This window comes from Lissotriton helveticus, chromosome 4_1 (assembly GCF_964261635.1).
Source record: "Lissotriton helveticus chromosome 4_1, aLisHel1.1, whole genome shotgun sequence".
In the NCBI taxonomy this organism is placed as follows: domain Eukaryota; kingdom Metazoa; phylum Chordata; class Amphibia; order Caudata; family Salamandridae; genus Lissotriton; species Lissotriton helveticus.
This window is the reverse complement of record NC_136063.1, coordinates 824,465,573-824,537,661: the sequence shown is the minus strand read 5'-3', so window position 1 is coordinate 824,537,661 and position 72,089 is coordinate 824,465,573. Positions and strand designations below refer to the sequence as shown.

At 43.0% G+C, this 72,089-nt stretch overlaps 2 protein-coding genes across 2 annotated transcripts in view; both read left to right on the top strand.

Annotated features, from left to right (window-relative positions):
• Positions 1 to 54,868: 54,868 nt before the first annotated feature.
• On the top strand, positions 54,869 to 57,602 carry LOC144827347 (uncharacterized). Its single transcript, XM_078685695.1, has 2 exons — positions 54,869 to 55,446; positions 55,718 to 57,602. Exons 1-2 carry the CDS (start codon positions 55,041 to 55,043, stop codon positions 56,722 to 56,724), a joined length of 1,413 nt encoding a protein of 470 aa, XP_078541821.1. The 5' UTR covers positions 54,869 to 55,040; the 3' UTR covers positions 56,725 to 57,602.
• An 11,054-nt stretch (positions 57,603 to 68,656) lies between these two features.
• The window catches only part of LOC144827346 (uncharacterized), a 5,392-nt gene continuing 1,959 nt past the window's right edge, over positions 68,657 to 72,089 (top strand). The window contains exon 1 of the mRNA XM_078685693.1: positions 68,657 to 69,150. Coding sequence (XP_078541819.1) covers positions 68,880 to 69,150 — 271 coding nt within the window. The 5' untranslated portion in view covers positions 68,657 to 68,879. The remainder of the gene's footprint in view (positions 69,151 to 72,089) is intronic.

The following is a 72,089-nucleotide window of genomic DNA, read 5'->3' as shown; positions in this document are numbered from 1 at the left end:
ACAGTAACAGCATTAACACACATTCAGTGTTCCCTTGGTAAGTATTGAAAGAGAGCAACTTTTAGGCAAGATGCCACGGAGTTTGATGCCGCCTTTGCATGCGGACATCACATAATTATTTTCAAGCCTGTTATGACGAAGACTTGTTTGATGGTCTGCAGAGGCCTTTGAGCAAGGCCTGCTAATTACAAGTGCATCTGTGCGGCGGAAGAAGAGCGCGCGCGCCTTGCAGGACAATCACGGCCGTCTTTGATTGGACCGGCTCTTGGCAGAGCTTCAGTGTAATCAGAGGGTGGAAGTGGGAGCGCCTTGTCGGCCGAGCAGCGGTGCTCCTGTGAACACCAACACGAGGAGGAAAAGGAAGGCAGAAACATCAGGTTTGCATCAATTCCGGATGTGATGAGGGGCGGAAGGGGACGTTTTTACAAGTGAAAACTTATGTTGACAAATTGAGATCCTGACAGACGCGGAGACCACAAAAGCAGCTCGGTCCAACATCCAGAGGAAGACTGTGACATTTTGGAATATATATATATTTAATTGACATGCACTTGAATCTATTTATCAGGGATTTGATCAAAAGAGGATCAGGAGGAAACAATCCTAGTTATATAATACATGGGAGTCAGCAATCCCTGTATAATTTCCTTAGTAAAGGAGACTTGTGACACTCCTGTTCACATAAAAAATCAGGGCCACTTGAATTTATGTGATTTTGGAATGCAGCTTTTTTTAAATATTACTGGATTTGCCGTTTTTGCCACATAATCTATAATTAGCTGCATAATAGGCTTATTTTAACACAAAACAATTTTCTAGATCAAAGGGATCAGAAGTTATTAAAAACATGACAACATGTGTTCACGTGCAGTGAAAGGCCCTTCACAAAGTTGATTGGTCATCTTTCAGTTACTTATTTCTGTATTTAAGTGTTAATATGGTACTAATCAGGTGACATCTTTGCCCAGATAGTATTAACGTGTAAAAAATAACAAAGTAATGAACTAATACTATCAACAATTTTGTGCCGCATTATGCTGCAAATTAGGCTTTTCCTGCTGCATAATTTAGTCAACTCTGCTGCATAATTTGGTGCCCTCCTGCCACATAATTCCAGTGGCACTGACTGTAATAAATAAATGATCTAGCCGCTCATCTGTATTCACATATTACAGTTAAATTCTGGCGTCATAATGCCTGCTGCTAGAGGCAGCAGCCTAGAGGAAAGGTAATTTACAGATGTGACTTTTCCTTCTTCTGCTCTGTTTTCTTCTTCTGCTCTGTTTCTTCTTTAGCTCTGTGCTGTCTTTTTATGTGAAGAGACCCTGACATCATAAAGATACTACTAGTAAAATACCCCAGTGCACAGCAAACAATCTTAAACTTATACATATGTTTAAGTTTACCTTTGTGAATCAGGCCCAAGGAATGTAAGTGGTTTGTGGGAAGTGTTTTGGTATGACCATGTATTATAAGGAACAAAGTACCTCCTGCTGTACATTATTAGGACATCACAAGTCACCTCAGAGTTTCATGCCCTGATAAAGTAACATGACTTTCTGCCTTATTCTTCTATATGGGTACAGAACGGGGAACATCCTTTACAACGCAACTTTTATCACGCAGTGCCTTTACGACGCAACTATTACAACGCATGTCATTACAACGCATTGCGCTGGGGGGTTCTCTAGGATTTACATAGGGAATAGATTTAATTTACTATCCAACACCTTCCCTACTATCCACGGGGACTGGAGTTGGAATAGTAAATTAAACTATTCACTATCCAGCACCCCTTAGCGCTATGCGTTGTAACAGCATGCGTTGTAAAAACTGCGATGTAAAGGCATGAGTGGTAAAAGCATGCGTTGTAATGTCATACATCCGTACAGAACCCTTCTGCAACTTGCATTATCCTTATTATATATGGCAGGGGTGTTTTATGCTATATATAATATTCATATCTTACTGCAGAAAGTATGCATCTTTTTATAACAGGCAAAAAATAGAGACTGCAGAAAGAAATGCGGGACTGAAATGGCATGAACATAAGTGATTTTTGTACTGTGCTGCAACCTTTATATAGAGCTTTCTACCCTTATATTGGGCTGTGAACCACTTGCCTACATCGGTAGCATGCTACACCATGTCGGGTTTGTGATTGGAAGTGTGTTGTCTTTGTTTGATCCTATGTGGGAAATGTCTTCATGTTGTGCATGATGACCACTGAGGTGTATTTAACATATTATGGGCTACAGCACTTAGCAGTGTGATGTATAAAGAAGTGTGAGAGGGAGGTGGGCAGTTTATAGTTTTCAAAAAGCTGGCAGCTTTGAACAGCGCTGCAGGTCACTTTATTGTATCTGTTATGATCATAGTCCACTTAGCTGGTTACGGCACAGGGATGTCCATTCTGAGATATTTTGTGTGAAGCTTGTGGACCTGAGCAGGCATAGGTTGCAGGATGGCATGGTAAAGAGATCTGCTGGGATGGAATCCCATATCTGATCATCACTGTGAGATGTCAAGAAGTGATCAGGGTATGTAGATTGTGGGGAAATGCAGTGTTGGACTAAATTAAAATCCTCCGTGGGCCAGTGGCAGATCTCTTCAGTTAGTTCTTGCCTATTCAGTGGATGATGAGTGGTTTGCAGCTGTGGACGGGTTCATTACTGGGCAATGGGCATGAACCTTAGCAGTTTTGTCTCATGTGAAGGTGAGAGTGTCAAGCAGTATAACCAGCTGCGGCCCGTGCAGGTAAGAGCGGTGGGGCTGGAGGGTTAGGGAGGGGGTGATTCCAACAGACAGCGATGAGGGAAAATTAATTATATATCTAATTTTCCTTCGTGGTCTTCTGTCGAAACCCTCCCCCCCTCCCTCCCCCCCGAAGCCCCCCCCCCCGGCCCTACCGACCCACCACTCTTATCTGCACTGGCCCGGCTGTGTGTAACGGAATTATTATATTGTCTGTATAAACTACAATCAACTGCCCGACCGCTGAGTTTTATGGTATTAGTGTGGGCCATGGGTTATATATTTGATTTGGGGCTCCTTGTTTTCTGTTGTTACTGATTTTTTACAGATAAATACAGACAGAAAACACTGTCTTTCCTGTCTGTATTTATGGTTAAAAGCTGTAAAATATAGACAATTTGGCTTCTTTTGAGTGATTCACCATGCTTAGATTAATAACTTACAGGCCAATAGCTGTACATAATGGCAGCATGGAGAGCTAAAAAGCTCAATGAGTTGTGCTTAAATTACTGCACATACCAACATGTATGTGCTATTATACTATTTTTTTAATGCAAGTTTATTATTTTATTATTTTTGGCTGTGTAATGTCCTGAAACCTGCCAGGCATCAAAGAATGAGTGCACGTTTATCCGTTAAAAAATTGCAGAAATATACGAGTTATCACCTCATCTGTTCACAAAACACAAAATAAATATGGATAAATACCAATAAGATAACTAAAAATAAATATGGGAAAATACAGACAGAAATGTTCAAAAAATAAATACCATAAAACTGGGAGGCCTAATTGTATTATATTGTAGTTGGATTTATTTATTTTTATTTATAAAGTTTTATATAGCGCGAACATGATCCCGAAGGATATCAGAGCGCTTTACAACTTGAGGGAAAGGAAGGTAACAGTTGCATTATAGGCATCACAAGGAATACCATTCCAAACAAATCAAATAGGCATTCCGACAAAAAAGGTTACAATCGAAAGGTACAATAAAGAAGAAGATAATAACTGGTACATAGCGAACTGGGAGGGGAGTAGATGATTAGTAAAGAAGAAGAATACCCAGCGCAGGGCTTAGGGTGTAAGTCCAATGTTTCAGAGCAGATGATATTTATATAACACTTACTGCTCCTAATCAGGCATTGAACTTTTTATGCTGGGCATCACACTGATCCAGAACCCAAAGTTAGTGTTTTTTTCCAAGTGGTGTAGTTGGTTATTGGGATTAGTCTTGTGCTCCCAAGGAAACCATCCCAGACATTCACTCCATTTCTATATGGTATGTTGAATTCACAGGAGTTAGGTGTGATCTTTAGTGGATGGGTGTGTGCGTGAACTAATTAACATGATTGGTGGTTCTAAAGGAGGAATAATAGGAGATTAGGTTTTGTTAGATTGCAGGGTTATGACTTTTAAAGGAGGGGTGATCTTAGAGATGAGGTGCGGAACATCTGGAGAAATATGTTAGTAGGGATTAAGACGAAAAAGCATGTGACATAGAATAGACTGTATCTTTTTTTACGGGCATTTGCTCCCACTCCTCTGTGTTGTGGTGAGTAAGGACTGTATAATACTAGCCTGCAGCTAGTAATCTCTTTGGCCACCAACTGAGTACTGGACACCACTTCCTGCGTGGGACTGGAATATGAAGAGGAGGGGTATTAAGACAGCATTAAGGCAGACAGGACCAGGATACCAACGGGGCTGTGTCGGTGGAAGAAAGCTCCCCTAAAAGAAAAATAAATATGCAGAAAAGAAACATATTAATAAAGCACAGATAGCGTATAATCTGTGCTCCTCGGGTCAGGCATGCTGGCAAGGCTGAACCAGCTACTCCACCTAGGAATCAGGGTTCTTTCTATCCCCGCCCTGGGCAACGTTCTGAGAAGTTCTGTGATAAGATTGCACTGCCATACTTTGCTGGCACACAGGATACAGCCATCCTCACAATAGCTCCCTTGCTGTGCTTCAGGACTAGCTTAGAACCTGGCTTCACAGAGGTCCCAGTAGCAGTGGGGCATCACATGGACTGAGCATGGTGTTGGGTATAGTTAGGGTTGTTTGTCACCCACTGGACTGTGGTGTCATGTGGTACTTCACAATATACTGAAGCTCCAAACTCTCCCAATTGGAGCCATTTTTGGGGGGCTAACACCTGGTTTTCCTAGAGAGAGCTGGTGTTGATCCGTGTTAGACACTTGTCAAGAGTTCTCACTCTTTTGTGTAAGAGTGAAGTTCAAAAGGGCTGCTGTGTGTAATGTGTCTGACAAGAGGCCCTACCTTGCAGAGCTGTCCATCTATTCTGAGGGTACTGATCCAGGTCAGGACAAGTCAGGGCAGCAGAACATCTCCAGGGAGCCTGAACTCCAGGTCCTCAGCTACAGATGTGCCCTTGAACACTTATTACCAAGTCTGTTATTAGTGATGCAACATTGTTGCACAAAGGCATGTATGACTGCTCTCCCCCATCTTTGATGCCAGGGAGACCCAGACGTTAGCCGTAAACCTACCTCCGCTCCTTGGGGATTGGCCAGCAGCCCATGTGAGGTTTACAGAGACTCCAATCGGCCAAGTTTCCCTCTATGTTTTTCAACAATGCCTGTCTGCAGGCCCTCCATGTCCTTAGTAAAGATCACCCAGTGGCTGTAAATAGTGATTTATGTGATCTGACACCTATTGGAGGTAGCTTTTTACCGAACCATTCACAGATGTTGTTCCCCTGCTGAACCCCACATATGAGGCACTTGTCTCAGGCTGATCTTTGCCTTCGCTAAGACATCTCATACTCTCCTACAATTTTCCCAGAACTCTGTCATCAGCAATGGATCCATCTGCATCACCCACTTTATCCACCACGTAGGTTAGGGACACTTCACTTGTCTCGCATGGGCTGCGTCTGTGTCTCCCGACATCTTCATTGCATCTGCGCTGATGTCTATAATACGTTGTGAGCGCAAAGGTAAAGTGTTCCCTCATTTTCATTGGGCAATATCCCCATGTAAATAAGGGAACTACCCATCGTGGCTGTGCTAGTGCAAATCTGTATTATAGAAGGGGCTACACAAGTATCTGCGTCCACTTCTATAACACCAAAGTGCCCATGGATGCACAATACGTAGGAGCATTCCCTGTTGCACTTATTGTAATATGGTCACTGGAGTGGTAGCTAAGTAATCTGGGGTATTGTAGGGGGAGAGGTCACTAAAAATCATTTTACTGTTATGAATCACATTAACTCTTGAATCCTTTTTAGGGGAGGCAATAAATACCTTTAGTTGTACAACATGGTATGTTATGTTGCAACCATTTATTTATTTATTTATTTTACAAAGTTTTATATAGCGCAAACTTGACCCAAATCGGGTATCAAAGCGCTTTACATAGCACCAGTTGCATCACATGAGGACACATTAATTTTTGTTAGGTACAGGGAGATTGCGGAGACTCGAACCCAGTTCCCCAGATTCGAGGTTGACCACCCTAGCCGTTAGGCCAACTCCTATCCCGAATTATTGCGCATGAATCACCCCAGGCATCAAAAACCACACAGAGGCACCCTGTACAAACTTCCACTGAGCCACTCTATGTTATATTTTCTTTCATTTGTGTCTCAGAGCCCCTTACTTTACCCAGATGGGCAGTATGGTGAAGTATCTCATTAACCAGCAGAGGCCTCTTGATCCAAAAACAATCTTCAAAATGGTAGTCTCTTATTTGCATACAAATCAAATATTCTGTGGGGAGGCAAGGCTTGAGTAGAGATTGACAATAAAAAGCTATCCTTCTTCTTGAGTCAGAGTTGAATATAAAGAGACCAGTACCACCCAAGGCTACAAAGGCACACTGAGTCAAAAAGGTTCCCCATCTCAATAGAAGGTCATGCTGTGCTACACTTTTAAGAGAGGTCTCAGGAAGTCTCCTCTTTGGGACATGGATGAAGTGTCCTGGAATCCTCCACGTGCCACCATTTGACTTGGATGCCCCAGCCACATACTGCCCAAACGTAGACTAACTATATACTTCTGTGTTTTTGAATGACATATGCCCCTCCAATGCCAGTTTTCTAATACAGAATTGTTTTTTGACGCAAGCGGGGGACGACAGCAGAAATACATTTGCACCAGGTGGGCCCCAAGTAATGCCTGACACTAGTGTTCTCTGCAAGCTGGAAACTCGCAGTTATGGTTGAGATAACTAACCTCCTCTCAGATGTGATGTGAGATATGTCACAACCTGACTGTGGAAATAGCATTTGCTGAATTTGCTTTGGAATGTATCATATCCTGTTCAGCGGCGGCTGCTGCCACAAACAAAGGGTGGTGGGGCGGGTGGAGGGACCGCGGGATGGGTCGTGTGTGGGGGAGGGTTTAAAGATACTATATAAAAAAACTTACCTTTAGCCGCCTTCCGCCTCCAGCGTCACGTCACCTCTCCTCTTCCTGCGTGGTGGCAGCAGCCCCTGGGACAGACTACCATCCAATCCTCGTGCTGCAGAGCAGCGCGGGAATTGGCTTGAGCGGGCTAGAAAGGTGCTCTGCTCAGGTCAGGGAGTATGTTGGGTCTCTCCAGCCCGGCGGCATTGTGCCTAAGTGCGCATGTGTGTCTCCCTTAGACGGCCAGCCAAACATACATGTGCACTTAGGGAGTGCACTTAGGCTCCTCTCCAACCATGCCTCGGCCACGCTCCTCCCTACAGCACTGGCTCGGAGCCGGCAAATACAAAATAGAAACCATGCAAGAATATTGTTTTATTTTTCATTTGCTTGTTCTGAGCCAGGCAGCAGTGCGACACTCCTCTGCCATTTCGGAGGAGCCGTCGCTGATCCTGTTTCTAGGCTTTAAAGGTCTTCAGAGAAACGTTTTTTTTAAACTTAATTTTGCACATTTTGAACAAAACAACATACAGCAGTTTATAAAGTGTGAGAAACATGTATTTCCAGGCAAATTATGATACACTACATTTACCATTAATCATCGATCACACAGTTTGGAATCACCCAGATAGGAGGCCGGATCTGTCCCGCACTTCCACACCTCAATCCCAGTCGTATCCTCACATTTAGTCTCCTTCTTCCCCTCCCTGTGTATCCCAATCCCTGTTGTCTGTTAGGCTGTTATCATCGGAGGATCCAGATGCAGCCTCCGGATTCAGGAGTTTGTCACAAAAATCTATCCAGATCTCAAGGTCCTCCACTACCTTGTCATCATGCCGACTGTTTCATATGTAATTCTTCAGCTAATGCCCATTTCTCTATATTGCTTTACCAACTGACCGGATCAGTGCAAAAAAATATTATCATAGTTGATCTGCAGCGTGGGTAGGAGGAATCTTGCGACCCCAACATTATCTCCCCTACTCTGCCTACAATATCCATCCAGTCCCAATTCAAGGTCCCACGCATTGCGCATAGTTAACTCTGTACTACTCTTCCTCGTCGGCTACAAGCAAAACCACAGACATGTATGTCTGCAACGAAAAGCGCTAAGTGGTCAAGCAATTGGCAGGCATGTGCCAGGTAAAAACCATGGGACAAGCACAACATTCTGTCTTTTTTATCCGATAACTTCTCATCCTCCAAATCCAGAATTCTTACTGTTCCATGGTTGAGAAAAACTAACATGAGTGGCAGAGGTTTTCCTGTATTGTTAGCTTAACTATGTAACTTTATACATTTTTCATCCATAGAGTGGCACTGTAGCCAACTGGCTACCTGGGCTCATAGCCATAGTCTTGACATCATATAAAGTAAAAAAAAAAAGTGGCTCAAGGCAAGGTTCACGGTTAGATGCCAATTACAGCTAAGGGGAAAGAGCTTTAAAAATCCATTGACTGGCTATTAGTGTCCCTTTGATGGCCTTTCAAGAGAGATGGTGCCGTTCACCCTCAGAGGAACTTCGAGATTCTTAGGACATTACTTACTATGGGTGGAGCTTGGCAATTTTGAACTCTGTCTGTAGACTTTTATTATGGTAAGTAACTCAACGCAATGCTATTCGCCCTTTTACCCCAAATGAGGACCCACGCAAAGCCTAAGCAAATAACTCCCTTGGACCTTTGACTCATGAGTACAGAACCAGTTTTGATGCAAATCATGGGTCCAACAATCATATGATGTGGTGCTAAAAAAATTCTCAGGGCCAGCTACCAGCTTTTTGGTCCGTTGCCCCATGCAACTCCTTGAACTATGAGGAGGGGGATTGGTAACCTCAATCCACCAATGTAGCACTATCATGAGGAACTCCAATGTCCTGTTCACCAAAGAAATTCAGGATCAGTTCCTGCTTAGACAGGCCAACATCCAAAATCAGCAGCACCCAAGCCCCCCCACCCACCTGTTGAAATGGCATTCAGTGTTCATGGCAGGTGGTGTTCCTTACTAATAAGAGTCCAGGCCCCCGCGGCTCCTTCTGCAGTACTTGTAGCACTGGCACCATGCCACTGCCAACGCATTACATATGGTAAATAATCTGGTTTATATTGAGGTGTGCCCTCTGTACCACAGGGAATTTCTATGAGGCGAAAAGCATGTTCTTTTTGTGGAACAAGCACCAGAACAAGGCTGCGCCAGAGATATTTGTCAGCCCGCGCACCACATATTAACCTTGTTTCCGCCCCCCATGTGAACTATTTTAGTTCTGTGTTTGACCTAGCGCAACTCACCAGCACTCAAAAAAGACAGTCCTAAATACTTAGATTCTCTGGGCCCAGACTGCCCTAGAACTACACACTCCACAAATACCGATGTATGAGCTAGCCCTGCAGAAACTGCCCAAGACACTATTCAGGAGACCGCAATTATACCACTGTGAGTCTATAATGTGTGAGATTGATTGTTTGCAGTGCTTTAAATGTAACTGCAGAAGTGCAGGTACTCATTATTCAAAGTACCTATTTGCTCCTGAGAAGTGCTGGTGATTGCCCATTAAATGTATTGCAGCAGAGCTGAAAAGTGCAGGTACTTTCCCGTACAAATTAAAGAAGTGCAGGTACTCAGTACTGGACTGTACCTGCCCATTAAAAGCTCTGAATGTTTGTATTTACTTTGCAAATAATTCTAATAGTTTGTTTCCCAGGGGTTGTCCAATAGTTTGCTGTGCTAACATATAAAAGCTGTTTAAGAAGTGGTTACTGTTCCTCATTCTGTTTCTTCCTGCCCCGGGGCTTGTAGTCGGACTACTAATTGTGCTTATGTTTTCCCACTGGTTTTATGCGAATCCCAGATCTTCTTTCTCCAAAGCTGTAAGCCTCTGTTATCAAAAATGCCACCAAACACGATGGAGACCACTGAACAATTCCAGGTTTTAACACGCCTGACGTTATAGACACCCCTCTGCAAAAGCATTTTGGGAATGGCACACATGTGGTGCCTATATAGCAAAACACTAATCTACACTTTTTTACTGGGATAGACAAAGAGGTCATAAATACACCTTAGAGGTCATGAAATTATGCGTCCTTGGCCATTAAAAAAGAATAATCAGTGACATACACGAAAAATATATAAATAATTAAATATCTGCTTTTTGATTTGTGTCTTTTATATTTATTGTTTGTTATGTCGTTCAATATGTTCACCTTCTAACTTGCATTGCTATTCTTTTCAAATATGTTTAAGCTCAAGGTTTAAGTAGTCTGCTTATAAAGAATAAATCCTTAAATAATACTAAAATAAATACATGTATGCACATTGATTCAATTCCGTTTGTACGTTAATTATTTATTGTCTAATCTGTGGCTAATGGGGTGCTGTTTCTTTTCTACTTTTGATACTTAATCACTCCCATCCGCCAAAAGAGGATCAAAAGCCTCTATTGTAAAGTTTTTTTATGGCAGATGAGCCAGCAATTTCCGCTCCCCCCTCAGAGGAACAATTTAAAGAAGCATTGGCATAGCCATTAGGTCTCGCCTTTGGGACCTTATGTGTTTAGCCAGAACTTTTGGCTATGTTGTAGAGCATTGTGGCTGCTGTGCATCATGTTCAAAAGTTATAATAAAAAGTGTTAAGCATTTTTGTTACCTTTATACAAACCAAGACAAGATTATATATAACTGAACAACCTGATTAAAAAAAGATTTTAACATAAAAAATGTCTTCTAATTTTTTTGTACTTGCACTGCTGGCAACTTCTTCCTACCTGTTGTCATGCTTGTTTGTTATAATTTTTTTGTTATGGGGGAGCGGGACATAAATAACAGTGGAGTGGAGGTTGGAAAACAGTAATTTAATTAGAACAAGAGAAGCAGGCAGACACTAGGGGAGAATCAACAGATGCCCGGTTCCAAGGGCAGACCGACATGATGCTTAGGTGATGTTTAGGTGATGCTTAGGTGGTGCGCTGATGCAAAATGGTGGTAGTGAGTGATGTTTGGTGCTCAGGTAGTGCCACTATATGGTGTGGATTGAAGGTACGTTGTGGATTGTGGAGTTGTGGAGTTGAAATATGGTGTTTGGTGTGTGATTATGTGGTGTGTATTGGAAATGTGTGGAGTTGAATTGTGTGACCTGGAACTGTGGTGTTGAGTGAAATTATGCTTAGTGCAATTGTGTCATGGTGTGGAGTGCATTTATGTTGATTGGTGGTATTCTGGCGTGGAGTGTATTTATGTTGCATTGAGTAGAGTGCAATTATGTGGCGTGTAATTATGTGGAACTGAGTGGTATGTGGAGTGCATTTATGTTGCACTGAGTAGAGTGTAATTATGTGACGTGTAATTATGTGGTACTGAGTGGTTTTATGTTTAGTGTATTTATGTTGCATTGGGTAGAGTGTAAATATGTGGTGTGTAATTATGTGGCACTGAGTGGTATTATGTGGAGTGTATTTATGTTGCATTGAGTTGCTTGTAATTATGTGGTACTGAGTGGTATGCAGGGTTTATTAATGTTGCATTGAGTAGAGTAATTATGTGGCGTGTAACTATCACTGAGTGGTATTATGTGGAGTGTATTTATGTTGCATTGAGTAAATTGTAATTATGTGGCATGTAATTATGTGGAAGAGTGTTATGTGGAGTGTTTATGTTGCATTGAATAGAGTGTAATTATGTATGTGGCATGTAATTTTGTGGTACTGAGTGGTATTATGTGGAGTGTATTTATGTTGCATTGAGTAGAGTGTAATTATGTGGTGTGTAATTATTTGGCACTGAGTGGTATTATGTGGAGTGTATTTATGTTGCATTGAATAGAGTGTAATTGTGACGTGTGATTATGTGGTACTGAGTGGCATTATGTGGAGTGTTTTTATGTTGCATTGAGTAGAGTGTAATAACGTGGTGTGTAATTATGTGGTACTGAATGGCATTATGTGGAGTGTATTTATATTGCATTGAGTAGAAAGTAATTATGTGGCATGTTATGTTGCAGTGAGTGGTATTATGTGAAGTGTATTTATGTTGCATTGAGTAGAGTGTAATTATGTGGCGTGAAATTATGTGGCACTGATTGGTATGATGTGGAGTGTATGTTGCATTCAGTAGACTGTAATTATGTGGCACTGAGTGGTATTATTTGGAGTGTATGTTGCATTGAGCACAGTGTAATTATGTAGCATATAATTATGTGGCACTGAGTGGTATTATGTGGAGTGTATTTATGTTGCATTGAGTAGAGTGTAAATATGTGGCACTGAGTGGTAATATGTGGAGTGTATGTATGTTGCATTGAGTAGAGTGTAATTATGTGGCGTGTAACTGTCATACTGAGTGATATTTTGTGGAGTGTATTTATGTTGCATTGAGTAGAGTGTAATTATGTGGTTTGTAATTATGTGGCACAGTGGTGTTATGTGGAGTGTATTTATGTTGCATTGAATAGAGGGTAGTTATGTGACGTGTAATTATGTGGTACTGAGTGGTATTATGTTGAGTGTATTTTTGTTGCATTGAAAAGAGTGTAAATATGTGGCACTGAGTGGTATTATATGGAGTGTATTTATGTTGCATTGAATAGAGTGTAATTATGTGGTGTGTAATTATGTCACACTGAGTGGTATTATGCGGAGTATATTTATATTGCATTGAGTAGAGTGTAAATATGTGGTGTGTAATTATGTGGCACTGAGTGGTTTAATATGTACTTGTGCTGAGGCGGCAGCATAAAGGATAGGCTGAAGGGAAAGGGAGTGCAAGATATTGTGATGTAATTAAGCCCGCCGATAAAGGCGGTGGTATAGTGTTATTGCCACGAGACAAGTATGAAGCAGAGGTATCAAGACAACTGTCAGAAGAAAGATACTACCGCAAGACAAATAAAGACTGGAGCAAAAAGATAAGAACAAAATTGACGACCCTGACAAACTATGTAGAAAAGGAGGGATGGCTATCAAAAAAGGAAGCAGCGTACCTCATAAACGAGCACCCCAGGACTCCAATTATGTACGTCCTCCCTAGGATACACAATGACCTGAGTAATCCACTGGGAAGACCAATAATATCGGGGGTCAATTCAATATTGGAACGACCAGCCAAATATGTCGATGTTTTCTTGAAACCGGTAATACGTGATACTGCAAGTTACATAAGAGATACCATGGAAGCGATCACCTTCCTGGAGGATCAACCATTTGATGAAGAAAATGAAATCCTAGTGACATTGGACATCGTCAGCCTATATTCGAACATACAACAAGAGGCTGGCCTTGAGGCAATTGAAGTCTTCCTAGAAAAACGAGAGGGACCACACAATGTACCAACGGAATTTCTGCTACAATTAGCAGAGTGATGTTTGAAGTACAACTTCTTTACCTTCAATGACACCCAATTTTTACAAACAATGTGTACAGCTATGGGTTGTCCTTTTGCACCAGAAATGGCCATAATGTTCATGGCGCTCTATGAGAACAAATGGATATATTACAACAATTCATATGTAGGACATATTAAAATATGGCGTCGATATATCGACGATATTTTTTTGCTTTGGAGAGGACAAGAGGAACAAATAAAAGAATTTGTAATCTGGTTGAATAACAGGAACCCATATATAAAGTTCACACTAAATACAAGCAAAACGGAAATTCATTTTTTAGATCTCCTCATAAAACATGAAGGCCATCTCTATACCACCTTGTACACAAAAAAAATGACCGCAACACTTTTTTATATTTCTCAAGCTTTCATCAGCGGAACCTATGAGAAAATTTACCCCTAAGTCAGTTCCTTAGAATAAGGAGAAATTGTACTAAGGAGGAGTACTATTGCGAGAACGCTACGGAACTAATAAAAAAACAGTTGGAGAGGAATTATCCAAAGAAGCTACTCAAACGGGCCATGAAGAGGACGTGGTGTACCCCCCGTGACTCACTGTTGAGCCCAAGAACAAAGTAAAAAGATACACCTCTTGTGTGCGTTACCACATTTTCAGGAATAACCAATGAAGTACAAAAAATCATTAGAAGAAATTGGAAAACAATGAAAGGCCTAAAACCCTTTGAAAACCCCCCCATCTTTGCATTAAAAAATTACAACAGCATAAGAGACAAACTAGTAAGGGCAAACACCACAATCAAAAAACAGGAAAGGTCCTTAAGAACTATGCTGGCCTTGCCACCCATAAAAGGACACAGGAGATGTGGTAATTGTGTGTCTTGCGACAGTACATTGGATATACAATCTTCACATATGGCAAAAAATACCTGAAACACGAAGACTTCACTAACTGCAACACCTATAATGTCATTTATTGCATTATCTGCCCTTGTCAAAAAGTATACATCGGAAAAACAAGTCAACCTGTAAAAAACCGGATTTCACAACACTGTTCCCGTATTAAATGCAAAACCCCCAATGCACCGATGGTGGGGCACTGTATAGAAAAAGGACACAGTCATAATTAAATAAAATGGACTGTGCTACGCCACATAACAGGCAATAACATCAACAATGTCCTCTCTAAAATAGAGGCAAGGACCATCATGTTTCTGGGGACAATTGAAAATGGCCTGAATGAAATGTCAGAATTAACGAATTGCGGCTAACACACACATGGCAATTATACCGACTAACTACCAACATTGAGGCACCTTGAAAGTTGACAGAGCCGGGCAATGTTCACAAAAAGAAGCTGGGGAATGAAAGATGTCACCATCTATAATGAAAGCCCCCGCTTTAATATGTGAGAGTTCCGAAAAGAAAAAGGGAAATCAAAAAACTGCAAAAATGAACACGTTATCATCCAACTTCAAAGTTCAAACTTCCATTCCCCAAAGACACATAAATTAAACATATAAAGCAGCAAATGCTGAAATAACAGTGGAAGTATTTGAGGAGACACCTTCATGACACATTCCGGAGAGCAATTTTGCAATAAAGTTTATTTAAAGTTGCCAAAAAAAACTGGACACTCCCGCACAAGGCATATGAGATAAGGCATCGCCATCTTTGAAATACCCCCACAATTGCACACAAAGAAAGGACGTCACATCGCTGTAAATTGTAGGAAACATAAACGTTATCATTACAATAAATAGAAGAATAAATCGAGACATTATTAAATCTATCTCCTCAATAGACGTAAGCGCCCAGTGAGGTAATGCGACGTCTCATATGGAGTCATTACCCTGACAACGAGTAAACAAAGCACGTGAACACCACAGATACACGGGAAGCGACACAAGTTTTCCAATAAATATGAAATCCTAGTAAAGATCAAGAGTTAAGTTCTTTCTTTATAGATACACTCAACACAAAATATGTACTTGGAACGAAGAATAAAAGCTACAACTAAATACAAAGCACGTTACATTGCGTCACATCTCCCCGGCAACCAATAAATAAACAACCAAGCTAGGAATGGTGTCTTACGTCATTTCCGGCGTTCACGAAGGACTACGAGGACGCCAAAGAATCGAGGCAGCCGTATCAGGAAAGTAGAGCGCCTTCAACTTCACGGAAAGAAAACACGGTATGAGCATGAAATATTCCTTGCACCTTCGGCACGCGACAATTGTATATGCACGCCCTGCAAAAAATACGCACAGAATTCAGCAGAGGTAATCTATAGAAACCTATTTAGAGAGAGGATCGCGAGCCCCCACCAGTAACATTACAGCTAAATAACTCTGACAATAACGCGCTGTGTGATTATGTGGGCGTTTCATGCATACAGAGATAACGCCATGCTATGGAACTACAAAAACAACAAAAAACTTTATCTACCAGAATAATAACGACGTGGTCTATTCTCAAGAAGAACTAAAACATGGTTACTCTCTACTAGGAAGCACAAGCATCAACAAAAGCACGAACATTGGAAGGACTGATTCTACAGGTCCTTTGCATACCAGAAAATACCTTCCAGAATAGAATAACTGGACGAACAGAACCCCCAAAAGTCTGGTAGGTTCCTTGAACTCTAGACTACCTTCTGAACAGTTTTGTAAGATACGAGATCATTGGAATTGATTCTAACCTTTCACCTCAAACAGCCAGGAAGTAGTGGAGTGGGTGCACCGCAGTGTCAACGGGGTACGTGAGTACGTTACACTATAAATATAAATGCACAGTTATGCCAATAGAAAATACACACACTAAATAAACAATTTCGTCAACTTTATAGGTATAAAAGACGTCCTATCAGAAATAATATACAGCCCAGAAGAAGACCTTTATGACATGGAGTGTCTGGTCCCACCTACATAAGGTCGAAACGCGTCAGCATCGAATAGATAGTGGCTTGGAGCAAGCTAGGATAAGGAGATACTGACCCCGTCAAGTGGAAACCCTCATGTTCCCTCATAACATCTTGTGTAAATAACCTCCGACCCTATACAGCACCTTGAAATTAGGACATGCTGAGGACCTAGGCATATTTGGTCCCAGTATATATTATTGTTGTTTTCAAATAGCATAAGACTATAAAAGCGAATTGACAAATTAGTTTGTGCAAAAAAAACATGTTAGCGAAACATAGCTGTTTAGCGAGTCTTGTCAAATGTTGTGAAAAAAAATGTTGTCTAATTATTCCTGGGTGTGTTTAAATGTCATATTCATGTATATGTTTTACATATAAGTGTTTTTGTATATAAATGTTTTCATGTGTTAACATGATAAAAGGAGACGTGTAAATATATCTGGTGTAGGAAACGCCAAACACAACTAAAAAACGTTTGAAGTAAATAACAAAAATAATGTATTGCCCCCAGTAAATAAAAAGGACTTTTGGAGTGAAAAAGAAACAGTGTGATCTATGGTACTTAGAGGTATTTATGTTTATAAATGTATTAGATATTGCGATGTAGTGTCCTGTAAAGTGCGGGCTAGTGATTCAGAGGGCGTACTCGCGCACCCCTATTTTGCCATCTTTCGTTAAAGGCATCGTGCCCACCGGGACTGGAGTTGGTAAGTGGACAGTGGCATGTTATTTCTGCTGTATATCTCAACATTTCCTGGCAGAAAATTAATATCACTTTAAATGGTCTGTTTGTTTTTTTAGCAAACGTTCCATCCTTTCTCACATCTCCTGAACACTGTGCCTGACTTCTTGGAACCTGTGTTGCTTCTGAGGCGCAAAATACATCTTTTAACAGCAATTGGTTTCTATGCCAGTTTCTTTACATTTAAGACTGTTGCACATTGTTGCACAGATTTAAACACTATTCCTCCGTAACATTACACGTTTTAGTGTTTATTTTTTTTTAAGGGGTCTTTTGAACTGGCAGGAGCTCTAAGCATCAAAGAGGGAGAAAAACAAAGTTTAAACAAGCGTAGCAGCGAAAGCGACGTGTTTTGTTTAATTAGTAACATGAGCCAAGATAACGATAAGGGAGGAATGCAGATGGCACAATGCGCGCCGCTGCTCGCTCCCGATACCCCTAGGCCAGGGGAGTGAACGTTTAGAGGAAAGGCGGGACAGGCACCCGTCTTTGGCCATTTGAGTGCTTTCATTATTGAAAGCCACTAGCAAAGGCATATGGAATGAGTGGGAGGAGTCCAACCCACATGGAGAAGTCTCTGGGAAGTCTGGAGTGACTCCAAGAGACCCTCTCCTAGAGCAGCTAATGCTCGCTGCACTCGGGCTAAAAATGGAAAAAGCAATGAGAACTGGGTGGGGGAGGGCAAAGGTAGCATGCGATAAAGCAAGATGGGACAGGGGAGAATTACACTAGCATTTTATCAAGCCATGCAAGGCCACTCAAGGTAGACTTGCGTGGATTGATTAATCTCACTTTTTGTTTTGTGTGACCTTGCGCCCCCTTGCATGGCACAAGAGCGATGCAATATCTTGATATATCAGGCCCTAGTTTTTTAAGACCTTTATTTTTTACATATTAGATATGCTTTAGATTGGATGGAATTGCACTTCTGTTGGATATGAGATTTGGTGATGCTGCCGTAGGAATTGCATGTTTTATGCTCTTGTTTAAGAAGTGTTTTGATACTTGATTGGGTCAAGATTGCTTAAGATGTATTTACTAGTGGAGCTTTTAGAAAGTCAGAGTGAGACAGAAGTCCCAATAAACATAATATTACTACTAATGCTACTACCACTAAAAGAGTATTACTTTAATTAGCAAGCCCTAGCTTATTCAGAACATTGTCTCTGGTAAGCCAGTGTTCACTGCATTTTGTGCAAACTAGGGTGATTTTACATACCTTTGTTAAATATGGGTTCATAGAAAACTGCTGTTTCAAGAAGACATCGCATGGTTTGCACCCTGTAGAAAATTGCTTATCGATTTACTGTGCATCCTGTCAACTGTGGCTGGTATATGAGACAGGGATAATGTCCATGGGATTGGCAAAGTTTCTGGATAAACCTGGTCCATCACCAGAATGTAAGCTTTTGCTCCATTCGAAGAAAGCCAGTTTAGCTTTATCTATCTTGGAGTCTCTCAGAAACAGTAGTGAAAGAAGCTCTCTCGGGTGGTCCAATACGTGCAAAAGTTATTGTTCCCTCCAAGTAAAAGCATGCCACCATCACAGTGTTGGCAGCATACTTCTAGAAGAGCATCCGAAGATGCCAGATGAGTGTTCAGCTGTGTGGTAACTAAACTGAGAAAATTAGTATTAAAAAGAAAAAAATGCTCTTGCAATTTCACCTACTAAAGTCAGTTAATTAAGAATGAGTTAGTCAAGAATGAGTTAGTCACAAGAAAAGGTCTTCTGGTCACCAACATAAAGCTATCCCTGATTTAGCAGCGCTTGTGAGCAACTTCGTCAAAGGCGGCCAACAGACCTAAAAGCAGAAGGACTGCTCAAACCACCTTGTGCACAGCATACAGCAGGTGCTCTGGGATGTCCATGAGTCAGATGCCTTAATTAGAAGCTACAATAGACTAAAGTCCATCTGACAATCCTGAAACCCTCTTTGTTGTTCTGTTTGGAAACTGTTGGATTAATTTTGCTGAGATTGCTAGGTTAGCGCAGGCAGTGGCTGCTGGCACGGGTCGGGGATGGTGGGCCGGAGGGCGAGGATTGGAAAATACATTTTACTTATCTCTTCATGGCTGCCGTCTCTCCTCCATCATCTATCCTCAGCTTCTTTATCTGACGAATCCTGGAACCAGGAAGCACACTGGCTCCCCTAAGCCAATCACGGCGCGTTTAAGCTATTGGCATTGTAAATGGAAATGCCTTTGATTTGTGTTTTTAAAAGAAGCACATATATAAAAGGCATTTTAATTTTTAATGCCAGGAGCTCAAACTCTTGCAAATGCAAGAGCACTTTAATGCTGGCCGTCCCTCTTTTTTAGACACTGCTCGCATATTTAGGTTACAGTGAGCAGCATCTAAACAAAGGGGTGTGGCCAACATTAAAGTGAAAGCGCGTATGGTGCTTTCACCCAAAATGATTAAAAAAAATGTAAAAGCTTCTGTAGCGCGACCGCTAAAGTGAAAGCCGCTGCGTTGGTAAATGAATAACGTGTCCACTAAAGTGAAAGCGGCCACGCTGGTAATTAAATAAATAAATAAATAAGCGCAGTCACTATAGTTAAAGCGGACCGCGCTTTAATTTGAATTAAAGTATTACTATTAAAATAAAAGCAGGCGGATGCTGCAATGTCATGGGTGGAATAGGGGTAGACCATTAAAGAAAATAGTGCTCACCGACTTATAAAGAAAACCATGCAACACCACCAGTAAAAGGTCCAGTTGTTATGGGAGGTAACAAATGCAGAAAAGGCGGTACCAAGGACGGACTAACAAGCCTATTAACGACTCGGAAGCCAGCGTTTACGAAGGACAATGACACAAGCCAATTAAAAATATGGGTGGAGAGTGGGCTGATGGAGCAGGATTACCAGCTCAGTCTCCTATACTCACCTGGGCCCATAAACATTCACACTTTGAACCGGTAATCCAACTTCAACTTCCTGCCTATCAGAGTTTTAATTACCTTAGGACTTATACCTGTATACCATTGACTTACCAAATCCTTGTCACTCGTGCTTTATGTCCTAAATCTAAGGATCAAGGGAGTTAGAATAATAGGTAGAGAATAACATTTACTTTAATGGAAATACCCACAGATTCGGGTCAGTTTTAAACACTTTATCTATGACATCTTTTGTGAGTCAGGTGCCACAATAGTGAAATTAGAGACTTTGCAAGTAAGAAGACAACTATCAAAGCATAAAATGTACACGACTTTAAGCTAACCCCTTTAGACATTGGTACCTGGGTAGGGTAAGAAAGGAAAAATGGTACAAGGACATACCACACAGATTATATTTACCTAGAATGATGTGAAGACCAACCCTGGCAACGGGCTGGGACAAGAAGGGTTCCCGACTAAACAGGACCCAACAGGACAGGACAGGACAGGTGCAGAACAGGACAGGCAACCTCCGCTAAGTTCAACACCAGCGTTACACCACTCTCTACAGCTACTCTCGGACTCCGACTGGGTAAATCGATTCTTCTCCCTCAGCAATTCCTGATTCTTCTGTCTCAGTGCACTCTACTCTCGATTCTCCTTCAGCATACGTTGGGTCAGTGACAGGTCTGTGACAAGTCGGACAATCTAACTAACTGAGTCTACCTTAGTTATACCATCCCAGAGTGTGTACCATCCCCTTAATGTTGCAAATTCTATGTGTTCCCTTCATTTGATTGGTCAGAAAGTCGAGGAGAGGTCATCACACCATACCAGTATGAAATCATTTTCATTCAATATATTTGATCAATGTTCCCGCCCATAATTTACTTTCTCATACTTTTTATTACACCCAGTAATATTATTTCAGTTTGTATACATTGTATACATTTCTGTGCTTTCTCTTCCAGTTGCTCCGGGTCAGTAGGCATGATTCCCACGAATGTCGTAGAATAAGAAGGGAACTGGCATTAGTTCAATGTCAGGAGCTTGAGGATTTCAATGTCATCTGCACATGACTAAGCGATTCAAAATGAGGTTTGCTATCCCCTTCAGGCCCAACTACGAGCTATTAATGAAGTCAAAGAGAGACACATTAAAATACAAAAAAATACATGAATGCACTGTATACCACTTAATTCTACTCTAACCCCATTACTTTAATTTAACTATAGCATTTATAGTTAAGCAGAACACACAAGTTTTAGTTCAAGCAGGAGCATATGCATTAGTATGTGAAGCATGAAGCGGCCATCTTTGACACTAGTGCGCAGCTGCAAGAAATTCCCACCAAAAGCAGAGATACGTCACACTAGGTAGATGTAGTAGATGGATGCGCAGAAAGGTTTCCGCATTTTCGTCGGCCATATTAGCACACTCGGATTACAGTTTGTAAAAGCACATTGTCAAGCTTCCCCTAGATACTAGAAATGTTGTGTGGTGTGGTTTTCGTATTCACAAAACATGTTGGTTAATAAGTTACATGTTATTTTGAGAGGATTGAATACAAGCAAGTTTCTGTACGTATGAAACATTGCTCCATCAATCCCCTCTTTGATGGTATTTTATATCATCACTAATTACTGAACCAGATGCCAACTTTAACATTCTCCCAATTCAATTTCTTCTACTGCTTTAGGATTTCTTCTATCTCTTTTCTTTTGGAAACCCTTCATTTTTTTGTAAATATCCCCTTTTATTTCTTCAAGTTGAATTTCATCATATTTTCGCTTCTTTCCTTTCTCATTTACTGCATACCACTTTCTGTGTCTGCAGCATTTGCACCAAAACATTATTAATAAAATCAATAGGGCTACTCCCATTATTGGCATCAGTATTCGACCTACAATACTTTTTCCTACATTAGAAAACCAACTACCTACAGAGGAGAGACCATCAGTTAGTCTCTTCCATGCACTATCAACTTCCAGTGGCTTCAATTCTTCTTCCAAATGAGTAATATTTCAGACATACCTTCCAATTTCAATACTTTTATCAGGTGTGTAAGTGCAACAATGTTGCGCCATCAGAATTCTACAGACTCCGCCCTCTTTTGCCAATAATATATCAAGAGCAAGTCGATTTTGTAAAACCATAGATCTTATTGCAACTAATTCAGTATTGATCAGTAAAAATTCTCCAGCAGTGACAGTCGATAAGCGATCAACCACTGTAGACAATTTACAAATTCTTTGTGTATTCAGAATTACTCCCACTGAAGGTATCAATGCACTAAATATATCACCTACAATTTCTGAAAAACGAACTCTTTTTTGTCGTGTTAGTCCATTGTTGTCTTCATTGCTTCCAGTGATTCTTTTTACATGGTATCCCTTTGGGAATACTATTACGAAATGGCAACTCCCATACCAATGATCAGGTAGTTTAAAATAAGCTTTGTTCCCACAAATGAAATATACTCCAGGAAAAACTGGATCAGTTCCCCCTTTTAGTCCCCATCCCCCAGTTATCAGGAAATTATGTTCACATTCACTGGAACCGATAAATACATTGTTATATTCTGTTTTTAACCTATGGAGACAGATTTTCCCCTTCTTTTCAAAGTCCAGAGACATAGCAGCATGAGTCTTGCCAGTTGCCATAAATTCTTCCCTTTCAGCCCATTTGGGTATCTGCGGTTTTGGTTCAGAGGCCTTTCTATGGAAATCCTGTCTCCTTTTCTCTAAAAAATTCAGAAATATTTTCTCTACTTCATACAATTTACATGTTGAATTATCTTTGTGTGCTTCAGCTATATCTATTGTTTTCATTGTTGGAAAATATTCACCCATAAATTTTGAGTCTCTGCTGCTAAGGACAGGGTTCATGTTTCTGCGTTTAGGAATTTCAGAAAAAATCACATCTATATTAGAATAATAATACTGTAACTTTCCAGTTCTATAAAATAAACTAGCTAAAATACTACATGAAATACCGTATGTCAATGGGAAAAGATGATATGTTACTCCCTCTGCTACTGATGCCGGTAATTTCATACAGACTTCGCAATCACTAACTTCCATTGATTCTACATAATGTACTAGCAGGTTAGAAAATACGTTTAAATCAGTCTCATTTCTATTTTTACTATGGTGTAATTCTATCTCATCTGGTGCTTCTATATCTACTCTATCTTGTTTAAGGTTAGCTATCTTTCCATGTGTAATAGTGTAATTCTGTTTATTAGCAGCCATCAAGTAAGGTATTGCTATTGTCAATCCTAGCCATGCTATGAGCACTATCAGTATACTACAAATGCATATCCTGCAGCATGTCTTTATACAATTTCTTTTCGAGTTTCCAATAACTCTATTATCAGCCATTTTTGACTAAGGAGACTTACCCCTCTTTGTAACTTTTACACAAAATATAACTGAATTTGTTTCAAGTTGGTCTCACTTCTTTAACAATTTGATCAGCAATCAATTCTTCATCACTTTCATCACTGATTTCCAAATTCTCAAAATCCTTGAGAATTATGTAAGTCCATTCAGGACCTTGGAACTTATTATTCAGTCTTTTCAAACGTGGACTTCTCCTTCTTAGTTTTTCTATGGATGGTCCAGACTGACTTGTTATTTCATCTACTTGGTCTGGTTCTTCATTTATTGTTTTAAGGCGATATGTCAATCTTTTGACAAATCTAGGCCAAGCATCACCTTTTCCGAGTCTCTTAGCTGGCACTGTGCTTTCAGATTCTTCAGATGTTCTTTTGTTTTCATTGAGTTGTGGCACGATGTGATTACTTTCGTCTTCTGAATTCCTCTCTATCTGACCTGGTCCAGGGCTTATTACCTTTGCCGTTCCTGCCTGGATGGGTTCTTCTGCACTAGTCGGACCCTGTTCAGGAGTTTGTTTACTTTGGCTTTGACTTTGTTCTCAGTCTTCTTCCTGAACTCGCTTTCTTTTACATGCTGGTCCTGCTCAGGTCTTGTGATTTCTCGATTGTCTTCTGCCTGGGCGTTTTCTCTAGTGTCTATCTGTCCCTCCTCAGACTCAGGAGTACTGGTGGGGGTTTTGTCAGTCTGAGTATATTGCTCTTTCCTTATCTGGTTCTCCTCAGATTTTATAATGGCTTTTGTTTCGGTGATTGAGTGTGTTCTTCTATTCCTGTCTCATCCTCACTATAAATCTGATTATCTATATATGTTTGACTTCTTGTTCTTATTTTTACTTCAGGTATGTTGACTATTGGAATTCATTTATCCTGACTGGTGCTCGGTCGTTCTTCATCAGCTACTTCAGGCTCAATCACTTGAGACCCTTCAGCTGCACAACCTTCAGCCTCTACTTCATCAGGTTCTGTCACTCTTTTGGTATGGCTTGCATGAATCCAATTAGGAATTACCTTGCACTTCACAGCTGTGGTGGTAACCAATATTACTTGATGTGGTTCTCCCCTCCTTTGTGCTAGGCAAGATTCACGGGTGTGATCTTTTATCACTACCCAATCACCTGGATTCAAATCATGTGCTTGAGTTGACTGTCTGGCCACAGCGTCTTCCCCAACCTAGTGAGAGATAGAACGCACTTAGTCAGCCTATTCTTTGCAATACTCCAATACCAAATCATCAGATATATTCAACAGCGTGTGTCCTGGTACACATGCTTGCCTGATTGCCCTTCCCATGAGTATCTCATGGGGACTCAAGCCTGTTTTTTTGTCTGGTATGCTTCTGAGTCCCATCAGGACAAGAGGTAAAGCATCAGGCCATTCCAATCAGGTAGATTCACACATCTTTCCTAATCTTGATTTGATTGTGCCATTCGGTTGTTCTACCACTCCAGAAGCCTCTGGGCGGTATGCACAGTGCAGCTTTTGCTAAATTTTGAATGCTTCACAAATTAATCGAATTATTTCATTAATAAAATGAGACCCTTGGTCTGAATCAATTGTTACTGGAAAACCGAACCTAGGAATAAACTCTCTTAAAAGGAGTTTGGCTACAGTTAGACTGTCATTCCTCTTGGTCGGGTATGCTTCTACCCATTTGGAAAATAAGCAAACAATGACAAGGACATATTTTAATCCTCGACAAGCAGGTAACTGAATAAAATCAAGTTGGAGTCTTATGAATGGACCTTACACCTTTCCAATTTTTCCAGGGCAAACTATGGTTTTCTTACCAGGGTTCATTTGTTGACAAGTTAAGCATCTGTGGCAAAGACTTTCTGCTACATTCCTGAACCTCGGGTTAAACTCATCCCATCTAAACAGTCTTATCATTGCATCTCTGCCTATTTGTGTGTCCCCGTGATAAATCCTGGCCATAGGTGCAAGCATACTGTCAGGCAACACTGGTCTCCCATCTAAGTATATTGTTACATCATCTTCAGTTCTTCTCTGACAACCTATTTTCTCCCAATCTTCCTTTTCTTTGGGTTCTGCTTCATTTTGTAGGTCTCTCACTTCCTCCCATATAATTACACCTGCTAACAGCATAAGTTGGCAGAGGATTCCACATGCATCAATTTTCTTGTTTACTGCCATTTTGTACTTGGCACAATGTTGGGCCACCTGGTCAGCATAACGATTACCAGCTGTCACTTTCTCATTTCCTGATTGATGAGCAGCACATTTGACCACAGCCACTTCTTTTGGCAATTGAATTGCTTCAAGTAACTCTTTTACAAAATGTCCATTTTTAATAGGAGTTCCTGAAGAAGTCAGGAACTCCCTTTGCATCCACAGCTGGCCAAAATCATGCACAACACTGTAACCATACTGACTATCAGTGTAAATGGTTACTTTCCAATTTTACCCAATTTTGCAAGCTTTTATTAAAGCTATCAATTCGGCTACTTGTGCAGACTTGACCCCTGATAAATAGGATGCTTCGACTATACTAGACAATGTGCATACATCATAAGCAGCACTCAATCCTCCTTCCTCATGACGCATGCATGAACCATCTACAAATAGTTCATATTCTGGATCTTTTGGTGGTTCTTCCTGTATGTATGGGCGTGGTTTTGTACTGTATTCGGTAAGGTCGACACAATCATGTTCGACTTCATTTTTCACTTCTTCAAAATGTGAGTTTGGTAACAGAGTTGCTGGGTTTAGAACAGTACATCTGACTATTGTCACGTTTTCTGCACCTAGAATAACTCTTTCGTACTTAGTCAGCCGATTAGGAATGAGGTATTGTGTGCGAGTTCGCGTCAACAAAATCATAACTGCATGGGGGACATACACGGTTACAGGATGTCCCATTACAATTAATTCTCTTTGTTCCAGACTCAGGCAAGTTGCAGCTACAGACTTTAAGTACCCTGGTAACACTGATGCCACTGGGTCCAAAATGCCAGAGAAATATGCCACAGGATGTCGCATTAGGCCATGTGTCTGTGTTAGGACCTGTGTTAGGACTGAGAGAGTACAATTGTCTCTTGCGTCACAAAACAATGCAAATTCTTTTGAATAATCAGGCATTCCCAATGCTGGAGCCTTGCACAAGTAGTTGCGTAAGTTTAAGAAAGCAGTCATGCTCTCATCATCCCATTCCACTGGATATTTTGCTCGCTTCTTTGTTAGCTGAATCAATGGTTTAGCTAGGGCTGCAAATCTCACAATCCACTGCCTACAGTAACCTACAAGTCCGAGAAACATCCTTATTTCTTTCTGTGTCTGAGGTAATTTCATATATCTAATTATTTTGATTCTTTCTGAAGTCACTCTTCTGACCCCTCTCTCTATCTGGTGTCCCAGATACTTAACTGATGTGGTGCAATATTGCAACTTTTCAGGTGACACTTACATTCTTTTGGGAGACCTCAACTTTCACCTTGAAAAGAACAATGACCGCAACACCACCACCCTTCTGGACAACCTCGCCGACCTCGGACTCAAACAACTTGTCACTACCCCCACTCATATCGCAGGTCACACACTTGACCCTATCTTCACCTCCAGCAAACATATCTCCTTCAGTCACACCACAGCTCTCCTTTGGACGGATCACAGCTGCGTTCACTTTACCTACAACAAGACCACTTCCAACAACCATCCTCAACCCACTCTGCGAAGAAACTGGAACAAAATCACCATCGACCAGATCTCCTCATCGCTTCTTCAAAATCCCCCCGCCCACTCCTCAAACCCCGACCAAGCAGCCATTAACCTCACCCAATGGCTTTCCAACAGCGCCGACACCCTAGCACCATTGAAAAAACGTCAAATCAAACTAGGCAGCAAGAAGGCCTCCTGGTTCAACGATGATCTTAAGAAATCCAAGAAACTCTGCCGCTCCCTTGAGAAGGCCTGGAAAAAAGACCCAAACACCAGCACCAAGGACGCCTTCAAAAATGCCACCCGTATACACCACCAACTGATCCGGAATGCCAAGAAAGCCGCTCTCAAGGACCGACTAGATAGCAACGCCCACAACAGCAAGGAACTCTTCAACATCGTCAAGGAATTTACCAACCCCTCAGCCAACTCCAACGACATCACCCCCTCTCAAGCCCTCTGCGACTCCCTAGCCTCATTCTTCCACAACAAGATTGCAGACATCCACAACAGCTTCGACATCCGACCCGAAGACCAACCCACCCTACCCTCTGCCGAACCCCCACCCCCCTTGAACATCCTCAATTACTGGAACCCAATCTCCACTGAAGACACCATCCGCCTGATGAACTCCATCCACTCAGGATCCCCCACAGACCCTTGCCCTCACCACATCTTCAACAAAGCAGATTCCATCATAGCACCACATCTCCGAGACGTCATCAACTGCTCCCTCAACTCCGCCATCTTTCCGGAAAGTTGGAAACATGCCGAACTCAGCGCCCTTCTGAAGAAACCCACAGCTGACCCCACCGAACTCAAAAACTACCGCCCCATCTCGCTCCTCCCATTCCCGGCCAAAGTCATTGAGAAAGCTGTCAACAACCAGCTTGCCGCCTTCCTCGAAACCAACAAATCCCTCGACTCCTCTCAGTCCGGCTTCCGAGCCAAACACAGCACAGAGACCGCACTCATCGCAGCAACAGACGACATCCGAAATCTGCTAGACAACGGAGACACAGTTGCCCTCATCCTCCTCGACCTCTCCGCAGCCTTTGACACAGTTTGTCATAGCACCTTAATACAACGCCTCAGAAACATCGGAATCCATTGAAAAGCACTGGAATGGATCACCTCGTTCCTTGCCGGAAGAACTCAGAGAGTCCGCCTTCCTCCATTCAAATCAGAAGCCACCGAAGTCATCTGCGGCGTGCCACAAGGATCTTCACTCAGCCCCACCCTCTTCAACGTATACATGAGCCCCCTCGCGGCTATCGCACACCAACACAACCTCAACATCATCTCCTACGCTGATGACACTCAACTTATACTATCACTCACCAAAGACCCTAACACCGCCAAAACCAACCTACATGAAGGTATGAAAGAAGTAGCCGAGTGGATGAAGTACAGCCGTCTAAAACTGAACTCTGACAAAACTGAAGTCCTCATCCTAGGCACCTCCCCCTCCGCCTGGGATGACTCTTGGTGGCCAGAGTCCCTTGGAAAAGCACCCATCCCGACGGACCACGCACGGAACTTAGGTGTCATCCTGGACTCCTCACTCTCTATGAACAAACAAGTCAACGCCATCTCATCTTCTTGCTTCAATATTCTTCGCATGCTCAAAAAAACATTTCGCTGGATCCCCACCGAAACTAGAAAAACGGTCACCCACGCACTGGTCACGAGCCGCCTGGACTACGGTAACACCCTATATGCCGGTACCACCGCAAAACTCCAGAAAAAACTCCAACGCATCCAGAACGCATCAGCCAGACTCATACTAGACATCCCGCGTAAAGACCACATCTCTGGACACCTGAAAAACCTCCACTGGCTCCCCGTTAACAAGAGGATTACTTTCCGCCTCCTAACCCACGCACACAAAGCACTCTACGAACTTGGACCCGAATGCCTCAACTCACGACTTTCCTTCTACACCCCCTCCCGCCACCTACGATCCTCCAACCAAGCCCTTGCAACTGTACCCCGCATCAACAAAACCACCATGGGAGGCAGATCCTTCTCCTACCTGGCAGCTAAAACCTGGAACTCACTTCCCACTCACCTTCGCCTCACTCAGAACCACCTTACATTTAGAAAGCAACTCAAAACCTGGATATTCGACAAGTAATCCCCCACCCTTCCTCAGGCGCCTTGAGACCCTCTGGGTATGTAGCGCGCTATTTAAATCTCTTGACTTGACTTGACTTGACATGTCCTCCTTCACCCAAATGATTCAATAATGCAATTGTATCAACAATGCAGTCACTTTGAGTTTTAAACGCAATCAGTAAGTCGTCTATGTACTGCACCAAAACGGACTGTCCAGGCAACACCAAGGATTCAAGACATTTTTTAAAAATCTGATTAAAAATCGATGGATTTTCCGTGTATCCCTGAGGAACACGATTCCAAACGTAAACATGCTCGTCAAATTTGAACGAAAATAACAATTTACTGTCTGGATGCAATGGAATGGAGAAAAAGGATTGGCGTAAATCAATTACATTGATCCAGCCTGCACTCCATGGTATCTGATACAGAATCACTGCTGGATTCGGTACTACTGGGCAACATGGAACAACAATTTTATTTATTTCACGCAGTTCTTGAACGACCCTATATTTAATACTTGGTTTCTTTATGACAATTATAGGTGAATTACATGGACTGCTCATTATTTCTTTTAAAATACCTTGCTCAACCAATCGTTCAATTTCGGCTGCAACACCTGCTTTTATTTCCGGACTCATTTTGTACTGACGGGTATTTGGGAAGACTGCACCTTCTTTTACTGTCACTTTTACTGGATCGACATTTGCCATTAATCCTACTTCTTTTCCTGAAAAATCCCATACATCAGGGTTTACGGTATTTTGAAGATCTTCTGGTAAATCTTTTAGGGTCATCTTTTTAGTTACAGTCTCCTGTTTAGCTAACATGATTTTGAACACTCCATCTTCATCTGGAGTCTGAATCTCAACACCCTTTGGGGTGCAAAAGATTGTGCAATTCATCTTGCATAATAAATCCCTTCCTAGCAAGTTTACAGGGCTAGAGTCGTACACAACAAATTTGTGCATCTCCCTAAAATTACCAATACACACCTCCATTGGTTCTGTGATAGGGGTCCTAATTTGTTTATTAGAAACGCCCACTACTTGGATCGCTTCTCCCGAGAGGGGTAGGTTTGGAACGTCTGCTGTTCTCACAGTAGAACGTGCTAGCACCAGTGTCCAGCAAAAAGGTGATGTCATTCCCTTCAACCTTGCCATCTATATAAGAACCTGATTGATCTACCGGTAAGGATGCGCCAAGTACACGTTCCTCTCCTCCCCCTCAGGCACTGTCTGTATGACTCGCTTTCAAAAAATGTATCCTGCAAATGAAACTGTGGTGTTGCCGTATTTTTCTTATCACTTCCCTTCCGAAATCCGGTGTCCACACTGTGTTTGGCTTGTCTCACAAAATCTGGTATTGGGGCAGATGGTAACTGATTCTGTATTACCTGTTGCGGTTGCCTCATTGCAACCTCATTCTGCGTCTAATTATTCTGTATTAATTTACACTCTTTTTTCCAATGCCCCAAGGTTCCGCACCTGTGACAGGGAAAGTTTTTCTTTGCCTCTTCTTTACTCATTCTGCTTCTAGGTTTGCCCCCACTACTTTCACCTTGACCTTCCCTTCTTCATTGGTTATTTGCTTGTTGACTTAACTGGAGTTCCTTCTGTTCTGCCAATTTCACTTGAGCCCACATTACCTTTTCTTCTAATTTCTTTCACCTGTTATCAATTTCATCTCCACAGTATTTTGCATACTTGAGAATTTCATCAATAGGCTTTTCCTGCCAACATAACTTATGCTCTTTAATCATTTGCGGTATTTCTAGCTTTAGATCTGACACAAAACGATATATAAAATGTGTCATGTCCTTGTTATCAATATTTTCCAACCCACTATACTGCTTGACCACCTGTAAAAGACGCTCATAATAGGCATGTACTGATTCATCCTTGTTTTGGGTTGTTCTGTCTATTTTTGTGCAATCTGTCTCTTTTGGAGGTACCTTTCCTTTTATGTAGGTTATTACCTGATTATACCTTTTCATTAGATCATCTGACGGAGCTCCTGTTTTTACATCTCTTGGAAATTCCTCATTAGGCCAATCTACTGATATTTTGCATTCGGTCCACAGGTCAGCAGGAACAACTATGTCAAATAAACCAGCTAAACCTTTTAGCAGTACTTGTGAAACTTTCACAAACCTTTCGACTTGCCTGTACCATTCTACTGGTTTCTCTCTGAGTTTTGGGAAGTCATTTGTAAAGGATACAATATCCTGTCGAGACCATGGGACAAGTACATAACCTCCTCCTGGCACGTCTCTCATTGGACGACACAACCTTTCAACTTTTTCTGTTTCTTTCATCAGATATTCAGATGCAGTTCGATTTGCCTGTGCTTCTTCCTTTTTCTTTGTCCATCAAGCTTTCCATCTGTCTAAATCTCCCCATTTCTGTAATACTGACAATAATTCTTCTATCTTCAATTTTCTTCCTGACATATTCATGTTTTCTAAATCTTTATCAAAAAATTCTGCTCTATATGGCTTCTGTAATACTTTTGATTTACCTATGTCAATTCCCATTTCTGAGGCCAAATTCATTCATTTTTCATGAAATATTTTTGTATTTCGAGTGATGATTCTACATATGAATAACAACTCTTCTTCGTTGAAAGAATTTAGTCTATCTAGCCCTACATTTCCAGCTATCATTTCTTCCAATTCTACTCTTAATTTCAAAAAGGTCCAATACCTTTGGCTGCGATTTTGGATTTTCTATATCTCGTGTCCATCTTTCTATCTCTTCAGGGGTTACTATGGTAGCGCTTCTCATTCCTGTGGAGGTTTCAATCTGTACTTCTCTTGTACATCCAGGAGTAATTTTCCTGATTGAGTCACCCACTGGTTCTCTTATGGGTAAATCCATCAAGAAAATCACTGACTCACACACACATGCCTGGTCATCAATTATTATGTTTTCTTTTCTGGGTTGTACAATGGGAGTAGTCATAATGGGAGTTTTAAGACTAGGTTGCGTATCCCCGTATAAGGGAACAACGGGACCTATAGTTACTGGTATCGTTAGAGCTTCAGGACTTGTATTCAATTGGGTTATTTTCTGTATTAATTCACTACGCTGTTTATTTATTTCTTCTCTTTCCCTTTCTTGTAGTACCTTTTCCAATGTGGTCTCATGTACAATCTGAAGAACCAAAGGTGGTTTTAAAAACGGAGCACTAGGGGTAACTCTATTTGATGAATAAGGCGGTGGACTTTTCATTAACAAATCCTCAAGATAAGCTTCTTTTGAATCACCACTACTAGTCATTAAATGTTTGGTTTTCTCAGTACTTTTACTTCCGCTCGATTCATATGGGTAAATACAGGATATTATCCTTCCACTAGCATAGACTGTCTCCATTGTTTCATCTGCTTATCTCTTGTCTCTTTGGGAAATCTAGGGTAAAGTTTATTAAAATTCCTGTCACACCAAGGTCTGTCTCGTTCAAAAGCCTAAGTCTCCCACAATTCGAAAGCTTCATACTGCGTTAATCTTGGTCTGGGGTCTAATTCATTCAGCGAGTTCGCAATTTATGTAAAATTCTACCATTAAATGTACCATATTCTGCAAAGGCCAAAATACCATCATCATCTTTTGTATACTCTATCCACACGTGTGGTAGCCTCTTTTTATCATCATTATCATGCACTCACCCCTTCTTTACAGTTTTCTCACGACTACACACCCGCTAATTCAACCATTCCCAGCACGGTTCAAATGACGTCAGTGCAGTGCAGCACACCGCGACTAACCCCTCCTTTGCAAGGTAATACGACAACTTAATTTCTTTTCAATTTTACTTACGCATTTCATTAATTAACAACATAAAATCATTCGCTACTGTGCCTGATTGACTAAATTCAAAGAAAAGATCATTATTTTTGCAGCGAGTAAAAGTTTTCTGTTTACCCTTCACACACTACGAGTAAACGCTCTTCTGCTTACTCTTCATGCACGCAAAAAGAACCTGCTACTCCTTCAGACTTACTCCTTCAGACTTACCCTTTCTAGGTAATATAAGACCAAAGTTTCACCAGCAAACTCCTTTGCTATCCATCACTCTCACTTTTATACGAGAAAAAATAATCCCTAACTAGTGCTTCAAGTTTTACCTCACTTTCCACACTTACTTCATCAGGCCAGTAACCTAACTGCAGTGTGGCTTCCAAATACCACCCGCTATTCAATATCCCTGGGGAATTTCAGACAACAAATAACAATACAAACGGGTTTTGGTTAATACATAAAATCAATTAAAAAAATTAATACGCAACTAACTACCTATCTTAACTAAACACTAACCATGTATCTGCTATACTGATGGAGCGGGATTACTAGCTCAGTTTACCATACTCACCTGGGCCCATAAACATTCACACTTTGAACCGGTAATCCAACTTCAACTTTCTGCCTATCAGAGTTTTATTCACCTTAGGACTTATACCTGTACACCATTGACTTACCAAATCCTTGTCACTCGTGCTTTAAGTCCTAAATCTAAGGATCAAGGGAGTTAGAATAATAGGTAGAGAATAACATTTACTTTAATGGAAATACCCACAGATTCGGGTCAGTTTTAAACACTTTATCTATGACATCTTTCGTGAATCAGGTGCCACAATAGTGAAATTAGAAACTTTGCAGGTAAGAAGACAACTATCAAAGCATAAAATTTACACTTTAAGCTAACCCCTTGAGACATTGGTACCTGAGTAGGGTAAGAAAGTGAAAATGGTACAAGGACATACCACACAGATTATATTTACCTAGAATGGTGTGAAGACCAACCCTGGCCACGGGCTGGGACAAGAAGGGTTCCCGACTAAACAGGAGCCAACAGGACAGGACAGGTGTAGACAGCATTACACCCCTCTCTACAGCTACCCTCGGACCCCGACTGTGTTAATTGATTCTTCTCCCTCAGCAATTCCCAATTCTTCTGTTAGAGTGCTCGACTAGCACTCTGCTCTCGATTCTCCTTCAGCATACCTTGGGTCAGTGACAGGTCTGTGACAAGTCGGACAATCTAACTAACTGAGCCTACCTCAGTTATACCATTTCAGAGTGTGTACCACCCCCTTAATGTTGCAAATTCTATGTATTCCCTTCATTTGATTGGTCAGAATGACGAGGAGAGGTGAACACAACATACCAGTATGAGATCATTTTCATTCAATATATTTGATCAATGTTCCCGCCCATAATTTACTTTCTCATACTTTTTATTCCACCCAGTAATATTATTTCACTTCGTATACATTGTATACATTTCTGTGCTTTCCTTTCCTCCTGCTCCGGGTCAGTAGGTATGAATCCCACGAATGTTGCAGAATAAGAAGGGAACTGGCATTAGTTCAATGTCAGGAGCTTGAGGATTTCGATGTCATCGGCGCATGACTAAGCAATTCAAAATGGAGTTTGCTATCCCCTTCAGGCCTAAATACGAGCTATTAATGAAGTCGAAGAGAGACACATTAGAATACAAAAAATATATGAATGCACTGTATACCACTTAATTTTACTCTAACCTCATTACTTTAATTTAACTATATCATGATTAGTTAAGCAGCACATGCAAGTTTTAGTTCAAGCAGGAGCATGTGCATTAGTATGTGAAGCATGAAGCAGCCATCTTTGACAATAGTGCGCAGCTGCAAAAAAATTCCCACCAAAAGCAGAGATACGTCACACTACGTAGATGTAGTAGACGCATACACAGAAAGGTTCCCGCTTTTGCGGCCGCCATATTAGGGCACTCGGATTACAGTTAGTAAAAGCACATTGTCAAGCCTCCCCTAGATACTAGAAATGTCGTGTGGTGTGGTTTTAATAACTCAGAAAACATGTTGTTTAATAAGGTACATGTTATTTCAAGAGGATTGAGTACAAGCAAGTTTCTGTACGTATGAAACATTTGTTGCAGGGATTCTGCTCATACACAGAACTGTGCACAGAGACCCAGGACCTCAGTGAATTGTGGTGTACCAAAAAACTCACCTCAGTACCTAGAACCCCTAACCGACTAGCATCAGTGTCTCATTAGTTCTCCGTCCGATAGCAACGAAACCAATTATTAGACAACCCAGAACATGCGATTTAGGATACTCTCAGGAATGGTGGGAATCAAGAACACTCTTTCATTTGTTATTCTCATACCAGTCCACAACATGAGTAATTAGAGACACAGGAAAGTTTCAAATGTTTATTTTAACGATGTGCTCTAAGATGCAGTATTTTTGCTAACATAAGCAGGCATATGATTAAAAATAATACGATCAGTATTGTTACAATTCCATAAAACACAAAGGGAGAAATCATATTATAATGATAGTGGAAACAGGTCTTATAGTGCCTTGTATACCATACTCCCCAGCTAGGAACTAGGTTTTATAAAATAATATAAAGTCTCTTAGGCTTGAACGGGGAACCCTATACCTCAAAGATCAGTAGAGGTGAATCACTTCAGGATCTGCAAAAGGTCTCTTTCTCTGGAAACTGATTTTCTCCAAGTGCTCTAATCATGCATGCAGTGCAATATTAAAGGCGCTAGAATTTCAGTAAGCTGCAGCTGTGTGCATGTTGTGTCTAGAGTGTGGGCCGATCAGCCTGAATAACAGTTTACATTGTTATGATAACCTTGAAGGCTTCTGCACACACTGTACAGACTGAGGTCGCGATGTAAGTCTAGGGATGTTCAAAACAAGCTGTTCTCATGTCAAGAAATTCAGCAGTCTAACTTACAACAACAGTTACATGCAGTGTTGTGTGCAAAAGCTGCAAAATGGCAAAATGGTGTTTAAACATCTAATAAGCTTATGCTAACATAGCAATGTGTGCACGCAGGGCTCTGCCTTCACTACACCCTCCCTTGATCGGAACACGCACAAGAAGGGAGGCAATTTAAGAACGCAGAGTTCAAGTTCGATTGAGATAGAATCAAGTTTAAAAAATCGCCAAAACGTGTAATTGAGAGTAAAAAGTTCAGAACATCAGTAAAACAATTGAAAAAACCAATAAGGGAGAACATTCTACCCAAATTCAAAAGTGAAAAAACAGTAAAAAAATGTTCGAGCATAGGCAGCAGTGGAGATGGACACATGCCAAATCAATCCAACAGCATATAGGCACAGTACTTTGCAACTGCCTCCAAGAGGAAGTCATTGTTATTGTCCGAAAACATTTCAGCCATCCAATTCAATAACGTGAAGGAACAAACATGTTCTTTGACAGCTGGAGCCTCTAGTACCATCAGAGGACAACTCGGGTGTTTTACCAGATAACTGCGTGCCAGGAAATCATGGGCTGCAGCCCATATGTCCCAATTGCCTAGGACTCCATGTGCCGCTGCGCAGGCCATTATTCCGATAGCAGAGCAGTCTAACTCATGAGCAACTAAGAGGCTCATTAGTAGATTATAATCCGGGTTAGGAGACACCGTATTGCAGAGACACAAATCCAGAGCCCATTCAAAACAGCAATCCAGGCAATGGAAAACAGGTTGCACACATGTAAAGTAGGAGAACCGGAAGGATAATCCATATGCTGCACTCAAAGTGGCTAGAGGTAGCGTTCCATAGTATTCTAGCATCCGGTTACGAAGCTGGAGCAGGCGGGGCATGTTGTCTTGTGACACAGGATGTGCAGCCATTTTTGGAGCAGACAAATTAGAAGCAGCACACCAGCAGCCAAGGCGAGAATTAATGGTAAGCCGCCGAAGAGGCCGGAAAAAATAGAATGAAAAAATGCTGGTATCAACCCAAATATAGTTTGAAATGAAGTCACAAGGCCAGAGCTTACTACTTTAAAAAAAATGCGCCAAGCCCGTGGTCGACGAGGTATTGAATATAGTGTGAATCAAAGCGCCAAAATGAAGTGGGGGATCAGTATTTAAAAGCGCATGCACCTCAGTGCGAGTGTTTGCCACGTGAAGGACGAATGCTTCACTGGCTGAAGTAAGGGCAACCTCTTTCTGTGACAATAGTGCCCTTATTCGACTCATCTTGTTGAACTCTGCTTTCAAGGTCGGAATGGAAAGCAGATGGATACATCAAGCTTCCCATGCGGAGGGGGAAAAAGCACATTCTTACAGCAGACTACACAATGTACAGAATCCCTGCCAGCGTACCACAGCAATCTTCATTTTTTAAAAGCAAGTAGCTACCGTTAGCCAGCAACGTAAAAGTTGGTGTTATAGCCGGGGCGGGAGTACCCTTTAAAATCCAGGCTAAATTTGGCGCATTTGAATTACAAGAGCCGTGCAATTCTATGTTCTTGCAAACTAGTGAGTGATCAGGTGTGGAAGTGCACTCTTCACCATTTAAATAAACTTCTTTACCCTCTCTCATGCACCTATAGGTAAATGGTAGAGACCGAACTTCATGGAGATAGGCGCTATCCAAAGGTTCATATCTGCCTATGGCATAATGTTTCATGCATGAACTGAATTTAAATGGGGGAAAAGGAAGCGTTATTAACCCATGAATGAGCCAAACAGCTGTATTACTTTCTGCAACAGAAAAAGGTAAAGGTTCCAACTTTTCAATATGCAAAAGGGAATATGCTGCATCCTTCATTGACATAAATTGTTGTTTATCAGTCAAATCAAACGGTAAAAATAAAGAGGATGTGTTCGTATAGTCCCAAGGCACTTTACCAGCCTTTAAAGTTTGCAAATTCCAAGCGAACTGCATAATGGAACGTAATTGATTTTGACCATGGTACAAAACAGACAGTTCATCCTGAACAATATCTACAACAGATGCAACAATATTATCTAATGTATAAATTCTGGAAGAAACGGTATTAATGCTATTGTCAACAACTGCAAGTACTTTATCTAAATTGGCCTGATCGATAGCTCACAATCTAGAAGCAGCTTCAATTTGAGACAGTTTCCAAACTTCGTTGTAAACAGCATATAACCATCTTTTTGACCTGCCTCCTACAGGGCCTTTAACAAAGTCATTTAAATCAACATTGTGAGACAATTTAGACAAATGAACTTTAACTGACGCTAAAGTGGAATGTTTACGCCAGTTCTGATATAACTTGCCTACAGAATAGGTAGTAACAGAAAGGGCGGTCTCAAAACGGGGATCCACTCTAACCTGTGTATAGCCAGGGGCTAGACCCAGAAAACGATGTTGACATGATTCTGAACTTTTTTTGCCATAATAACCAACCCTGGGAATCCAAGCTGGAAATATTAAAAGAGGAATTTAGTAACAAGGACTGCTATTCATCAATGGACATATTGGTGTGATTGTACCATGTAGGGTATTCTCCCAAATCAGGAATGGAAAGCAAGTGGTTTGTGAAATAGTCAAGTTCAAAACAACATATGGTTCAGGATGAGGCATGCACGATGCAAAGCTTCAGTGCCCTGCACTTGCCAACTTTTAGAGTCCCAAACAGATTTAAGATCAATAGTATCTTTCCACAGCTCATAGCCCCCTATAGGTAATAGATAGATAAAGGACTTCAAATACAATAATTTGGTGTGGGTGAGTCCAACTTTAGAAGAGGACTTAGCAGTCATCTTAAAATAAAATGCATCAGGATTAGATTGATTAAAATCAGTAAAATAAGTAAACTTTTTCAAAAGAGTTTTCGAGCTGCCCTCAATTGGTGCTGGACAATGTTCCCATTGTGTAAAATTAACCACATTTCTAAATGTGTTTGCCTTATGCAGAAAATAATTACCAAAGTGTTGGTAGCAGAATAGGTCTGCATAATTAGCTGAATCTAAGTACAAATCTTCAGCATCAAAAGCAGCATAATATTTCAAATCAGAAAAAAGAGCCTCAACGGCTTGGACATCCCAATCGTCAGAGCGTATGTTTTGTTTTACAACATCCCCCATCGAAACACGAAGTACATTGGGGACATTTACAACCTCTGTCGGGCTATGTATCTGAAATTTCACAGCATCCCACACAATCCCATCTAATACAGGCCAAGCTGTGAGGTTAACAAAAGTCTGGTCCCTTTTCATTCTGTGTGATGAGGAGTGGGGTGCCAAAGTTCCATCAATTAACCGAATTGTAGTTCTTTCTTTTACATAATGTCCATTATCAAGACGGAAAAACATAACAACAAATCCAATTGACATAAATAAAAAAAATTAAAAAGCATCACCCAATTATAAGTCCAAGGGGGTATCAAAATATTTCTCTTAAACCAAACAGCAAAAGTAGAAACTTTTGAAGGGGACTTAAATGTTGTAGAGCCAGTGTCAAATGAAAAACGTGACTGATTAACAGTATCTGAGAGTACACCAGGCAACAACACATCTGTGGGGTAAGTATACTCAGTATCATCAACGGGATCACCAGCCAGTGGATTCAATAAAGGATTAGTAATCGTAGGCATCTCAATGGCAACGTCAGGCCTGTAGGTACTCGCCAGAGCCAAAACAGAATTTCTCAGCATTGCTGGACAAGAGACCGCTGGAGTTATACTAAGAAGAATCGGTCACTCGCTGTAATTTGTCATTGTCAATAGAAATGTACCAGTTTTCCTTGAGACCAGGAAGTGGAGGTAAAATTACTGTTCTTGTACCCTGCATGCCAAGCATAGGAACTGGTGCACGATAGGAGGGGCCGAACTCCTTCTTGTTCTCCACCTTCTCACGGACCAGGTATCTGACTCGGGGTAGCCAGCCAACTACCAGGATCTGAAGAGTAGCATCAGTTGTGGAGGGCAAATGTTCCTTTGCAAGACTGTCACAAGTCTTTTGTAGGCTCTGTAATACAGCAGAATGATCATCTACGTCAAAGGGTGCGGCAGACAACACCATGTCTAGACCCCCAAGGTCCGGAACAAACATTTTGATGGCAAAGAGCATTTCGTATGGGGTCCGCCCACCCAGAGACATTCTAGGGAGATTATTAAGTGCACGTTGAATGCTATACAGATGGGCCAGCCAGTTCTTGCCAGTACCTAAACCCTAGCTGTCAAGGATTGCTTTAAGTCACGGTTCATCCGCTCCACAACGCTATTACCCTCAGGTCTGTATGGAGACGAAAATCTTACCTGGACCCCCAATGAACCCATGGCATCCTTGTACGCCTTAGAGGTGAATGCTGGACCCTGGTCCGAGTGAAGGGTGCCACATGCAAAAATTCTCACAAAGACACGCAAATCGCTTACGACAGTTCGGACATCAGCATTCCTTTGCGGACAGAGCCAAATGAAGTGTGTGCATGAATCCACAGCAATTAAGATGTACTTATACGCAGTATCAAAGGAGAAAAGATGGCAGTGATCTAAATAAACACACCCAAGTGGTTTATTAGATATGTACAAGTATGTCTGGGGCAGGCGCGCAGCAGTTGAGGGTTTAATCTGCTGGCAAATGTCACAATGAAGGACATAATCATGTGTTTATTTGTACAATCCACGCCACCAGTAATGCTGTTGTAAAAGAGACACAGTCGCTGACACGCCAGCATGAGCCGAGGCCATACCCTCGTGAGCGGCTGTTATCAAGGAAAGTCTGCGGTCCGCGTTGGGAATCAACCTGTCACCAACGTCGTTAATTCTCACATAGGGAACTTTATCAGGACTTAAATGATAAGAGTGTTTAGAAGGGAAACCTCTAGGGTAATTACCTCCCTTCTCTGTTGCAGCAATGGCTGCCAAGATGTCATCATCAATCTTACTTTTGCAACGTGTAACTGCTGCCACTACATATGTTGCTACTGCTGCCTTCGCTGCTTCATCAGCAAGACAGTTGCCAACAGCCTGTACTCCTACACGCTGGTGAACAAGAGTATGAATTACAAACACGAGAGGCATACGTTCTTTAAGTTCTGCGACTCTAACCCATAACATTATGTGTTTGATCGTGCTACCCTTGGAATAACAATATTCATTCTGAGTCCAAAGAATAAATTGTCATTGCAAGACTGAACACAGTAGTAAGAGTCACTTACGATAAGAATAGTCACACAAGGATCAGCGTACTCCAGTGCAAGCACCAGAGTACGTAGCTCTGCCAACTGGGCAGTACAATCCCCTAATGTCTGTGAATGCACGACATCGGACTTGAACTCTCCATTCACTATAGTACCCACCACTATTGCGCAGGCCGCTGAGTAAGCATGCTTTGAATCCGTCACCGGCTGTGCCGAACCGTCAGTGTAGATGATACAATGGAAATCCTCCAGCGGGCGCAAGGACAAAGGAGCCGGATGGACAAATTCATACCGCAAGTACTCCTGAGTTTGCAAACAGGAGTCAAAAACAAATGTGACATCAAGGATGTGGCCCATTGTATCCAACGAGGATGCAAAGTTTTTGAATTAGGTACACTGGCTTCCGTCACTGCCTAAACGGCAGGATACGGTGTAACAACCAACATGCGTTTCCCCTGCGACAGCGCTCTCTCTTTCAGAATCGCCACCTGCACTGCAGTCAAAACTTTAGCGACTGTGAAAAATCGCATTTTAGCCGAAGTGTACAAGTGTGACTTGTAAGGGACTGTGCACAATTCTTATAACCAGGTTTTTGTGGTTGTCATGAGTGAGTAAGTATTTAGTTTCAAGAATATCAGACTGCAAAGCTTGTAGTATAGCTGAGTGTTCTGGTAGCCAGCAAGATTTGGTAAAAGTAGGTTGTATCAAGGCATATAGCGGCTTGATACGCTGCGCATATTCGGGAATGTAAGTACGCCCGAAATTAAAAAAGCCCAGTAAAGATTGTAGTTTTTTCAGAGTCGTCGGAGTGCGCAACTGTGCGCCTTTCTCCGGGAAGTGAGGTGCTAAACCTCGACCTTGATTGTTGAGCTCATAGCCCAGGAGGAACACTGTGTACTCTGCAATGTGGGATTTTGCAAAGTTAAACTTGTAACCGAAGTCCGCAAACATACCAATGATGCAGTCAACGCTACACAGATGCGCCCATAATTCGTCGTCTGTGAGATAAATATCATCCACATTCGAGCACGCATCAAGGTCGAGTCTCTCCAAGAGAGAGACTATTCGGGTGGCAAGGACGCCTAGGCTATTTTTATAGCCCATGGCTAACCTTTTAAACTGCTTTTATTTACCGCCGGAAGTGAAGGCTGTCCATTGACTACTAATAGAGGACAGGTTATGGCTAAAAAAGCCATTGGATTTGTCAAGTGTGGTTTTAAACCGCTTTCTCAGGAGACTATCCACAAGGGCAGAACTGTGTGTATTCTGTACCGTGCAGGTCCGAAAATGAGAGTTCAAGTGACGATAATCCAATACCAAGCGGTACGACCCATCAGGTTTGGTCACAGTGAATAAGGATTATTCATAGGAGACACACACGTCTCAATAACGCCTTGATACTCCAATTGTTCAAGGATTTCTGCGAAGGGCGTTTTCGCTTCACGACGCATGGGATATTGGGGTTGTCGCATCGACTGCAATGGTATCTCATGGTGGGGCGAAAGTTTATCCCACCCAACCTGAGTACTTTACAATGCCGGCGCAAGTGCCAGAGCCCACTCTTATGCAAAATTCTGCACCTGCTCGTTGGGCACAGTGTGTGCAAAACTAGGAAGGATTACCTCCTCCCCTCTCGGAGCAGCCAAAACTAAAGGTGGGGGCCTGTCTGCCTCCGCTAACAAAATGTCATATGTGGAAGTCAGATTTTCCAAAAGAATCCCTTTAATTCTATGTTGTATGTCACCTTCAATTAATAGAACTATTTCATATAGTCTGTCAGGGGGAGCCACTCTATTGTCAGCTGTTTCTACAGCGATGAACATGTCAGTTGCTGTCGCCTTCAGATACGGACGCAGTGCTTGCCGCACTACTGTAATTTCCGCCACGCTGTCTAGCAGGGTCAGGGCACATGTCTGGTTCCGAAGCTGTGTTCTCACTATCCGTGGCATACCTCGCTGTTAAAGCAGCAACTTTCTTTTTCTGAAACTGGGGTCGTTGACATTGAAAGTCATCCTGCTTGCCTTTACCATCAGCCGGGCGGGGCTGCTCACGTCCTTGGGGGGCGCCCCGGCCTCTTCCGCGTTCACCTCCACCAGTTTGTGAGACCGATGTGTCCTGCAAAGAGCGAGGAGAAAGTTGATCAGGTACCTGAAATCGTTCAGGAGACTTAATACTCGCGCGGTTGCGCAAATCATATGTGCGCTCTGCCGTGACTGGTATTGGCGACTCAGGACGCCCCTGTTTCTGTTGCTTTTTCCCCTGTTTTTTACCTTTCCATGTCTGTTTAGGAAAAGCAGGACGGCCGTCGTTGTCAGACTTCGCCATCTGAGTTTGCGGCTGAGCTGTTACTTTAGCAAAAAGCTAAACATCCAAACTATTGCGGCCAATGGTCTTATAAGCTTCCGCAATAATTTTCGGTAACTGCCGGGGCTTATCAGTATCAGGGACATCGCGCAAAGCATTAGACACTTGAAAGTTTACCGCATCTCCCTTGACATTTGCAAGGACCAGATCGGAAACTGCGTCAAACACTCCTACGAGCCTCATTCCCAATTCAACAGCCGCCTCCAGATCGTGGTTATCTTGTACACGCTTAATCACGGAGGGTAGGACAGCCATGGATGGTGTGCCGAAGCACTTAGCAGACTGCTACAAATATCATACCCCAGGTATCACAATCAGTTACTGTGAGAAGTTGGCCTGGTATATGATGTTCACTAATCTAGTGAGCACCTTGCACCAGTCCAAACAACCCTTATGGTGATGGTTGTAAAGTCAACCTTATAGACCAGCTATCCTAGTGGTAGCATGGACAAAGCAGTCTTAGGCTAAAACTTCAGAGAGCATGTGAAGCAAGCTGTTTTACCATATGTAACCCCTTGAATACCAACTGAAAGGACACCACACAGGTTATATATAAAATATATATGTATTTATTACTAACACAACCCCTCTGAACTCTTTATGAGGTCAGAGGACAAAGCACATAACAAGTTACTTAATTATCATACAATAAGTTGGACAAAATACATTTGAGCCCTAGGGGCGTTGCAAACCATATACTAAAATAGTGGTATAAGTACCACGTCACGAACAGGGAGTAGGCCTAGGACCTAGGGAATCGCTGGGGCTACACTGAGCTAACAAGATTTAGGAAGCAGGAGGCCCATGGGATGCGTGTGCAGTGCCAATTCACACACGCGAGTTACCATAGGGAAACAATGGCAACGTAAGAGTTAGAAACTAGTTCTTTTAGGACACTTCCGGATGTACTAGGAGAAAGCCACTGAAAACTAGGACACTAGGATAGTCAATACCCACAGGAGCACCGGAGTGCCTGCGTTACCTAACCCACAGGAGCCGGGTGCATAGGTGTCAAGTTGTGTCGGGTTTCGTCGCTGAATCCTATGGAGACCTGTAAAAAGATTCTGCAAGCGACCAGGAGAGAAGTGTCCGGTTGGATCCAAGGGCGGATCGAGGATGAAGAGTACCTGAAAGCAGAGGGTACAGAGTCTGGGTCACTAGCCAGTGACCAGGAAGGAACCAGGAAGGAACCAGGCGATGTCACGAAGCAATCAGGTGATTTCGTGAAGCTTGACTCTGCAGCCACGTGGACCAGGAGGCGTCGACGATGACCAGGAGCTGGATATGGACAGTCACACAAAGGATCTCGCTGTTGGCGGCGTCAGCTTCCGGATTGGAGTCAACAGGCCTTGGCAAATGCTACCCACGCAGGAATCGAATATTCGCTTCGAGTTAGACCAGCAAGGTCTAGGGGGCTTCTCCTTTGCAGGGAAGCAGGGGCCCACCTGGAGCAACCAGGCAGGCAGTTAAAATTCAAAGGTTCGTCGTCACAGAGGCCACTAGCCAACAGGCAAGTAACCGGACAGACGCGTCGAGCACAAAAACACTAGCAGGCCCCAATCTGCACTCGTTGAGTGTGGAGGGCTGTGCGTCGGTGCAGAAGGTGCTCGAGGCGGGGGCTTCTCAATCCCCAATGCACAAATTCGAGGGTGCCTCAGAAGCTGCACAAGTAGCAAAGAGCAGGTTATTAATGATGGCCATTCCCACGTCTCTCATCGCCTCCATGGGTCTCAGCTTTGCTGTGGCTATGGATCGGGGTCAAAGAAGTCTGGATGTCTGGCTCTTGTCAGACTCTGTGCTCGGGCTCCGGCGGGAGTGTCGACAAAGTAAACCGCAGATCGCTGGATGGTGCCTATTTGCACAGGGTGGTCACTCCTTGACCACAAGGGAGATTCTTCAGTCTTCTAGTTGCAGTAGAATGTCGAAGGTCCAGAGCTTTGTTAAAAGTTTCAGTTCAGGATAAATCTAAAATCTCTTCACTCAGCTCCTACCTGTATACCAATCTGAGGGGCTGGATTACCTGCTAGGTCCCTCCTATGGGTGGGACCAGGGAAGGGGCTGGAACCGGGCTATGCATGGGACACCTTGTGTGATCCAGGCAGTGTCTCATTTCATTCAGCCCTCCCTGCCCCAATACACTATGGCCTGTCTGAGGTGGTGCTAGCACCTCCCAAGACAGAAAACCTATTGTCCAAGCCTCCCTTGCTGGAAGGACTCCCAGCAGCAGGAGGTCAGACTTGTGTCTGTGGCAGCAGCATCCATTTTGTGATGCTGAGGCTCTGGTTAACTTTAACCGGGATTAACAGGAACAACATGTCTTCTCCCTCTAGAAGGGTGGAATGCTACCCCCGTTGCCAGAACTGGCGAGGGGGTAGTATTCCAAAGCGTATGACACCTTGCACGACATGTTTTGATAAAGCCAAACCAAAGTTAGCAATAACCACAAAGATTATAATGCACTTAAGAGTATATGGTATGGGAGGATGGCCGCCGCGAAATGAGCTCCTTCGCTTTTTCGCCCGTTTTTCATTAAAAACGACGAATTTAGGTCAGCAACTTGCCGCAAATGAGGTCGCTGGGCTAGTTTTGGACGTACCTGCTGGCTGAGGTGGTTTGAAGCCGATTTCTTCAGCGGAGACCCATTTTTTCTGCTCTGTGGTTCCTGCTCCCAGCTCTCTCACAAGGTATTGCCTGAAGTGTCTGTCAGGGGGGCGGAGATAACACCAGGAAAGGGCATGGCTTGGGCCTAACCACTCCCACAGCCCTATTTAGCTGCTGCACCTGTTTTTCTTGAGGAAGAACTTAGTACTATTTTACTTCATATTCTCTGCTTTAATTACTTGCTCATTTTACTTCAAATTCAATTATTTTTCTTCGCAAAAATGGAAAATAAACTTTCTGCTAACAATAAAAGGAGACAGCAGGTTTCACCTCCTCCTTTAAAATCTAAAGTGGTGGAATCATCTGAACCTTCTCTGTCTTTAATTTTAGAAGAAATTCAAGCTCTTCGTGCAAATACTGATACTATTGCAACAGAAATTAAAACTGTGCGAAAAGAAATGGCCAGTTTGTCCATGAAAGCATCTGATAATTCAATTAAAATACAAGATAATAAATCCAAAATTGATGCTTTTACCCCGCTGGTGGCGAAAATCTCTCCTATGGGTTCACATCTTCTGGACATGGAAAATCGTAATCGACAATATAATCTTCGCATATTTAATTTACCAGAAGAAGTCGAGGGGTCTAATTGCCGATTATATTTGGAAAACCTGATTCCTGGTCTTTTAAATATCAAATTTCCAGAAAAATTTGAGGTTGATAAAGCACATAGAATTCCTTCTCATCGCAATCCTCAACATGCCAAACCCAGACAAGTGATATTTAAAGTTTTTCGCCATCATCACTTGGTTCTGATCAGGAAAGCTGCAAGAGACATTCCTTCGCTAATGGTTAATGGCAATAAAATCTTCATTCATCAAGACTTTGCTAAGGAAACGGTTGCATTGCGTAAGGAATTCTCTGACCTTCGCCCTCAGTTACGCAGTCTTGGATACAAATATGGCCTTTTTGACCCATCTACAATGCGCATATGGAAAGACACTTTTTCAAAATCTTTTCATCGACCAGCAGACCTCAGACATTTTCTTAATCTTCAAATGCAACACTCAATGGATACTCATGACCCTACTACTTGAGAATGTTTTTGCTGACCTCGTCATAAGCCATACTTCAATTTTGGGCTCCAACGGTTTTAGGCCATGCTTGTACGGCGCGTGTGCTTCTCACTGTTCATGTTTATGTTTTTTGTTTGTCTTTTTTCAACCTATCCTTCATATTTCATACTCTTTAGAGCTACTTGCACTCTTTTATATGTTCTCTTCTCAATCATCCTCTTCTTCTCTCTTTCTTCTTCCATTCTTTCATTATGGCTAATGTTAAAGTTATTTCGTTAAATGTAAAAGGTTTACGACATCCAGTTAAGCGTACTAAGATTTTAGATTATTTAGGTCGTTCCAAAGCTGATTTTTGTTTTCTTCAGGAAACTCATGTTGATGATAAAATATTAGATTACATAAAAAAGAAATGGGTTGATTGTATAGTTTCTTCTCCTGCTCTTGGTAAAAAAAAATGGTGTAGCAATATTAATTGCAAAAAAGTCTCATTGCCAAATATTGAACAAATTTACTGATGTAGAAGGGAGGTACTTAATTGGTAAAGCTAAAGTTCATGATACTATTATTTCCTTAATAAATGTTTATGGTCCTACTGCGGATGAACCTAAGTTTTGGTCTATTCTTGCTACTGAGGTTCTTAAACTTGGAAATGTTCCTTTAATTGTAACTGGTGATTTCAATGTTATCTACGATCCTTTATTGGTTAGACTGTCTCAAACAAAATTTCATACCTCTAAAGTTTATTTTGCTTTTAAGCAATTTCTTCAAACTACAAAGTCAGTCGATATTTGGCGCCTCCATTTCCCTACAGATAAAAATTGTACTTTCTTTTCTACTCCACACAATTCACACTCTAGAATTGATTATATTTTAGTTTCGTGACAACTTATTGCTTCTATTTCAAACCCTGAAATTGGAAATATTGATGTCTCTGACCATGCCATGATTTCTTGTATTTTGAATCCACAAACAACATCCCATAAACAATCTAGATGGAGAATGAATTCCAACATTGCTCTTAACGACCATAATAAACCAAAACTTTTATCTGCTATTTCGGATTACTTTCAATTGAATCCTGAAGGTTCCACTTCTTTAATTACTGGTTGGGATGCTTTTAAGGCATATATTAGAGGGGCTACTATTTCTATTATGGCTCATGAAAATAAGACTTTTAATGCGAATATTACACGTTTGAATAAGCAAATAGCGAAATATGAACGACTATTTATCACCTCCAATGATTTAAAATATAGAGATACCTTACAAAAGTTGCGTTATGAGTTTAATACTATTCTTAGTAAAAGAGCTGGGGTCCAACTCTCCAAAGCCAAAGCTCAATTCAGTTTTAATGCAAATAAATCTGGTAGACTCTTAGCGAATTACCTTCGTATTAAAAAAGACAAAACACAAATTACTTCCATTCGTAGTCCTACTGGTAAAATTGCCATCTCACACATGGATATTGTCAATGAATTTTTAGAGTTCTACTCTACCTTATATAATAAACCTGATTTTAATGATGATTCCCTGGTGGACTCCTTCCTATCCTCCTGTGATTTACCAAAACTTTCTCAATCAGATAAACTTGGATTGGATTTACCCATCACATTAGACGAAATTTTGTCTGCTATAAAATCCCTCAAACCAAATAAATCTCCAGGTCCTGATGGTTTTGTGGTATATAAATAAATAATACCGGATCTAGGTTTTACTGGACATAGTAATAACAGATAGCTCAATAAATAAGAGTCAAGATTCGAGGTAGTAGGAGTTTGCAGGTTTAATACAGCATAAAGGACAGGAACAGGACAACCTGCATAGGAATAGGATGGCAGGGCCCGGCAGCTGCCGGGGCTGGATATGGGATGAGCGCGCTAACTTTAATAACAGTACACAAGCATATATACTAAAACAGTTGCAATTGCAATACATACAATAGGCGGAGCAGTGGGTGTGGTCAATAGCAGTCGCGAAAGATAAGAGTGAAAGTGGGTGTAACAAGAGGCGTGTACATAGACATGTGATGTAAACGTAACAGAATATGTCATAAATGGGGCGGAAACATGGAGGGGGCTACCTAAGGAGCCGGGACCTCTAACCTAATGGTGCGCGCAAACTGACAATGACGTGTTACTAGTAGAAGCTGGGGGCTATGAACTCTGTGCTAGGAGTAGAGACTGAAGTCTGTAGAGTCAGGGCGACATGTACCTAAACCCTATCTAGTATCTAATGTTTAGAGGACATGTTGATATAAACTAAGAGTCAGGAGGGGAGAGGCTAACAGACTCTAAGACTGGAGCATGCATTATTCTACATGTAGTGCGTGATGAAGAATATTAAATGACCATAAATACAGTATTTCTCTTACATGGAGACGTAAAGGCTAGACAATGACGGAAACTATTGATGCGATTCAGTAGCTTAGGAATGCAGAGAAGGAGGGCTGGACTGATAACTAGAATCATAACATACTCTTGGCAGACTCGTAGGCAGAGCCAGGCCGAGCCGGGCACTGCGAGGCAGGAAGTAAGTGAAGGGTCGAGGATACAGGTGGGGGCTGTATCGCTCCTCAGCGAGGGTTCAGGAGACAGGAGCTGAATCTGGTGTCCGGGCCCTTTTGAGGCCTAGAAACGGGGACTTTACAATGAAATAACGTGCACACTGGGAAACGTGGCAACGTAACTTTACATAGGCCTAATATTCGTAGTATTCACGAGAACTGGAAACTGGCATACTAGAGATGGACACAACTGTAATTGCGTCTTTAATCAAACATGGGGAATACATATGCATATTAATCATGCACACATAACATAAGATGGAGGACACGTAGGGACACAGAACATGGCAAAATTTACTTTTCCACAGTTTACCAGCAGAGTTTTATAAAGAATTTCAATCCCAACTTTCACCCTTTTTACTACAGCTATTTACTTTATTTACATCTTCAGGAAATATGTCTGGTTCTTTTTCGGAAGCTTTAATTATTGTTCTTCCTAAACCGGACAAAGACCCCACTCTTGTTTCTAATTATCGTCCTATTTCTTTAATAAATCAAGATTGTAAATTATATGCAAAAATCTTGGCCTCACGTTTATCCCCAATATTAGATTCTATCATTCATTCTGATCAATCGGGATTTATGAAAAATAGATACTCAGCTAATAATACAAGAACATTATTACATGTCATTGAACAAGCACAAACATTCACTAGTCCCTCGGGTGTTATGGCTTTAGATGCCGAAAAAGCCTTTGACAAGCTTCATTGGCAATTTTTATTTCGTACCTTAATTTCTTTCAATTTCGGTGATAATTATATACGTATGATCTCTGCCTTATATTCTACCCCTACAGCTAGAATATTTATTAATGGCCAAGTATCCACTCAATTTTCCCTTTATAGAGGTACACGTCAGAGATGTCCCCTTTCGCCACTTTTGTTTTTACGAGGTATTGAACCCTTTTTTACTTCTATCAGACAATGCGACTCCATTAAAGGAATTAAGGTTAAAGATGTTGTGGTTAAAACTCTGGCATATGCTGACGATGTACTTTTGTTTATTAATGATCCCATATCTTCGTTTCCTTCCTTAATCTCTAAATATTCACTGGTGTCTGGATATAAATTAAATTCTAATAAAACTGATTTTTTTCCCTTAAATGTTTATTGTACCCCTGATATGATTCCCATGCGTGAAATTATTTGGCAGAAGAAAAAGTTAAAATATCTGGGCACTTTATTTTCTTCTACCATTAAATCTACACTGACTTTAAATAGTGATTTTGTTTTAAATTATATTAAAGATAAAACGTCTAAGTGGTCTTCATTGCATCTTTCATGGTGGGGACGTATGGAATGCATTAAAATGAATATTGCTCCCAAAATATTTTACACTCTAACTATGATCCCCATTCAATTCCCATTAAAATGTTATAAAGATATTGATAAACTTCTTTCTCAATTTCTTTGGAATAATAAAGCAAAACGCATTAGTTATAAAAAACTAAAGATGTTAAAAGGTAATGCTGGTTTTGGCATTCCAGATTTTCTTCTGTATCATAAAGCGTTTATTATGAAACAAAGTGCTATTTGGTTTAACCATACCTTTATGCATAATCCTCCCACGTGGTTCCTTATTGAAAAATCCATTGTGAATCCCTTTCCACTTCCCACTTTACTTACCATGTCAAATAAATCCTCTTGTCTTCATAAATCTTATATCATTAAATCCACTAAACTAATTTTTAATGATCTTGATTCTATTTTTGAATATCCCATGTCTAATACTGTTGATTTATCGCTATGGTATAGTAATGTTATTAAATTAAATAGACACGTTAGTTTTTGGTCCTCATGGATTAAAGCTGGGATTTTTTATCTTAAGGATGTTTATTCTAATAATACTTTTATATCATTTCAAATGTTACAAACTACATTCAGTTTAGCTAATTCAGATTTTATTAAATATGAATATTTAACTAATTCTATTTTGGATTCATTCTCTCACGCTATTCCCTCTATTACTCATACTGATTTATCCACGTATATTCAAACTGTATCATCTAATCCTCATTGTGTTTCTATTTTATATAAAAAATTGTCTAACCATTTAGGTTCGAATATTAATATGCTTGCAGAGTTTTGGAACAATGAATTATCACTTTTATTATCCATTGATTTGTGGGAATCTATATGGATCTCCAATATATCTGGTTGGTTACCTGTTTCTCTGTTTCAAACTAATTCTTATATTTTATTTAATTGCTTATGGACACCATTACGATTATTTAATGCTAAAATCCTTAAATCTGATACTTGTTGGCATTGTAATTTGCACTCTAGTTCATTGCAACATATGCTTTTTACTTGTCCTTTAATAACTAAATTCTGGACAGACGTATGGGTCATTGTTCAAAAGATTCTTAACATTCAAGAAGACTTATTTTATAGTCTGTTAATTTGTAAATCTGTACTCTTATCGCAAGATTTAGATGCAATTGAATGTAAACTGTTTAATTTCCTAATTTCAGCTGCGTTAAAATCTATTACCTTTTGTTGGAAAGATACTTCAAAATGATCAGTTCATGCATGGTGGTCCTGGGTTATGTTTACGAGAAGAGGTGCACAGTTATCTTTATCTGGGGTTTGTCAAAATTCTATTTCTTATCATTTATTTTGGACTCCTATTGATGTTTATTTATCGCATTAATCATAATATTTGCTTCTTTTTATGATGCCAGACTGTTACATATATTGTTATTGTATAAGTAGCTCGGCTCATTATCTATTAATTGTATGATATTATTTGTTCCCTTCCCCTCCTTTCCCTTTCTTAAGTTATCATTGCATAAGGATTTCTTCATATTTTGCATTGCGAATTTCATATATTTTTCTGTATGTCTTGTTTATTGTTTCTTTTGCTGAAAGATTCAATAAAATATTTTGAACTGGAAGAGTATATGGTATGGCTATATCATAGAACAGCTATAAGGACATGGTTCCGAAAGCTGCAGACAGGCTCAGCTCATGCTAGAGCCTCATCTCACATAAAACCAAGCACTCTGCCTTCAGGATTGTTAAGGCCTGCCATATGAGTGACTTATAGGTATATATGTGTCTATATATAATGGTAGGTATAGGAATACTATACCTAAGCAAGGGGTGATTACACGACCTTGCCCCAGCTGAGCGATCAGCCAGTTGTGTCAATTTGGATGGCCAGCCAGGGGTGGCATAATTCAGGCTGCAGCCCCTGGTAGGCCTTGGATGCACCTATGCCCTGGGTACCTCTGGTACACTATACAGGAGCTCACAAGGTGACCCAACATCCAATTGGAGATGTACCTAAAGTACCCTGGGCCCTGATTAGCAGGATTCCAGGCCAACTAAGTCGAAAACCAGCTAAACACTAGGCAAAAAGTTGGGGGTAACCATAGTCAGATATCCATCCTCCTACAGTTACTTCTGGCACTAAGTCTTTCTGCAAACTAATGGTTAGAATTCGGTGTTTCTTAAGAGGAAACGTATTAGCAAATACTGCTTCCAGTCAAATTTCTCGGCAAGCCAAAAAGGCATATCATCCTTATTTTGGGGGCGCTTGCCCATAACTGCATTAACCATGACGGGACTGAGTTTCATCCCGGCCGGTCCAACTGGATGCACTGCAGCACCAGGTGCCCCCACCTGGACGTTGCGGGAAACATATTGCACTAAAGCCCTAAGCACCCCTACAACAGAGGTATAAAGGACTCTTAATTCCCCTATGGGAACTGTCATGTAACGTGGGTGAGGTGTAAACACGGCCAAAACCGGCTAAGTGGCCCCAGGAATGGACAAAGGACCCAACGAACTGCAGTTACCGAGTGGGGAAGGGCACCATTAAGCCAAATACGATGCTGCCAAGCTGAAATCAGAATCTCCTGTGTCCTATGCGGTGTATATTCCATAGGCACGGCAGTGGGAGTGTAAATATTAAATGTACCACTATCAGCATTTACTGCTGGAAAGGTAACCCATTTGTAGAAAAGCTCAAAAGGGGATGCCGCCTCAGCACTCACGACAAAAGGGACGCCAAACACCTGCAAATGATTGCGGACTGCTACCCTACTATGCTGGGGTATTTCAATGTCAGCCATAAGACACAGTAGAGAAAGACAAATGCAAAAGAATTGTAGCACAAAGGATTGTAGTTCAAAGTACGAACCTTTCTAAAATATCAAGCTTGAATAAACCTATACTTAAACCATATAGGTAGGTTAATCCGTCACCACCGTCCACCAAAAACAGTAGTATGGGTGTCGTGGATTGTTATAAGCACCACTCGAGAGTCTCAAATATAAGACCACATTGTTAGGGGCACCATGTTGCGGGGATTCTGCTCATACACACTGTGCACAGAGACCCTGGACCTCAGTGAATTGTGGTGCACCAAACAACTCACCTCAGTACCTAGAATCCCTAACTGACTAGCATAAGTGTCTCATTAGCTCTTCATCCTATAGCAAAGAAATCAATGATTAGACAACCCAGAACATGCGACTTAGGATACTCTCAGGAATGGTGGGAAACAAGAACACTCTTTCATTAGTTATTCTCTTACCAGTCCACAACATGAGTAATTAGAGACATGGGAAAGTTTAAAATGTTTATTTTAACGACGTGCTCTAAGATGCAGTATTTTTGCTAACATAAGCAGGCATATGATTAAAAATAATACGATCAGCATTGTTACAATTCCATAAAACACAAAGGGAGAAATCATATTATAATGATAGTAGAAACAGGTCTTATAGTGCCTTGTATACCACCCTCCCCAGCTAGGAACTTGGGGCCCGATGTAGGTAAATCCATTTTACCGATTTTTAAATACCGAATTTTACCGATTTTTACAGATTCGGTATTTAAAAATCGGAAAATGATATGTAGGTAAAAAATCGGAAAAATATACCGAATCGGTAAAAATCGGTAACGGGTGATCTGTATTTACCGATCGGTATTACCGATCGGTAAATACCGATCGGTATTACAGATCGGTATTTCCAATGCATTCCTATGGGCCAAAAGTCCCATAGGAATGCATTGGAAATACCGATCTGTAATACCGATCTGTAATACCGATCGGTAATACCGATCGGTAAATACCGATCGGTAATACCGATCGGTATTACAAACAAACGTGCAGCAAACAAAAGTGAAACTGAACACAACAGCCAATCAGGTGCAACCACCCTCCCCCTTCCTCCCAGGAAGTGCCTGCCCAGCCAGGTGCAACTCATTAGAAAGTTCTGGAGACAGGCAGAGCAGAGCACACAGAGAGAGGAGCAGGGAGAGAGTTGTTTGTGTTGAAAACCCAGGAATAATGTCAAGCAGCAGTGAGAGAAAGAGAAAAATTAAGTTCAGCAACACTGAGCTTGAACTCCTAGTCGAGGAGGTGGTCAAGGTGCACACCCAACTATTTGGGAAGCTCTCCCTCACCATGGCTGAGTCAGCTAAGCGAAAGCTGTGGCTGCACATAGTGGAAAGGGTAAATGCAGTGGGAGTCACCAGCAGGAGCATGGAGGATTTAAAGAAAAGATTCTATGACCTCAGGAGCCAAACCAAGAGGAAGCTTGCAGAGCTGCATAAACAGGCTGGTGTCACTGGAGGAGGCAGGAATCCAGCACCCCCCCTGACTGAGCTGGAGGAGTTGGTGGCGTCTACCATCGAGCCAGACAGTGTGGTGGGACTGGGAGCAGTGGACAGCTCAGCCCGAGCCAAATCAAAAGGTAAGATGCATGCGCAGCACAACACCCCATACCAAGCAGCATCCCTTAAACCTCTGAGCACAGGCCAAGCCCAGTCCAGTACTGCTAGCACTATACAGGAGCAATGCATAATGGGAAATGTAGTCTGCCAATATTAGACCATGTATAACTGAACAGACATCAGCAAGGCAGTGAAAGTATTGCAGAATCATGAAAGTTAAATGTGTAAAGATTTATTTATAGTCACTGTGACACAGTAACAATCAATGTACATACGCTTATTTACACCTAGGGGCACCATCAGCCAAGCAAGGCACATCGACACCAGGGACTGCAGCAGCGAGGGAGGAGAGTGAGGAGGCAGGGCCAAGCCATGAGCAACCATCGCAAGATGAGGAGGACACAAGTGGCATTGCACAGGAGGAGGAGACAGGCCTCACCCCCGACCTTCCACACTCCCCACACCTGTCACAATCACCTGCATTGGTATTCTCACCGGAGACTTCCCCAGTAATGCAACAGGCTGCACCTGCAACACCACCAGCCAGGAGGCGACTCGTGGCCACACTGCCCTTGATGGAGGCAGCATTAGATCAGGCTGAGCAAACTCCACCTATGCCTCATGCTGCACCGCAGGCAAACACTGATGAAGACACCATGCCAAGACGTCGCCGCATGCACAGCACTGCAGGAGGCACTGGAGAAGGCACTGTCTTCCGGGGGCTGGAGGGAAGCATGGTGCGCATCCAGCGCATGCAGGGCAGATCCATCCAGGCCTGCCACCGGCAATTCCGTGCTCTCAATCAAACTGTAGGAGAGATGGGGAAGGGCATTACTGATATAGCCAATTGCAGCAGGGACATGGTAAAATCAAATGACAACCTAGTTGCTGGTATTACGTCTGCTATCACGCAGCTGTGCGACAAGATGGACCACATAGAGAATACAAGGCGCAGGGACACCCGCGCTACCAACAGGGCGCTGAATCGCCTTGCCACTGCCACTGCACAGCTATGCAGGAGAGGAAACAATATGCAGGAAAGCCTGACACAAAATACAGCAGAGGTCACAAGGGGCATAGCCAAAATAACCAGTGCCCTAGAGGCAATGATGATCAGTAATGCTGCTCACAATCCTGCCCTGGATGTGGCTGAAGGGGAGGACAGTAGTAGCCGCAGCAGCTTGGGTAGTGCTGTGGTGCCTGCTCGTAGGGGCCGGAGGCGCACAGCTGAGCCTTCAAGCCTGGAGGAAGGCAGTGGGGATACTCCCAGTGTGTCTGGGAAGCGGCAGAGAAAGTGACTTTAAAAGTTTGGGTGAAGTAACCCTGGACATGTTGTCCCCACCTTTGTACATGTTAATTTGTTGCACCTAAGTGCTGTAAGTTCGTGCCAACAGATAAATACTTTACTACCATTCACAACCTGTCTGTGTGTCATTACTTACTCAGAAATAGTTGGCTGTTATTTCGTCACGCCTGTATCTCCCATCACTTGGTGTTGTGACTCCAGCAGGTTGTATGTCAGGCACGGCATTGTCGTCATCATAGTCCTCGTACTCCTCCAACTCCACCTCTGTACCCTTTTTGACAGCCAAGTTGTGCAACATGGCACAGGCAGCTATGATTTTGCAGCATGTTATGGGGGTATACTGCCTTGCGCCTCCACTCTTGTGAAGGCATCTAAATCGGCTCTTCCAGATGCCAAATGTCCGTTCAACCACATTCCTTGTACTTTTATGTGCCCGGTTATACCTCCTTTGGCTGGGTGTGGAGGGGTTGAGGTAGGGAGTGAGAATAAAAGAACGTAGGGCATATGCACTGTCTCCTAAAAGGGAAATGGGAGTACATTAGTCACATGTATACTTGTAAGTCTCACTGCAATATGTGTGAATGCTGTCGCAGACTCTGTCTTACCTAGGAGGTATCCTTCGCCAAATTCCCCTGCTGACAGCCGTTCATAGATGCCGCTGTTCTGAAATATATAGGAGTCATGTGTACTTCCAGGGAATTTAGCTACAAGGTCTGTGATAACGTACTTTGCATTGCAAATCACCTGGACGTTGATGGTGTGGCTTGACTTCCTATTGCGGTAAATGTATTCGGTGGCAGCAGGGGGACAAATGGGGATGTGTGTCCCATCAATGCATCCGATGATATGGGGAAATCTTGCCATCTGGTAAAAGTCTGATTTTGTTTGTACCAGTTCAGCATGGGTGGATGGAAATGAAATATAATGCTCCATCCTGTGCAACATGGCGTCAAGGAATCTGTGGAAGAACCTTGAGAGGCTGCTCTGGGTCACCCCTCCCGCCACAGCAACCACGCTCTGGTAGCTCCCTGACGCCAGCAGGTGGAGGCTGCACAGCACCTGCACATGTGCTGGTATTGCATGTGCCCTTGGGGTGGGGTGCTCCAACAGTGGTTTAAGGTCCCTGATGAGCTCCATGATGGTTTCTGGAGCCAACCTGTACCTTTGTACTATCTCCTCCTCTGTCAGCATCAACAGGGTGACCCTCTGCCTGTAGACCTGCTCCTGTCTCAGCCATTCCCTCTCTCCTTCCTCCCGTAGCCGTAGACGTCTTGCTATTACATAGAATGCCGCCATTGTGCAAACTGAATTGCATTTTGGGTCCTTTTTTATAGGCTGCACCTGGTTACCACCTGATTTGAATCCATGGTAAATTCCGACTCTCAAATACCGATTTTGAGGCAAAATCGGTATTTCTGGGCCTCCCTACATCTCGATTTTCAATTTTACCTACTTTTAATTACCGATCTGTAACATTTCCGATCGGTAACAATACCGATCTGTGACATTACCGATCGGTAACATTTCCGATCGGTAACTTTACCGATCGGTGACATTACCGATAGGTAAAATTACCGATAGGTAACATTACCGATCGGTGACATTACCGATAGGTAACATTACCGATAGGTAACATTACCGATAGGTAACATTACCGATAGGTAACATTCAATTTTCGGTATTTTACTGCTCGGTAATCATAACGATCGGTATAATTACCGATTCAGCCTATTTTTGGTCACCTACATATCGAACGCTCACTACCGATCGGAAACGGCCGAAAATCGGTATTTTCGGCCGATTCCGATCGGTAATAGCCTACCTACATCTGGCCCTAGGTTTTATAAAATAATAGAATGTCTCTTAGGCTTGAATGGGGAACCCCATACCTCAAAGATCAGTAGAGGTGAATCACATCAGGATCTGCAAAAGCTCTCTCTCTCTGGAAACGGATTTTCTCCAAGTGCTCTAAACATGCAAGCAGTGCAATATTAAAGGCGCTAATATTTCAGTAAGCTGCAGCTGTGTGCATGTTGAGTCTACAGCGTGGGCTGATCAGCCCGAATAACAGCTTACATTGTTATGATAACCTTGAAGGCGTCTGCACACACTGTACAGACTGAGGTTGCGATGTAAGTCTAGGGATGTTCAAAACAAGCCGTTATCATGTGAAGAAATTCAGCAGTCTAACTTACAACAACAGTTGCATGCAGTGTCGTGTGCAAAAGCTGCAAAATGGTGTTTAAACATCTAATAAGCTTACGCTAACATAGCAATGTGTGCATGCAGCTCTGCCTTCACTACACCTTGCTCCATCAGGGTGGGGCTTCAAAGCCATACTGCACTACTCCAAGCCCCAGGGCATTCGCTGCACCCATTGCCACAGCAGACCCTGGACCTGAAGGGAACTACTTTATGAAAGAGGAGAATGCTGTCACAATGATATTTGCCCTATACATGTAAACGAGGGGGGGGGGGCAAGAAAAATGTGAATGGCACAACAGACCAATGGGTGAAGAGCTCTTGGCTGAAAATCCTTATAAATAAGCATATTATACTTATCATTTTAGTAACATCAAAAACTAAAAATATCTTTGTGTACCTTTCATCTCTCAAGTTTGAATCCGAGGACAGCCCACACTACTCTCCACCTGTTAGAAGTCAATAAAAAATACTTTAGGAGTTGAATAGGAACCCTTGTGACAGCAAGGAAACAATCTAGTTTGAGGTGTGTGTTTGATGTAAATAATCAGGGCTATCGTAAATAATACACATTTTAGCTTCTAACGTTGAAAAAAAGTAATGCTTTTCGGGAGCTGTATTGCGAGCACTGTGCTGTGTTTATGCAGCACTATATAACAAGCACTGGCGTTGCCAATAGGTTTCGCATTTGGAAAGTTGGAGCTATTGGTTTTGTAAATGACATTTTATATTTATATATTGTTATTGACAGTGCCAATAACGATATATAAATATAAAATGTCATTTACAAAACCAATAGTACTGTCCCGCATCTGCGAGAGGGTGGGGTTACACCCGAGGTGCCTGGGGGCTTCACTGGGCGGGCATGCGTAGAATCCAATATGTTAACGGAGTACGACTGTGCCAGGGGAAGCGTGTGCAACCCCTAGCTCTAGTGAGAAACAGATGCAAACATAGATAGAAATGAGGAAGTCGCAGTACTATTTCTGTGTGGGTGGGAGTGCATAGGCAGTTTAAGAGAGATTACTAACTGCAAACTGATACGTATTGTAGCGATAGGAGTTTACATTGTCAAGCTGCGGGCGGGGGAGAGCTCCTGGCAAATGGCCTCGCAATGCTGGCAAATGACCGGAGGGAAACCGGATGGGGGCGGGAGAGCCTGGTGGGGGGGCGGGAATGCGAGCGAGGGGAGGCGAAGTGTGGCAGGCGGATTAGGGAGATGCGAGGAGGGAAGCCGGATGGGGGTGGGAGAGCCTGGTGGGGGGGCGGGAATGCGAGCGAGGGGAGGAGAGGTGTGGCAGGCGGATTAGGGAGATGCGCGTGCTTGTGTGGTCACGTGACCCGCTTTTGTGGTCACGTGACTCACATGCACTGTGAAAAAAACGCAGTGGTTTGACGAGTCGATGGAGCACTTGAATTCTCGCCTATTACATTCGCAAACGAATGATAATAGGCGAAACCTAAAAACAACTACAAGCAACTAAGAGAATGGTGTGTACCCCATGAAAAGTGTTACGCGTGCGGGACCGATCCTTAAAAGTTGTCCAATTTTACTATGTAAAATGTGTACGTTTGTATATTCCAATTACACTTGCTCATAGCTTTTGTTTTTCTACGTCTCTCTCCGGTCAGCATGACATGGTTCAAACGAAAGAAATCCTTAAATAAATAAATGGTTTAATCATACATGCCAACCCTCCCGATTCAGGCGTGAGACTACCGATTTGAAGGCTAGTCTCCCGCCTCCCGATTCAAGCAGCCAGAAACCCGATTCTGAAAATCTCACCTTTGGTTTTAAAATGTCCCACGTCGAAAGTACGTTCACTTCCTGCATATCTTCCCCATTTCAAATGGGGCTTTTGGATTGGCCTAACTCCTGCTCAGCAGCCAATCAGCACTTAGCAACGTCATCACTGACGTTACACCAATGAAGAGGACAGCAATACAGAAGGCAGGAAGTGGCGCGAAATCGGGAGCATAAAGCTCCTGAATTCCATTTACTTTTTGGGGTATGTGGCTTTATTCACTGCTGCCGTTTGCTGTCCTGTCGAGGTTCTCCTGGTCCGAGATCTACGTTTTTCTTCCTCGCTGTGAAGAATTCCTCTGCTGATTCAGACTGGTGTTCTGCTGCTGTCGGAAGATTTAAAGCACCAACAGGTAAGTTTAAAGTGCTTTCATTTCCTTCTATTTGCAGCGTTCGTGCAAATATTCTTTCCATGCTGCGTAGAAACTATTTTTCCCTTGCTTGTTCATTATTTGTTTAAAGCCTGTGCTAAAGCATTCAGAAACGTTCTGCTATTGTTTTAAAATGTAGATTCTTAATGTTAACTTTGTGGGCAATGTCCGATCATTCCTATTGTCGGCGAAATGGAATTGCATATTACCCTGCCTTTACATTTAACAAACAAAAATGTAAATAGGCTCCATTTCTGAAGCAATAAAATAATATTTTGACATTGGGGTAAAACTTCTAGCAAATTATTTGTGTGATGCGTACTGATAGCATTTATGATTACTGTGGCCAGCAGTAGTTGTGAACATTTCACGAGGATAGTCACTTTATTCTACTAGCTTGTCTTGGCGTACTTGCTTTGGGCATTAGTTTAAACTTACAAACCTTCCAAAACTGAAATGCATCGTTTTTGGTCTGGTTTGACAGTGCAGTTATCTGCATTTACCAATATGTAATTATAGGCTTTGCCCCTGCCCAGTATTAACTTCCCTCATGCTGGGCTGGGGTGTGTATCGTTCATCCTCTTGAGCCCAGTGGAGACTATATATAGTAAATTGCACACTGAATTTGTAGTTGTATACGCAGCATTTCTTTTACTGTAGGAGGCTTTATTTTAATAGTTAAGACTACAAATCAAGGCATGCAATTCATCTACAGTTAACTACTTTAGTACGAGTGTTCAGAAATGTGGCCAAATATTCTGAAAACATCAGATGATTTCCTGCATTGAATCTATGCAGGATTGTCCTGGTCTGTGTGGTGGTGGACTGTAACCTATGTTGAAATTCCTTCATGGCTGCCCAGCTTATTCAAAGCTTTGAGATCTGCTTCCCATTTTCCTCACCGGGTTTTTTTTTTGTTTTGCACATGGCCAATTTACACTTTACTTTTTAAACTTCAGTCAATGCTTTCTGTCAATTGCTCCTTTGTATTTCAACACCCTTCTGCCTCACCTTCTAGCAGGCTCACACTGCTGGCTAGGGCCTCTTAGAACATGCCAGTTCTTTAGGAGACTTCTAACAAATCATTATAAAAGATATTGGAGGGGAGTCAATTGGAACAACTGCTGTCCCTGACTGTGTTTTGCAGCTATTTGATCATTGGAAGGGCTGAGCAGGGTTCAGATTATGAAGCTGGTGGTGGTCTCAAGCAAGTTGGTTCTTATCCTCAACTCTGCGGTGGGCATTAAGAGCCTTCCTCTGACAAAGTTCCTTCCTGGAATGCTTTGTATGCAACAGAATAACTCTAATCAAAGATTTGACCCAAATGGCTACATGTGGATCTTCATGGCACCAATCAACCCATGATTGCCAGTATTATGAAGGCTTGAACACCAACTGCACACCATGTGCTAGCACTGACCTGATCGCGGCCATGTAATACAACTGCAGTAGTCAGTAAGACATGGTGTAAACTCTGACAAATATGAAGCTATTTATCAGGCAGTGCAAAGTGTTTACTGATCTATTTGCACCATACTCCACAAATTCCACACCAATTTCTAAAAATAGAGGGAAACATTATTGCCACCAGGACCAAAAATCCAATTAGTTGCACCCAGATGTGCAATTTTAAAGGCTTTTTGGAAATCAAGCATTAAGACTCAAATACCAACAGCAGTTATCTGGTCACGGTAGACTGGGTCCAAGTCACAGGTTCAGGCAGACTACAATAGAGCATGGGCAGGACTGAGTTCCGTCTGCTGACCAAAGTATGTTGTGCCCTAGGCATCCAGATGTGAAGTGCTCGCCTCAAGATGCGAGGTTTGGTGTTGTGCAGCAGTGGGCAGCTCACAGCAGGCCTTTCTGGCATTCAAACGGTCTCATAGTGATCTTTGAAGTGGTAAACATATTAAAGTTCTCACCCACTGCTTCCCCCCCTCCCCCCAAGGTGTCTTATTTCTTGCCTCCCTACCCTGATCCAAGCTTGTCTGCGGGCACAAAAGACTAGTGTGAAACCCTTTTAGTGTCTTGAGGCAGGCTGTAATATGCAAGCACAAGGAGCAGATTTATATAGCACAAACTCAACCCGAAGGTATAGGAGCGCTTTAAGTGAGCGCCAGTTAGATTACAGAAGGACACAATCATTTTTTGTAGGCACGGGGAGATTACCTGATGTGCCCAGAATCACCGGATGTTAAGCCGAGACTCGAACCACACTCCCCAGCTCTAAAGTTGGCAGCTTTGGTTGTTATGCCACACCCTCACCCAAATTGCGTTGCTTATGCAAGTTATTTATGCCAGCATGAACATGAACAGGATTTGAACTTTGCCTACCATTTCAGTGTATATAGATGCCAGTGTGAAATACAAACTTTTCCTGTTATATTCCATATAGGTACCTTTATAAAGGCGCAGGTCACATTAAAAGTCAGCTGTAAGCACTTTACAGCTGACTTTTAAAGGGCCTTTTGTGAAGCTTCCTGTGTCCGTTGTGCCGACGACGTCCTCTCTGCCCGCAGCCTCTTCTCTTCCGCCCGCAGCCTCTTCTCGCCCCGGAGCCTCTTCACTGCCTAAGGACGTCCTCTCCTCTAAGCTGGGACGCAACAGCCTCTTCTTGGAAACGCAGCAGCCTCATCCCGGGACGCAGCTTGCACTTCAACTTGGCCCACACCCCTTTATTTTGATTGGATAACAATAGTGTTTGATCATGAGTTTGAAACGATCAGATCGCACACCTCCAAGGGGAGAAAAAAAAAGGAAGTACGAGTGTACATTCAAAGAGACATGGCAAAAAGACTTTCCATTCATTTTGAAATCTAGAAATGGGCATGGCAGTGCATTTTGTGAAATTTGTGCGTGCGATTTCAGCATTACTCATGGGGGCAGGAATGATGTACTAAAGCATGTTAATACACAAAAGTAGTGAACTGTCACAGACTCAGACTAAAAAAATGACCGATTGGGTTGGAGGCCGGGCAACAGAGGATATCGATGAAAAGGTGATAAAAGCTGAAGTTTTGTTTCTTGGCTTCCTAATCGAACATAACATACCCCTAGCAGTCTCTGATCACGCCAGTTCACTTTTCAAATTAATGTTTCCGGATTCAAAAATAGCTTCAAAATTTTCCTGTGGAAGGACAAAAGCCAGTCACATAGTTAATGGAGCTATTGCCCCATACTGTATTGATGAGGTAAAAAAGGCTCTAGAGAAGAAAACTTGGTTTGGCCTAGCAACTGACGGAAGTAATGATGGAAATGATAAATATCTTCCTGTTTTAGTGCGCCATGAAGATCCAAATACTGGGCACATAGTTACATCGTTGCTTGATATGCCTTCTATTGTTGCAGGAGATGCCCAGACCTTGTTTGACACATGCAACCACGTTATCAGAGAAAAAAATCTCAGTTGGGACAACTGTGCAACATATTCCTCTGATAACACTAATTCCATGAATGGTAAGCACAACAGTCTACTCAGTAAAATCAGGAGTGAACAAAAAGATGGGAAACAAAAAGTGTATGATGTTGGTTGTCCTTGTCATTTATGTCATTTGAGTGCACAAAAAGCATCCAAAGCACTGTCTGTCAAAGTTGATGATATGCTCCTAGACATCTATTACCACTTTGACAAAAGTGTGAAGCGCAAAGGTGTACTCCGAGAGTTTATGCATTTTACTGAGACAGAAGTCAGGAAAGTGATTAAACATGTCAGTACTAGGTGGCTAAGCTTGGGAAAGTCTGCAGAGAGAACGCTAAAGCAATGGGATTCACTAAAGTCTTACTTTCTGTCAAACTTTGATGAGGATGCTGAAGGCAATAAGAAAAAGGGAAAATCTGGTGATCGTGAGCTACGACTTGTAAAGCACTTCAAAAACCCAATGACAAAACTTTATTTCATGTTTGTTCAGGCAGTGCTTCCAACTTTTGATTATTTCAATACACTACTTCAAAGTGAGGCTCCAATGATACATGTTCTCCACTCGTCAGCAATGTATCTGTTCCAAAATTTGATGGCCAACTTTATAAAGCCTCAAGTTATGGCTACAGCTTCAGATTTGCTGCAAATTGACATTGAGAATCCAGACAATCATTTGCCATTAAATGAAATTTACATTGGCCTCATGACCAAACAGGAGGCCAGGAAAGAGGATCTTCTGGGTTCAGCAGCGTACAACAAATTTCTGAATGAAACTAAGTATTTTTACATAAATGCTGTAAAATATATGATTAAGTCAATGCCTGCATTAAAGGATGACATCCTCACGTCTCTCACATTCTTGAACCCGGACACCAGACTACAAGCTACATCCAAGCAAATTGAAATTCTAGTCTCTCGATTTCCAGATGTGATTGAAGCTGAAGAGTTAGAGAGTCTTCATCAACAATTCCGTCAATATCAGTGCATGGCAGACCGTGATATGCCGAAATGTGAAAGAATTGATGAGGTTTGGGAGAGCCTATCCAAATTAAAAAATTGTGTTACTAAGCTGCCTTTAGTTCCAAGTCTTGCCAAACTTGCAAAGTTTCTTTTACTATTGCCGCATAGCAATGCCTATTGTGAAGGACTATTTAGTACAGTTAAAAAAATCTGTTCAGATTCAAGGCACAACCTAGGCAAGGACATCAAAGGGGGTCATGCTTCGACCTCTGTTTACGCTGAACTGACAGGAACGAGAAACAGCTTAGTTGGAATACTCGTCTCAAAACTGAATGTCTTCAAGTCGCAAAAAACTGCATGCTGTCAGTGGCAGCCACAAAAACCTCTCTTGCAGGCAGCAAAAAAAGCCACATACACAGGCCTCTCTAGTAGGTCTTAGAACTCTATCAAAATAGTTCCTAAGGAAGTGTATTTTATGTAAGATATGATACACTGATGAATATCACTCTGCTCAGTGCTCCAAGAGTTTGCAACACATTGTTGCTTGAATATGTTTACTTCTGAAACCTTAATAAAATGTTATTGCAAACAATTGATTGCTTTCATGTCCTTATTTGCTCATGGTAGAGGTTTAATAAGTAAACCTCCCAGGTTCGTTCATTCATTGAGTATTTTGATTTCTCTGATTAAATTATATTGTGAATTAGGCTCTAAAATGCCTTCAAGCATTTGGCTTTATAGGTTCTTGTTCAATGTTGAATATGTATTTTAGTATTGGAGCTTGGTCCGCTGTTTTGGGATTGCCTGTTTAGCTGTTGATTGCTATGCACACATCTCTAAGCTCAGACGACTACCAGGGATTAGATGTGGTATTTTTGTATTTCTCCCTCAGGTTCCATAGAGTTGTGCTGCTTTGATAAATCGGACTCTGCTGGTAGTCTACCATGGCTGTCAAAATTGCAGGTCACCATAAGCAGATTTGGGGCCGGATTTACGACTGTAGCATTTAGCAACTTACAAATTGCGCTCAATTGCGAGTCACAATTTGCAAGTCGCTAAATGCCATGTACAATAGTGTCTGAGATATCTACATAACCTCATGAACTTTACTCTTCACAGTCAAAAAGGAGGTGAGCATTCCTCTAGACAAATTTGCTTGGAAATGCACCATTTGCCCACTCATTTTTAAAAAAAAATCTCAGGGGGGGTACCCCCCCGAACCCCCCTTGGGTAGTTTGGGCTTGCGTGCTTGCTGGGGTGTGCTACACCACAACCACAAATTTTACAGCGCACCACGTGCAAATCTCACCAGCCGCCACTGACATTTACTGTTATGCCTGACCCGTTTCACGTTACACTTTATTGAGGTCGTTGCACACGCGCATATTTCTCCCTCTTAGCGAAATTGAAATGTTGGCATGTATGGTTTAATTTTTGTAAAAAACGGCAGGCCATTTCTGGCGACTTGCATGGGCCCTGAGCCAAGGAACCACTTCTCCAAAGAGTGTCAGAACATCAGGAATGCGTGAAAAATGCCTTATTCCACGCCTCTCTGGTTTTATTTAGTATGGGTTGAAAAAGTCAGGCATGCGTTTCCTTTTGGAATCACGCCACGACGACCAAAAGTTCTGCAACCGCTTTCCTCGCGCCTTTAGCTTGTTGATTCAACTGACGTCACCACCAGCAGTGTATGAACAGGAAATGAGTGGCTGCAACGGCCCTTCCCTTCAGTCCAGGGCCTGGGCTCCACTTTGCATGTTAACAATCAGTCATTCTCTTCATGTAGGAGCCATACTGGTCACCGGGGCATCAATAAAAGTCACGGCGATTGTGAGAGATGTCCATTGTCATCACTTCCGGCAGAGCTCAAGGTGAAAAAAATCAAAAATAAAACATCCCAACGCCAACACAGGATACTGGAAACACCGCTTTGACATTCTTCAATGTGGAGACTATAATCAAAGGGGGGACCCAGGGAGAGCCAGGCGCGAGCCGGTCTCTCCCTGGGCAGGTTCGCGCGAGGAACATCAACAGGTGGGGGGCTGATTAGCAGAGGGTTGAAAAGGGGAAGTCAGGCGGGGATTAGCAACTGCGTGGCGGGAGGCGTGTAGGGAGGTTGTTTTGCGGCGTGTATTTGTCGTACCTGGGTTTTCTCTGACCACATGGAGGACGTGGAGGAGGTCAGGAGGGCCGTGCGGTTCCTCTGCGATGCCGGGCGCGAGGACCTGCTGCGGCCGGGTGTCCCAGCGGAGGCGTGGGTCGGACTGGCCCGCCCACCTCGCAAGGCTTCCGAGGGCGTTTCCAGGGCCGTGGACGCTTGTTTAACCCCGGGCCCGGAGGAGGAGGAAGACGGCGAGGCGGCCACGCCTGCGGACGGGCACATGCTCGTTTTGCCGGTCGCTGCAGTGGAGCCCCCGCCGGGTGACCCGGGCGCCCCCCAGCAGGTATGTGCATTCCAGTTACTTGGTGCTGGTTCCCGCGGGGCGCCCGGGGGGAGGCGGGGGCGTTCTGCGGGCCGTCAAGCTCCGCGTTCAGGCGGCTTGGTCTCGGGGAAGACGGGGAGGCTGCAGGCGGGCCCTAAACCAAAGCGGGGGCGGAGCCTGGACTCCCTTGGGCACGCGCCGACCCCTCCCCCTGCCGGTATGCCTGTTGTCCCTGCCGTTACGGTGCCCAATTCTCCGGGGGGGGTTTCCCCACTCCTGTGGCTTAATGGCCAGTGTTTTATGCTCTCTCCTGCCATGCTGGGGCCTGGCCCTGCCCCCCCCCGCGATGTTGGCTCCCCGCACACGGGTGACGCCGGTGCTGGGCCACTCACTGCTGCATTGCCGGCTCCAACCCCTCCTGTGGTCCCCACTCCTGCCCCTGCTGTGGTTCCAGTGGGCACTGTCTCTAGATTGCTGCCCCCCCCGGCCACTGCGGCTGTGGCAGTCGGTTTGCCTGGCCCTCGGGCTGCCATCCCCACGCCCCCGGCTCCTGGTATGAGGGGTTTGTTCAACGAGGGGGCGCCCCAGTACCCGGGGCAAGCCTTGTTCCCGGTCCCCAGGGGGCGGCCAAGTGGCCACTTGGGGGGTCAATCGACTGGGTCGGGAGGTGTCCATGGTCTGGCGTCGGTGGGCCGTCCCTTGGGGGAAAATTGCGGTTCAGCTTTCAGGGACCATGTTGTCGCGCACCCTTCATCGTCTGGCTTGAGCGGCAGCAGTTTTCAATCTGCGCCTTCGGCTGGGCGGCTGTTGGCAGTTTCTACGGGCCCGGGAACTGTCCCCACGGCTGTTTCCAGTGGTGGGCTTTCAGGGGGGCTATCTGGAGCGGATACCTCTTCTACAGTTTTCTGTCCACAAAGCTTTCAGACCATTGATTGGCAGTTTTATGATGGGGGTATTGGTGATGGGGCTATGCCCAGTGGAAGTAATCAAGTTGAATTTTCTGATGCAGCTTTCGGTGGGAGTTTTCATGATGATGAGTTGGAAGAGGGGGAATTGAGGGACAAAGATGTTGGGCTTTTGGCAGCACGGGCCCAGGGGGGTGGGTTGGGGCAACCCACTGTTTCTCGTGTTTTGCAGGAGTCTAGAGCGGACCCTGCAGGTGTACGAGGGGCAGTGTGGTCTGGACCTTCTCAGCGGGATCGTGGGGCCGTCGCCCAGCAGTCGGAGCAGTTACCAAGAGGTAAGGATGGGTGGTGGTCAGTGTGGCAACCTAGGGAGAGTCTCCCGGTTAAGTGTACAAGATCTGTTGGTATGGGTGATGGGGTTGTGGTTGAGCGAGTCGCTCTGGCACCGAGGCTTGAGCGGCCCGTAATTTCAAATGTGCAACCTAGGGAGAGTCTCCCGGTTAAGAGTACAAGATCCTGTGGTACGGGTGATGGGGTTGTGGTTGAGCGAGTCGCTCTGGCACCGAGGCTTGAGCGGCCCGTAATTTCAAATGTTTCTACTGTGCAAGTTGCAAAAGAAGTTTCTATATCGGGGGATGGCGGGGTGGATGCCACTCGGGTAACGGAGGATAGTATCCTACCGAAAAAGTTGCCTTATTCTGGGGTGGGGATGCCCTTGGGGTCCCATTTATCTGAAAAAACAAAGAATCTGATCTGGTCTGGGGCTTTTGTAGATGTTTTTCGTCTTCTCCACAGGGATGTCCAGGCAAAAGAAGGGTCGAAAGAGGAGGAATTAGAATTGGCTCGGAGGCCTCGCGTTCCGAAGTCCATAGAGAATTGGACTTCGGCCTTTCTCATTTATGCCAGCGTTTATTGTCAACGTCATCCTGAGAAAGCGATAGACATGTTTAAATATGCAGATGTCATCCGCAAGGCTCACAGTTATTTTGGAGGCTTTGCTTGGTTGTCCTACGATGACGAATTTAGGGCGCGCATGGCCGCTTTTCCTGAGCGTTCGTGGGGTGCGGTTGACTCTGAGTTATGGTTGCAATGGATGGCATCGGCAAACCCTCCTGCTACGACCCACACAGCTAGCGGGCAACCTGTGTTTTATCGGCCCTTTTCAGCTCGCCCCGCTCAGTCTGGGGCGGGGGTTTGGGGCAGAGGTCAATCAGCCGCTTCTGGCACTTGCTGGCATTTTAACAGAGGTTCCTGTAACAGACCCGCTTGCAGGTATAAACATGAGTGTTCACAGTGTGGAGGGAAGCACGCCCTCACCCAGTGTTTTCCCGGCCAGAGATGGGGTGATCAGGGACGGGGTTCTGGGGGCAGGGGGCAGCACCATCAGTCTGTTTACAAGGGCCCCTACTCCTATTAGGCAGGAGGTTCTCGACCTCTGGCTGGTGGATTATCCGGATTTTGAGGCAGCTAAGATTTTGTCTTGGGGCTTCAAAATTGGGTTTCGGATTGGGTATCAGGGACCCAGGGTGGGCAGGTGGTCGGATAATTTGAAGTCTGCGAAGGAGAGTCCACATGTGGTGCGGAAGAAACTGGATGCAGAGCTTGCGGCTGGTAGGATTGCTGGTCCTTTTGTGCATTGTCCCCTGCCTGACTTGATTGTATCACCCCTGGGCGTGGTGCCCAAGAAGGCGGAAGGGGAGTTTCGTCTTATTCATCACCTGTCCTGGCCCGAGGGTTCCTCACTCAATGACTTTATTGATCCAGCTGACTCAACTGTCACTTATGCTTCGGTGGACGATGCCTTACGGCTCGTGCGCACGGCTGGTGTTGGGGCTTTGCTGGCGAAGAGCGACATTCAGTCGGCTTTCCGGCTATTGCCCATTCATCCTTGGGATTTCAGTCTGTTAGGAATGCATTTTGATGGTAGTTTCTACGTGGATCGGGTGTTGCCCATGGGCTGTTCAGTGTCATGCTCCCTGTTTGAAACCTTCAGTACCTTCCTGCAGTGGCGATTCACTTTTGTCAGTGGCCACGCGTTGGTCTGTCATTACCTTGATGATTTTCTTTTCATTGGGGAGGGTTGCTCTGGGCAGTGTCAGTCGGCTTTGAACATCTTTCAGGCTCTAGCGGAGGAATTGGGTGTCCCCTTGGCGCCGGACAAGACAGAGGGTCCCTGTACGTCCCTGACTTTTTTGGGGATCGAAATTGATACTCTGTCTATGGTGGCGAGACTGCCTGTGGCTAAAGTGAAGGAAATGTCTGCTTTCATACATCTGGTGTTGGGGGAGCGGAAAGTGGTTTTGAAAACTGTTCAGAAGTTGTTGGGTTATCTCAATTTTGCTTGCCGGGTTGTTCGGGCGGGCAGGACGTTCTGCAGACGTCTGGGTCTGTCCATGTCCGGAGCAAGCCTTCCCCATCATAGGGTGCGCATTACCACCGCTGTGCGTGCCGATTTGACTGTCTGGCTTCGTTTTCTGCAAGACTTTAATGGCGTGTCCTTGTTTTTTGCGGATGAGGACATGGTGTGGCAAGTACAGTTGTTCACTGATGCGTCAGGGGCTCACGGATTCGGAATATTTTGGGAAGGTCGATGGTGCGCGGCCGGCTGGCCGGCGCACTGGAAGGATCAGGGTCGCAGCATTGCGTTTCTGGAGCTCTTCCCGCTGCTGGTTGCTTTGCACCTATGGGGGGATGAGTTTCAGAATCGTTCCGTCTTGTTTCACGTGGACAATTTGGCTGTAGTACACCTTGTCAATCACCAAAAGGCTCGCGATTTGCGGGTTTTGCGGCTCCTGCGCGCATTCATGCTGCGGTGTCTGCAACTGAATATTGTCTTTAAAGCGCGGCATGTTCCTGGTACTTCTAATTGCATCGCTGACTCTTTGTCTCGCTTTCAGTGGTCCGAGTTCCGCAAGTTAGCTCCTGGGGCGGACCTGGCACCAACACCGATCCCACAGTACGTATGGGACCTGGGGGATTGAGGGTTCACCACTTGGTGGAAAATTCTGTGGCTGAATCCACCAGGCGGGGTTATGTGAAAGCCTGGTCTGAGTTTCTGCAGTTTTGCAAGGTTTCGATGGGGCCGTTCAGGGCTGGTTGGTCTGATGAACAATGCATCTTGCAGTTTGTTTTACATCTGGCGGACAAAGGCCTGGCGCCCACTACCATTTCGGGTAAATTGGCTGGGGTTTCTTTTTATGGACAGCTTTGGTGGGGGAGGGATCCGGTTGGGGGGGTGTTGGTTCGTAAATTGTTGAAAGGTTTGGCCAGGCTC

What these genes read in the sequence shown, in the direction of transcription:
- LOC144827347 (XM_078685695.1), top strand. Translation starts at nt 55,041, where the DNA reads ATGTCAAGCAGCAGTGAGAGAAAGAGAAAAATTAAGTTCAGCAACACT. An exon ending in AGCCCGAGCCAAATCAAAAG is followed by an intron (nt 55,447 to 55,717) that starts GTAAGATGCATG and finishes ATTTACACCTAG; the next exon opens with GGGCACCATCAGCCAAGCAA.